Source organism: Abrus precatorius, unplaced genomic scaffold, assembly GCF_003935025.1.
Source record: "Abrus precatorius isolate BTA unplaced genomic scaffold, Abrus_2018 Scaffold2, whole genome shotgun sequence".
In the NCBI taxonomy this organism is placed as follows: Eukaryota; Viridiplantae; Streptophyta; class Magnoliopsida; order Fabales; family Fabaceae; genus Abrus; species Abrus precatorius.
The window spans coordinates 31,010,641-31,082,729 of record NW_020874362.1 but is presented as its reverse complement, the minus strand read 5'-3'; the positions used below and the strand labels follow the sequence as shown (position 1 = coordinate 31,082,729).

General features: G+C 28.9%; 4 protein-coding genes and 1 non-coding gene across 7 annotated transcripts; 1 reads left to right on the top strand and 4 right to left on the bottom strand.

Annotated features, from left to right (window-relative positions):
• Positions 1-1,590: 1,590 nt before the first annotated feature.
• On the bottom strand, positions 1,591-1,672 carry TRNAS-AGA. Its single transcript has one exon. It is a non-coding gene; the product is annotated as a tRNA-Ser (tRNA).
• A 25,817-nt stretch (positions 1,673-27,489) lies between these two features.
• Positions 27,490-29,053, bottom strand: LOC113858412 (mitochondrial import inner membrane translocase subunit TIM17-2-like). Of its 2 annotated transcripts, none has more exons than XM_027491069.1 (2): positions 28,345-29,053; positions 27,490-27,917 (listed from the first exon to the last, which is right to left on the bottom strand). In XM_027491069.1, the coding sequence occupies exon 1, from the start codon at positions 28,992-28,994 to the stop codon at positions 28,356-28,358; it is 639 nt and encodes a 212-aa protein (XP_027346870.1). In that variant the 5' UTR covers positions 28,995-29,053; the 3' UTR covers positions 27,490-27,917; positions 28,345-28,355. The 2 variants fall into 2 exon arrangements, with proteins under 2 accessions (XP_027346870.1, XP_027346871.1); XM_027491070.1 differs by having other exon boundaries at positions 27,588-27,934.
• Positions 29,054-31,060: 2,007 nt separating this feature from the next.
• On the bottom strand, positions 31,061-38,130 carry LOC113858411 (protein ESMERALDA 1-like). Its single transcript, XM_027491067.1, has 10 exons — positions 37,467-38,130; positions 36,003-36,072; positions 34,947-35,014; positions 34,758-34,846; positions 34,102-34,299; positions 33,297-33,501; positions 33,032-33,199; positions 32,654-32,821; positions 32,383-32,573; positions 31,061-31,850 (listed from the first exon to the last, which is right to left on the bottom strand). The coding sequence occupies exons 1-10, from the start codon at positions 37,836-37,838 to the stop codon at positions 31,688-31,690; spliced, it is 1,692 nt and encodes a 563-aa protein (XP_027346868.1). The 5' UTR covers positions 37,839-38,130; the 3' UTR covers positions 31,061-31,687.
• A 7,269-nt stretch (positions 38,131-45,399) lies between these two features.
• Positions 45,400-48,947, top strand: LOC113858617 (phytanoyl-CoA dioxygenase). 2 transcript variants are annotated; one of them, XM_027491328.1, is made up of 9 exons: positions 45,400-45,568; positions 45,647-45,771; positions 45,867-45,927; positions 46,016-46,084; positions 46,411-46,529; positions 47,444-47,591; positions 47,700-47,844; positions 47,960-48,046; positions 48,677-48,750. In XM_027491328.1, exons 1-9 carry the CDS (start codon positions 45,523-45,525, stop codon positions 48,717-48,719), a joined length of 843 nt encoding a protein of 280 aa, XP_027347129.1. In that variant the 5' UTR covers positions 45,400-45,522; the 3' UTR covers positions 48,720-48,750. The 2 variants fall into 2 exon arrangements, with proteins under 2 accessions (XP_027347129.1, XP_027347130.1); XM_027491329.1 differs by having other exon boundaries at positions 45,427-45,568; positions 45,908-45,927; positions 48,677-48,947.
• Positions 48,948-63,241: 14,294 nt separating this feature from the next.
• LOC113859817 (WUSCHEL-related homeobox 6-like) lies at positions 63,242-65,092 on the bottom strand. The gene is made up of 4 exons (XM_027492498.1): positions 64,936-65,092; positions 64,492-64,776; positions 64,116-64,192; positions 63,242-63,667 (listed from the first exon to the last, which is right to left on the bottom strand). The coding sequence occupies exons 1-4, from the start codon at positions 65,090-65,092 to the stop codon at positions 63,242-63,244; spliced, it is 945 nt and encodes a 314-aa protein (XP_027348299.1).
• Positions 65,093-72,089: the final 6,997 nt, after the last annotated feature.

The following is a 72,089-nucleotide window of genomic DNA, read 5'->3' as shown; positions in this document are numbered from 1 at the left end:
CAATAATTGCCTTTGCTATTGGCCTATGAATGAAGAATCCCCTACGTGCTCCCAAAAAAGAACTATGAAAGGGCTCAAGAGTTTCAATTAGAGGGCCCCATGACCAAAAGAGCTCCTCTACAGATCTCCACTTCTTAATTGGATGTAACTACATTCGAATTGGTACTAAACTCATAATAATTCAATTGGGTCTCAACATTATTTGACTCTCACACAAGTTTCACATTTCTTCTTTTGGTAGTTGACATTTTCACGAATGTACAAGGAAGTATTCAATTGAATGGAAGAGTTTATTTTTTTTCTGGTTGTTAACACAAAGAAGACCACGTATCATGTTGTGCAATGAGTGAAGCTTTTATATGCATTTTTCTCGTTTTTCAGAGATATCTCCACCAGTTAAGAAAGAAAATTCAAACATGTATATGAATGTTGTTCAACACCCATGCATGTTTCTTATATGAGAATTTAATTCCTTTAAAAAGATATGTAAACATAGTTTATTTACCGTTGATTTAAATTCAAATATTTCATAAACATAGTTAACTATAAATCAAATGAAGAATAAATTCTTACTTTTTTATTTTATAAGAACTCAATTCACTTTTTATCCATTGTTAATGCTTATTTAGCTAACGTTAGTTTTATATTCATAATATCTACATTTAAAACTCATATGCATAACAAAAAATTATGTAAGTGTCACATTCTTTTATGTGTTTTTAATATTATTCTAACATTATTTTTAACTTAACTGTATGCCCAGAAATAATATTATCAAAATGATCAAAATTTAATAAAATTAAAATAATTTTAAAACAGAATTATTTTAAAATCTATTGTATAAGCTTTGAAACATTACTTTCCTTATACTAGAGGGAAAAAAAAATTCTTCTAAGTGTATAAATTATTTACTATAATATTCCTTCTTATTTTATGACTTCCAAGTTATTTGGACAATTTTTATTATCATTGACCAACCTTGAGAGTGTTATAACTTTATACTTTCCAAGTGCACTTATGTACTTGACTTAGAAGAATTAAAGTTTCTCTTCTAAGCCATTTAGAAGAGTTTTACTTTTATCACGGGAGTATTATAATTTATGGTTCAGAAGTTTATTTTTCACCTAACTTTAAAAAGTAAAATTTCACCTTTTACATTCTTTGGCGACTTTCACTTATGTGAAGGGAGTAAAATACTACAACATATTAAAAAAATTGCCAACTGCTCTTTTTAGATATATATACTTACTAATAATATTTTGTTAAAGAGCCAATCATTCTAAAAAGACTACTTTTAGTAACACAAACTTAAGAAAAAAAACTTACAAATAAAATAACGTTACTTAATTAATAGTAAAATCAACAAAGCCAAAAGTATTAATTAAAAATGTAATGTATACTCATTACAAAATTCCAAATTTAGTTGCAAATAACATAAATTTAATTATTTCATGTATAAGTACAGTAAAATTTTATAAGTATAATTATTTACTTGAATTTAAATTTAAAATTATTTAATAAATAAAAAACTACTAATTGTACATGAGAGCAAAGCTACTATCTCAGTATTAACCTTAATAAATAAAAAGACGTGAGCGGCAGGATTCGAACCTGCGCGGGCAGAGCCCACATGATTTCTAGTCATGCCCGATAACCACTCCGGCACGCCCACCCTTTTGGTGAGTTTTTGTATAACTAAATGCTAAAAATGATCACTGCATACACTTTCAAATACAATCATACAAGATTTAAGTTAAATTAAATAAACTTTAATTATATTATTTATAATTAATAAATTTTCACTAATAAATAAAAAATATTAAAAGGAATGTATTATAGAATAGGTTGCTAACCATCCTTCTTATCCACGTACTGCACGTATAACAACATATCCACAGAAAATAACAATAACCTGTGAATTCAATTATTCATCATCCCATATATATATATACACACACACCCGACCTTTTCTTCTTAATTACTATTTCAAGCGTTAACAATATTATATTAATAGCTGGTGAGTTGGAATCTTGGAGATTACAGTAAATATATACGACCCCACAGATATACCCATAGAGGAAAGTTGCGGGAGACTAGGAGTTATGAGAGTCAAGCAATTTCCTACAATACATTTGGTTGAAGAACTTCTTTTGTAGAAAGGCTAAATGAACTTATCATGATGCACTAAAATTGGCCCAATCGAAGCTCATCATGTTCTCTTGTTTTATTATAATGTGAAGGTTAATTAGATTTTTGGAATGATCAATTTGTAATTTATTAATGTATTGGCCCACTTAAATCATTGAATTCCTACATGTAATCATGCTTTAAGCTCTTCACTTTCTTAAAGCATCGTTTATATATATCTCCTAAACAGAAAAATTGTCATTTCATAGATGGAACTTAATCATGACCATATTCTAGAGGAATTCCTTGTCACAAAAGAGGAACGTCTAGGCACCAGAACCACATTTCGTAAAGCCACTGCACTCATCAGAAGACAACACGCTAATGAAAGGCGTGCTTCTTTTCCTTCAGCATAGTTTTGGACCTCAAATATTGGCCGAATAGTCTTGTACGTAGTGGCTTAGTGTGTTCGGTAGCACTGGAATTGTGGTCCTCAGCATGTCAACCATGCCACTAAAAGATAGCTGCTAAAATCAAGTCTTGAAGATTCTTGCTTCTGCTACGTAACAATATATAGCTGGTAGAGATTTGAAACATCTTCTAAAATTTAATTCCTTTAGAGTAAAAACAATTGTGTAAAAAAAACCAAAAGATTTATCCATCATTGATTTAAAATTTTCGTTTATAAAGTATTTCAATTTTATTAAATAAATCTTCACTTTTTTATTCTATATGTTCCTTTCCTCATTTTAGAAGATTGCTTGACCTCCAACCACTTCTTAATTAGCATCATTGTTTTTTGCTTTAATCAGAAAAACTGTTGGGATAATGTCTATCCAGTTAAAAGTGAATGTTGAGATCGTGGTTGTCCATTTCATCATGGTGTATGTGGAGTTTGTTCTTTTTGGTCCAAAGAAGGGGTAGGAACTGAGGGAGAAAGATTGGCTATTCTGCTACTTACATTTCATATTCTGCTAAGCTTATCACTAAGCTATTAAGGGCCCTTTTTAGATTTTGTGCTGTCTAAGACGTTCCCAAAGTTTCCTTTGATCGGTCTCAGTAAAATTGTGTCTAAATTTTAACTTTCTTTATAGAAGTTGAGAACATCTAACAAAAGTAACAAAATTTGATCCTCACTCTTATTCGATTCATAAAATTATATATTCTTTATACCGTAGTCAAAATGATTCCCACATTTAGATAGCATTTCCGTTAACTTTTGTTCATCCAGAAAAATAAATTAAAAGATTAAAAGAATGATAAATAGTATCATAAAAATACTAATTAAGGAAATAAAGATAAAATATTTTTATTAAAAATATAATATTTAATATCACGAATACACACGTACCATATTTTATAATTAAAAAAAATATTATATATGTTGATTTATCAACTTGTTTTATTAAGGCATTTACTAGTAAAAAAAATTTAAAATTGGATAAAATATATTTTTAGTCTTTATAATTAAATTTAATTTTAGCTATTTAAAAATTATTTATCTATAAGAATCAAAACAAACAAAAAATAAAATATTAAAATTAAATTAATCATATTTATGGGGACTGTAAATATTTAAGGTCAGATTCCTTAAAATTGTTTGTTCAGTTTATGATAGCCTCAAATTTCTTCAGAAATTAAAATTAAAATTATTTGTGTTTATTTTTTCTTAAATTAAACCTTCATAACTGAACACTCTTTTCGTGAATCCAAACCTCCATCCTCAATCAATTAGTATCACAAATTTAGCCCAATTACATGGCTGCTGCAACAGGATAAAAGTTAATGTAATTTCTTAAATATTATTAGTGTTGTTATTAATTAAAATTTGAATTTTATTTTAATAATTATATTAATATTAAATATCAGTAGTTTATTAAAATAAAATTTTAACTTTAATAGATAAGCAATATTTATATAAAAGTAATATTTTAAGTACTTAAAAGTAATATTTTTTTATTAAAAAAGTTTTCATCTTTTTATTTTGACATTTAAACAGTTTTTTATTCACTTTTTTTTTCATTTCTAAAATCAATAAATAATTAATTTTCCTTTTTATATTGTTACGCTTATTAGTTAATATTTGTTTGGTAGATGATAAAAAAATAAATAACTATAAAATTTAGAAATTAGAATATCAATATTTGTTAATTTTTGTAAGAACTTTAAAAATCAAACAAAAGAAGGACAGTAATAATATTTCTTATATTTTTATATATCAGTGTAATAAATAGTTTTCTCTTTGAATTAAAACCTATAATTTTAATCACTTGAGATTTAAAATTAATTGTAAAGGCTTAAGTTAACATAAGTAAAAAAAAAAAAAAAGGGGAAAATTCGTTCTGTTGGCATTTTGGAAGCTCATTTTTGTTTTTTCATCATTAAACAAAGCTCAAAACATCTTTACCAAAATTGTTTTCAGTCCAAAATTCCTCCTAACTAAATGAAAAGCTAAAAAAGGAAAAAAGTTAGTTAAATATTATCATAAGATTCAAATTTGTCATCATATATGTATTCGTATATCAGTTTTTTTCACGTACAATAAAAAATCACTAAATAATAATTTTTATTTAAAAATTACAATATTCAATATTAGTAATATATTAAATTTCATAATATTTTATAATTTACAATAAAAAAATTTATTTTATATGAATTTTTATTGTGTTTTTATATTTATAAAAGAATGTTCATATATTAAATTTTTTTTACTGCTAAATAAATCACTCGATGCTAATGCCTTTGATAATTTAGAATTTTATTAACCTTAGTCTTAGGATTAAGGATAAATAATTATTAATAATAAAATTTTATTAAAAAATAAATATTTATTATATTTTATAAATTTAATATAATAAATATTTTTTTTATAAAAATAGTTTATTTATAGATGTTTCAACTTAATCTTAAAAGTTAAAATTAACAGAAACTCATAAATTTAAGGTTATTTAAAACGTGAAGACATTTTCATTATACTTCTTTTACGATGTGTAATTTTATTATTATTTTACACATATTTTATATTTTTAAATGCTTAAATTATTTATTGTCATAGTTTTTTTTCATTGTTTTCTCGTCAAATTTGAAATTTAATTCTTTTATATTAAGTTTTTTCACATTAATTTTTTTGTCAAATTAATATCAAACTTTAGTTATTTAAAACTCTTTTATTTTTTTAAAAAAAATTCTCTTTTCATCTAAAATTCAAGTTATATATTTATTTAAATGAATTATGCAATATTAAATATTTTTTAATTTTTGCTTAAATTAAAATACTCGTACAAAGCGTGTGATAGTCATAATTTAAACAAACATATATTAAGGGCCTGTTTGTCCTTCGTTGGGAATTATAAATAAGATTAATCATTGATATTATCAAACACTGTTACAGAGATAGAGGAACAAACATGTTGTAAAACAAGATTTTGTAAGTATGTTCAGGTATGGGTGTATGTGGGGATGAGTGGGACATGCTTATTTTTGTTCTTATTCTTCCAAAATTTTAATAGATCAACTTTTTAGACTCAAATTCTAATAAAATTCGATAATATTCGACAAAATATTGAATTAACTCAATTTATTGATAAAATATATTAATTTTAATATTATATATAATTAAATAAAAATAATAAAATATAAAATTTAAATTGTGATATATTTTGTAATACATATTTTAAAATTAATAATATCGATATATATATATATATATATATATATATATATATATATCACAACATACAAAATATTGTCAAATAAATTTTGAAATATTATTATTAATACATAGTTATTTTAAAAAGATAAAATTTAAGAACAAATGACACGAAATAAGATTGAGAAATTTCAAAATTTGAACCTGTCAAAATTAGTGTTAGGACAGGTAACGTTTGCAAAATAGCTACTTGGCCCATTTGGGTTACTCAGATTGCTTCTTTTCTGCAAATTTAACTCGCATAAAGATTGGGCTAAAAGAGACTTGAATTTAATTGAGGTTCAAAATCAAAAGCATAAGCCCTATGTTTCAACGATGGGTTTGAATTGGTCAAGCTGAACTGACTTATTTTTTTAGCTCTAAAATTTACGTTAAGTTTGTGGAACGGATGAGTCCTGAGCACTTCAACCTGTAGGAGGCAGAAATCTTAGTAAACTAAAATATAAGAATTTAATAGTTAAAAGCTAAGTGTATCTAATACTTTAAAGAGGTATAATTGTAGTATTTTGTCCCTCCAATTTAGATTATATACCATTTTGACCTCTTAATTTTTGCAAATTAGTTTTTTTTTTTTATATATTTTTTGAGTGAAATTTAATATTCATTTGATTAATTTTAATAAATTATCTTAAATGATTTAATTTATAAATATTTTAAGTATAAAATGAGAATTTAAGAGTTTTAACTAAAAAGTAATAATCAAAGACTAAATTTATTAAAATTTGAAAACAGAAGACTTAGTTATTTTAAAATATTAAGGGAAAAATTACATAAAATTAAAATTAAAATATCAAAGTGCAATTAAATTTCTTTAAAAAAAATTAAAAGTGTAATAATTTTTACATTTTTATTCCAAAAAATGTGTCAACAAAAACTTAAAACAAACATGCATAAATACAAATACGGGAACTAACATTTAGTTATTTTTTTTATTCACTAAAGCGAATTTTTGGTATTCGCAGCCACTCAAACGAAGCTTGTCATAATCTTTGAAAACTTGAACTTGGATGGATTGTTGTATGAAACAAAGGATAAATCAGAAGATTGTTATACAAAACAAATAATACTTCTTCCAGTCCTTTTTCTAAGAAACAAAAAAAAATGTTATATTTTATTTCTTATAAAAAGGACCGAAGGGAATAACTTAAAGTAAGGATGAAGAGATAAAGGACATGATGGAATCAAACTCGAATCATGTCTAAGTCATAAAACAGCGAGAATCCAAATAGAATAGAGAATACGAGCAGCCATATTTAAGGCTGTTTAATGGATCGGGTCAGGCGGGTTTGGGTGTGATTGACTCAAGAATAGTCCAAACTGACCCCTACATTGTTGGGCCCGTAACTGTCTGCCTAAAAAATCAGGTTGAGCAGATTGCAGGTTGAGCGAGTCGAAGAATCTAGTTAGACTAATTTGAGCCTAAAATGGTTTTTTTGCAAAAATGATAAAAAAAATCTTATTTATCCATTTTTTCAGCCCAACTTCAATTTTTTATTTGCATATATTTTTTTCCAATAGAGTAAAATACAAAATCAGAATTTTTGGAAAAATAATGTATGACAAATAATAGATGAGAATAAATTTTTATATAAAAGATTCTCCACTTAAGAATATCCTATTGAAGAGCTTCCACCTATTCTTCAAATAGTTGATAGCCATATCATTAAAAGACGCATTGTCAACAGTAAAAGTGAAGACACTTCTAAGTCCCCACTCTCTCAAAATTTCTTCAACATGCATTCCTATAGTTTCATCTCTATGATTGATATAAGGATTGGTAAAACTGTGTTTGTGCAATTGCATTTCACTATTAACAGAGTACAATAAATAGAAATTACAATATGTCTAGATCCTACAATTAAGGAATAAACGACTCAATCAAACCAAGACTGAATCAATCGTATCATCTATATAAGGTAATATACAATCTGATATATTATTTCCTAACATCTCCCTTCAAGCTAAGAGTGGATTTTGGGCCAACACGTAGCTTAGAACGAAAGAACTGAAACAGAAGATGAGGCAAGCTTTTGGTAAAGATATCTGCAATTTGAAGATGAGAAGGAATGAACTGAGTGATAACCTTCTTTGATAACACTAATTCTTGAACAAAATGGTAGTCAATGTCAATGTGCTTGGCGCGCTTATGAGCAACTGGATTTTGAGACAAAAATATGGCACTTTTGTTATCACAAAGTAGAGTTGGGGTTGACACAGAAATGTGCAGATCACACAGCAGATAGATGAACCACATGAGTTCGGCTGCTGTATTTGCCATAGCTCGATACTCAGATTTACAGCTTGATCGTGCAACGGTGGGTTGATTAATTTTAATAAATTTTATCTTAAATGATTAAATTTATAAATATTTTAAGTATAAAATGAGAATTTAAGAGTTTTAACTAAAAAGTAATAACCAAAGACTAAATTTATTAAAATTTGAAAACAGAAGACTTAGTTATTTAAAAATATTAAGGGAAAAATTACATATAATTAAAACTAAAATATCGAAGTGCAATTAAATTTCTTTTAAAAAAATTAAAAGTGTAATAATTTTTATATTTTTATTCCAAAAAGCGTGTCAACAAAAACTTAAAACAAACATCCATAAATACAAAAACGGGAACTAACATTTAGTTTTGTTTTTTTTTTCACTAAAGCGAATTTTTGCTATTCGCAGCCACTCAAACAAAGCTTGTCATAATCTTTGAAAACCTGAACTTGGATGGATTGTTGTATGAAACAGGATAAATCGGAGGATTGTTATAAGAAACAAAGAATACTTCTTCCAATTCTTTTTATAAGAAACAAAATATTAAATTACTGAAGAAAAGCAATTAAGTATGTTATGTTTTTTATAAATATAAATTTTATTCCAAAAATATCTATGATATTAAATGATATAGTTAGTAATTTATATATTTAATGATACTAATAAAAAAAAGTATAAAATAAATTTAACAATTAATGCATCTTGAATCTATCATTTATTTCTTGTAATAAGGAAAAAAAAAATGTTCTATTTTATTTCTTATAAAAAGGACTAGAGGGAATAACTTAGAGTAGGAATGAAGAGATAAAGGACATGATGGAATCAAACTCGAACAATATGGACTCAGCAAAATCATGTCTAAGTCATAAAACAACAAGAATCCAAACAAAATAGAGAATACGAGCAGCCATATTTAAGGTTGTTTAATGGATTGGGTCAGGTAGATTTAGGTGTGATTGACTCAAGAATAGTTCAAACTGACCCCTACATTGTTGGGCCCGTAACCGTCCGCCTAAAAATTTAAGTTTAACAGATTGCAGGTTGAGCGAATCGGAGAATCGGGTTAGACTAATTTGAGCCTAAAATGGTTTTTTGCAAAAATGATTAAAAAAAATCTTATTTATATATTTTTTAAGCTCAATTTCAATTTTTTATTTGCATATTTTTTTCCAATAGAGTACAATACAGAATTAGAATATTTGGAAAAATAATGTATGACAAATAATAGATAAGAATAAATTTTTATATTGAAGTCAAGTCATAATTCAATTAAAAAATAGAACTAAAATAATAATAAATCTAAATCTAACCTTACATAGCAAATTTTAAATAAAATAAAAATAACCAATCAAAATCTACTCATTCACATGCATTTGAGGAAGGAAAAATTAGAAATATCAATAGGGTCTTAAATTTAGTCCTAAAATGTACAAGCTTAAATAACAAGTCCACATGACACCTCTTTTCACACTGTCCAGGAAAATAAATCAACCAAAATACCAAACCAACATAAAGATATGAAAAAGTATTAATTGGCAACAAAATTGATTAGCAACAAATAAAATTTCTTCCAACTCCTTAATTAGCTCTCATCTCCTTCCTGTTTGTAAATCTACGGAGAAGCACTACAAAATAGTGATAAAAATCATTAGTCTGTTAAAGAATTTAACTTGTAATAAAGTTAAGCACATGAAGAGAATGAATATTAGAAGGGAGCATCATTTACTTATTTATGATGGTTGCAAATGCTGAGAATGATGATTTGATATGGTGAAGCAAATCTTGGTTTTGGTTTCAAAATGACCATTCGGTTAAGAGCATGAAAGTGAAATTTATAAGATGACATGAAACAAAAACAGTGACATTCATATTGCATATTAATATGTGAATGTATTTAGTGGAGAAATAGCAACATCTTACTATCAATAACATAAAATAAAAGAGCTTAAATGGTTACTATTCAAAATAATTCAACAAAAACAAAAAATATTTGCACAAAAATAAATTAAAGATCAGTTCAAAGTTAGTTTAGCAAATCACTTTACTTAAACATTTGACAATGTTAAAATGAAAGAACAGGAACCTGCACTTTGTCCTCAAGGATTCCACATAGTCCTTGATCTAAAATAAACTCAATTGATATTTCATCCCAAAAATAGCATCTATTCAAAACAACATTTTCATATCTTAGGTTTCGAAAAGTTATTGCTAAAAAAAATTAAAAAAAAATCAAGGCAAAAAGTTACAAAAACAAAGTTAAATAAAAAAAAGTGAAAAAAATAAACAAAGGCAGTATGTTAAAAAAAATAAACAACTTACCCTATAGGCAACCTTAGCTAGTATTAATTGGTTGAGATAGACCAGTAGAACTTTCAGGTCCAATCCCTCTAGCCACAGGTGCAGCTCCTCCAACAATTGACAAGTCTTAAATGCATGAGATTAATAAAAAAAATATTAAAATATCAAAAACAACAACTAACATTTTTATTTATTCAATTACTAAAAACAACATAAACTATTTGCTATAATAGTCTTTACAATTTCAAAGTCCTCATTGATGTCCTTATCCTTAAAGTAGAAAAGAGAGGATTTTAAACTAATTTTGGGTACAAATGAGCACTTTAGTCATTTATGGAGATAAGGAACTTCTAAAGTTGTTCAACACCCTACCCCGAGTGCTGAACACACTTTCAGTTGCAATAGTAGAAATTGGAACAAAAAGTAACATTTTTTGCCAAAATGGACAGTATTGAAAAAGGTGAATTGTTTTGTTTTTACCATAATAGAAGATCAAATTTATCATTAAAACTCAAGCATGATTCAGCAAGATATCTCTCAAGTTCTTTTTTTTTCATCAATTGGACTTTTCTCTCTTAAATGTTGTTAGTAAGTATCAGCCCTTGCAGAATAGGTTGCAACTTGAGGAGTAAAGATTTGAGTTAAATTCTCTTATGAAGAAACTTGAGAAGATTGTGTAGCCCTATGTTGTCGCTCATGGAGGACAGCATACTAAGCATATAATTAAAAAAAGCTTATGTTTGACATCAACAGATAGTTTCCTTACCAAATCTGAGTATTTTGGGTACATATCTTTAAAAGACCACTCAACATAAGTCAACTTGTATCTAAGATCAAGAATCACTCCAAAATAAAGAAATTGATTTATGTGTTCCACTTGACCCTAATACTTTTCATACTTCTTTTTCATCTCCAACCCCATATTGATAAGAATTGTGTTCAGATTTATTGCAGAATGATTCAACTCAATAAGAATTTCAAAAAGTTGGTTGAAGATACTATGAATAGTGACATGGCTGAAAGTAGAAAGGATCTTTGTTGCATCATGAAATATTTTTAGAAACTTAACAAAAACGCTTGCATTCTAACAACTATCTTCAAAATCTAACTTCTCAAACACAGCTTGAAACTTTTCAGCAACTTCTAACATGAGGTATGTTGAGTTTTAACGAGTGGAAACATCAAGACATACTAGCTTCTTACAAGAATTTTTTTAAAAGATGAACACACTCCTTAAATTTTGCTAGCCTTTGAAGAGATAATCGCAAATATCTAATAATAGTTAATGTGTCCACAACACCTCATGTGAAAACATTCCCCACTTAAGAATAGCCTATTGAAGAGCTTTTACCTATTCTTCAAATAGTTGACAGCCACATCATTAGAAGACGCATTATCAATAGTAAAAGTGAAGACACTTCTAAGTTCTCACTCTCTCAAAATTTCTTCAACATGCATTCCTATAGTTTCATCTCTATGATTGAGAACAACTGAAAAGCTAATGATTTTTTTATGGTAGTTCCATTCCTTATTAATAAAATGAGTCATCAATGTTAAGTAATTTAAAATTTTAATAGAAGTCCAGCAATCAATAATGAGTGCGACTCTATTGCAATCAGACCTAAAAAGAAGCCTTAAGTATAATTTTTTCATCAAAAAATAGTTAATAGCAGTCCTTAATGATTGTTTGGCGAGATGGAAGAGTGAATTGAGGCTGAAGTTGATTGACAAGTATCCTAAATCCCTCACCCTCGACTATTCTAAAAAGTTGTTCATCTAAAATCACAAACTTTACAACGACTTTTCTACAAGCTTCTAAATTGAATCTTAGGCTGGCCACACCCAACACATTACTATCAGACCTCAAAAGTTAGAACAGTTTGGTTCAGATCACTAGTAAGGACATGTGTGTATTTACGACAAGTACGAAGGTGACTTTCCAAGCTAGATGTTCCATGAATTTTAGAGTAGGAAGGGCAATGGGTAAGGTACTATAGTACCCATCCCCATACCCGCATTTTAAAAAAATACTCGTACTCAGCCTCATACCTGCGTGGGTAGTACTTTTAGTCCCCGTACCCGTACCCTCTTGGTACCCACATACCCATGCCCGCCCCTATTACCCGCGCATGTCTAAGAAAAAAAAAGCAGTTATAAAAAAATATACTTATATAATTTTACCGAACAAAGTGTAAGTATAAATAAAAAAATAAATATTTAAAGATCATAAGTGTTAAGTGTATCTTAATGCATCAACTTTCTAAACTAAAGTACTTAAAAATCAAAAACAAAATTGCACACATAATCTTCAAGATCTTGTAAAACAACCAACTCCTAAACTTTATATTCCTATACTGTCACTCTGCAAGACCTAAAAAAATAACATTAGTTAATTATTTATTGTAAAGTCAAAATAGTATAGTTAGGCTATTTTACCTCTTCATTTGAATCAGACTCTCCAAATGACTATAAACGTTTATCTTTCAAGTTTACATATTGCTTTGGTCCAGTAATACCAATAGAAACTAAAACATACAAGTACATAATAAGAAAATCAATAATTAAGCTATCAAATTAAAATTAACAAAAATATTTAATTAAATAAATATATTAATAGAGTATTCAATACCTTCATTTTCATGTTTCATCTAACTTTATGCGCACATGAGTGCTTCCAAAGTATCCTCATGAAGTCGAGAATGATGAGGACTCAACAATCTACCTTCTGTGCTAAAAGCAGACTCTGAAACAACGGTTGAAATTGGGATGGCCAAAATATCCTTGGCAATTTTTTGCAATATTGGATATTTGATCCCATTTGATTTCCACCACCCAAGGATATCAAAACTAGCACTTATAGGCAATACCTTCTCTTCCAAGTAAATATCCAACTCAGACTTTGATTGCATATCATTTGTATCTTTAACAAATGAATCATAATCACTTAACAAATTATTAACATTAAGTATATCCAAATTCATTTCCATCTCATTAGACTTTTCAGCTGAACTTTCTACTATTCCCATGGCTTTAGCTTGATAATCTTCAAACAACAAGTAACATAATTTTTTCACATTGTTAATTTGAAAAGAAGATAAACTTTCATAGAGCTTGGGAAAGAAGTACTCTAACAACTTTAATTTATATCTTGGATCCAAAAAAATGGCAATTCTCATGATTCCATGTATAACAGACCAATATTTCTCAAATTTGGTTACCATTTTTGTAGCCATATTTCTAATAGCCTCAATTGAACAAATTTGCCATTGTTGCAGAGATAACTTTATTTCACAAACCAATGGGAAGAAAATATTTGTTGTAGGATATTGTGTCCTAAAAAACATCTCAGTCACACGATTACAGACTTTCAACCTACTACAAATTTCTTTAGCAATTTCCCAGTCATTTGTTGTAGGGATACATGTATACATATGCTCTCTTGTTTTCAAACAAATAAAAACATCTTTATAAGCCAATGCAACAACAAGCATGTGATAAGTAGAATTCCATCTTGTTTTGCAATCAAGTACAAGTTTCTTTGTCATGGAAACTTTGATTTGACGTGCTGTTTCCTTAAAGGTTTGTTCTCTTTTAGGTGTAGCTGTCCAAAAAACAACACTACTTCTAACCTTCTCTATGTCATCTCCAAGAATATTTAAACCATCTTGAACAATTAAATTGAGAATATGTGCACAACACCTCATATGAAACAATTGACCATCAAGCATAAGAGAAGAACAATCAAGTTTGTTTAGTAACAAACCAACAAGAGAATCATTTGTACTACAATTATCCAAAGTGATGGTAGATAACTTTCTATCAATATTCTAATCTAGTATGCATTCAACTAACACTTTAGACAGAGCTTATGTTGTATGTGAACATTCCACATATACAAACCTATTAATGTAAAAATAAATTATATACATATATAAAAAAAAATTGAAATAATGCAAATAATTACTAAATGAATATATCATATAATAATCACAAAAATTATACCTCAATATGCGACTTTGCATATCCCAATCATCAGTAATGTAGTGAGTTGTGATAGCCATAAACCCTTTCTTTTGATTGCTAGCTGTCCACATGTCTGTTGTTAAAGCAATTGTATTTCCAGTCTTCTCTAAGAGTCCTATAGTCTTCAACTTTTCATTTTGATATATTTTAATAATGTCACCTTTTATTGTGTTTCGACTAAGAACCTTGAATAAAGGTTGGAGGCCTTCAGAATATGCTCTAAACCCTAAATGGTCTACTATAGAAAGCGGATACTCATGAATCATTATCATAGAAGCAAGATCTCTTCTAGATTGTTCTGGATCAAAGTGATAATTACTTAAATAAGTGGATGATCTGTCTACTTTCTTTTGTTCTCTCAATAAGATTGATTGTCTTATATCCTTATATGGCCTTCTCTTACAAGTTTGAAAGTGTTTATGCAAATGATTTGTTCCATCTGATCTTCTACCTGTCAATTGCTTGTTACAATAATTGCATATAGCTTTTTCTTCCCCATTAAGTATACTTTTAGGAACATTTTCAGGTTGTGTGGGAGAAGAGCTACTTTCAGATTCCTTTGAAGGAGTTACTCCAGATACATTTTCCATTTGTTATTACCTATATAAAAGCAAGAACTTAAAATAAAAATCTTATTTAACCTAAGTCAATATAATATCACATAATTTTAATCACTAAATTTCTAAACATTTTGTATGTGTCATATATAAATAATTTAAAAAAAAATCAATCTCATATCAACTATATAATAATTAAATTGTATTAGTCTAGTTAAACGATATAAAATAGTAAATAAATTTTTCTATTAAAAATATGAAAAAAAATTATTTTTATGGTTTACTTTATTAATAAATATATTTTTATGTTAATCTTATAAAATAAATTTAATTAGGTAGATTTTTATATATTTAAATATCCATTCCTTTATTTGAGTAACATAAATATTTATATTAAATTTCTCAACCTTTTATTTTGCATAAATTTTTTTTGAAAATATAGTAGTATAAAATAAAATAAATATGATTTATAAAAGAAGTCTGAACTGAGTAAAAAATATAAGACATGAAATTACATAAAATAAATAGTAAAATCTTTATCTTGACGAAAATTTTACAAAAGCATCCACAAAAACTTTCTAAAAAATAAAAGTAGGTTAGATTATTGTTTTATTAAATTATTAGTTTCTCCATTATAAGTAAAAAATTATTCAAACTAGAATATATGAAATTAGAACAATAAAAATAATTAGAAATATCAATAATAATTATAATAGAGTTTTAGGCTTACTTGTTGAAGACTTGCATTTGTATAAAATTTGTTGTACTTGATCTCTGAATTCTATGAGAAGTGATAGGTTAAATCTTTATGTAAGTCACACTCCTAAAGCACAACTCTCAATAGGTAAATTGTGGAACAACTCATATGATTATATAATTGCCAATGATTATAAAAGAGACCTAGCCAAATATATAAAGTATTAACCCTAATTCCTTCCCATTATGGGCTTTTGGGTTAAGGTCTCCCTCACATAAGTAGCATAATAATAATAATAATAATAATAATAATAATAATAATAATAGTATATGCAGGTATAGGGCGGAGTGGGTACTTAGATACCTATACCCGCCCCCATCCCCATGAAAATTTGTTGGTATTTTCACATACTCATAATCGTATCCGTTTAGCGGGTAAATACCCTACTCGTTGATGGTAAATTTTGCAGGTACCCATTGGGTACTTTACCCATTGTCATCCTTATTTTAGAGTGACAATGGAAAACCTTTTTGTAATAGTTGCATGCAGCTTGAGGAATGTCATAATCATTTACTAGAGGTAGTTTAGTGAAATGACCCCAAACATTTAAAGTCAACTTAAGAGTACTTGCATTTGTTCTCCTCTTCTTTACTAGAGCATTTGGAAGGGGAACACATGCATTTGCTCTCCTATTGTTTGTAGAAGCACTTGCATTTGATGAATTTCCACCATGATCTGCATAGGTTGATGCAGAACTAGTGGAAACAGCCAATTGATTTACTGGTTGTTGAGTTTCAAAAGACATGTGTTGACCAGACTCCTCCATTCTGTTTCGATAGAAAAAGTCTAGATCAACAATTACTAGTTATACTTAGGTGTTAACTAACATTACTTAAAGTTTTATCAATTATTAAAATATTCTTATAGATTTATATCTCATCACTAATTTTAGACATGTTGTCTATTCATAATAACCATCTTAGAGGCCATTACTTAGGGTTTTATAACTAAGAGTCTAAGAGATAAAAATTCTAGTAGAGGTTGTAGAGTACTTAGTTTGGGAAGGAAATCGAAGAGTGGAGAAGAAGAGAGGAAACACCAATAAAATGGCTGCAGCACTAGAAAACAAAGGGAGACTTACTATATTTTAGGTTAAGCAACGACTAACTATGTGTCCCTAAGGTTTTATTTTATTTATTTTTTAATATTAATTTAATAACTGACCAGGTCGAATCAGGTGTCAATCCTCTCGCCCAAGCTCGACCACTTCTACCCTTAGAATTTCATTTTCAATGACCCACAGTTTTTCTAAACAAGCCGACTCAACCCCATCCGCATTTTGGGCCTTTGGCCAGCCCAGTTTCAAACGGGTTTGACATTTTTGGACAGGCTTAGCCATATTGTGCCTTTGCTAATGCTTGCTTTGCTTATAGGTTTTGAAACTCTCTTTAAGCTCTACTTTTTTTAGTCCTAAAGACTTTTATCTCTATAATATGGTGACCCTACTTGAGAAAGAACCCAAGTTCTGGGATGAAGAAGAACTCTTCTTCATGACGCTAAGTGAGTTAAAAAATTCCATCTTGTTGTCAAGCTACTCAAATTTAGAAGCAATAACAAAATTTTGGTAACAAAATAGAAAGTCAATGTACCCAAAAAGAAATAATATTAGATTTTGACCAGTCATACCTCATGATTTATGAATGACTCATGCACTTTGTAAATAATGCAAGTCAAGAAGGTGGGTTTAGAGGGAGGAGGACATGAGGTATAAGATATTTTGCAAACTTCCAAGAAACTTATCCTCAAACTTGTCATTTTTAAACAAACTACTGACAAACAGTGAAAATTCACTTTCACTTAAGTGAATTTTATGTAATTTCTTTTCATTTTTTTAATATTTGTTTTAAAAAAAAAGATGGATGTCTAGTTCTCATGGAAACTGAAAAGAATCCAATCTACATAAATACTAACAATTTATTTGAGGTGAGCTGATGATGTCTCAAATAAAGCAAGAGTAGAACATTGAACACACATAACAAAACACAAAGGTCTTTTCTCTATGATGATTTGTAAAACAAGCCCTTAAGTTGTTAATAAGATTCTTTTTAAAACCTTTAAAATCCTACTTCATTGCACCTAATCACTAAACCTTTCACTCTAGTCCAAAAACCTTGCTTCCTACCTTTTACAAATGCCACACTCCTCTCTCAATCCTGAAACCAAGCTTTTATTTTGCACATAAAAATAGTTGAAAGAAGGTGATGACAAAGCGCTTAATTCTCAACTTCTCATAGAGAAAATTGTCTCTCCTTCTAAAACTAAGGCTGACATTCTCATAGAAATTAATACTTACAATGGGATAGTGATTCTTGCTTTGCTATTGTAATTGTCTTTATGCAATATCTTGATTTTGCCTTACAAATTGAAACTTTAAGATGTTAACTTTTTATTAAAATTATTTTAAAATTTTGCACTAATCTAAAAATTCTATACACTTTAGAATTATTTGGGCTTTTAATAATATAATAAGGAAAACAAAGTTCTTAATTTATAACATTTGAGATATTTTAGTATCTTTTTTTTACAAATTTTAGAATTAATTTAATGTATTTTGAATTGTTTTTATCTTAGTAGAGTTCTGATTTTAAAAAAATGAATTAAGCTATCTACTAGCGATCTAACACTAAATGACCCAATATAGTTGCCTACTTAGGACAAACATAAATAGAACCAGTGATTATATTTAAAGGTAGAAGTGACATTTATACCATACAAATATTATAAAGCTAAGAACAACATAATACAACTAGGTTTAGGAATAAGCGGGGTGTTTGGAACTGAATTGTATACAAATTTGAAATTGAATTCTCTCTAGTTTCTTTCTTAAAAACATAATCAAACATTAATTGCTTAAGCGAGGTGAAATATAGCTTAAGCAAGCATGTGTTTGCTTGACAAATTTTGATCAAAATATCATAAGTTACCATAAGCTAAGCTTGCTTAAGCAATGTTGAATTTGCTTATCTTAATTGACTTTCACTTGAGTGAATTTAAGTAAAATTAATTAATTTTAAACAAAAATAGAACAGAGATATTGAATGAAAACCTTGCATTGTTTAAGTAAAAATTGATCTCCTTAAATGAATACCTAAATCTCATCAGTAAACTTAGGTAACCTCGAGCATAAATAGAATTACTTAAGCAAATACATTTTGTTTAATTGAATTATATTAGAAAAATGGTCAAAAACTATAACAATAAATTCTAAAAATATTTCATTCTTAATGGATTTGGTCTAATTTTTGTTTTAATTTTTGACTTGGAACAAAAAAATATAGTTCAATTTAATTAATAAAGGAAAAGAGTCTATTAGCTCCACTTATTGGAAAACAAAAGCTAACAAGTTTCATTTTAATTTTCATTTGAAAAATTACCCCATCTAGTTGTCCATTAAAAAGAGATTAGTGCTTGATGTAAATTTTCTTATGAATGGTTACATTTTGTGAAAGAGAGATAAATAAATTTCATCACAGTGTTAAAAAATACCTTATAAACTAAAAATGACTTGATAGATACAAATTTAATGAACAAACAAAATAAATTTGGTAATTTTTACATTTTGTGCAAGAAGGCTAAATACATTTCACCACAGTGTTACAATATCCATCTTATGCCAAAAATAACTTGATAAATACAAATTTAATAAAAAAAAAAACAAAATAAGTTTGGGCGCTTACATTAAGGTGTTCCTACAAAATAAGAAGATAAGAATATGAAAATAAATAGAAAATAAAAGAAAAAAATTTATAAATTTTTCTATGAAAGATGTTTAATGAAAGATATTTTTTATGAATGTTTCAAAAAATAATAGGCCCCAAATTATATTTCTTCAACAATAAATCAATACACTTATCTTTCAGACTAAAACTACGCAATTTTCTCTTAAACTAAAATAAGAGTTGATGAAGTGATTCCTTATTCGCTTAAGCAAACAACTCTTGTTTTGGTGAAAATGTGGAGTTAAAATTCACTTTCAATAAGTATACAAAGGCAACACTCATTTAAGCGAGGTAATACTTGCTTAAGCAAAATTTGCAACAATTAAAGATTTTTGAAGTGAAACTAAAAAAGGAACCGTTGCTATTCTTCATATTCAACAAACTCTCCTTTTGAAACCTATTTATCAAATCTCAATCATTTTCTTCTCCTACAAACACAACAAAGTGAGTTTCAATCCTTTACATTGTCTCATTCTCCTTCTCTTATGTTTACTTTATCTCTTTGTTGTCATGTTTGAAGTAGCAATCCATATGATTTAAGCCATGACTATTTGATGACAACCACAAACCGTGTCACTGAATTAAACGATCTTGAATTGGATTTCACACAATAAAAATGAAATTATTAGGGTACAAATAGGAATTGAAATAAGAAGAAAATTAATAAAAAGTGAAAATAGAATAGATATGGAAAATGGTGCCACAACCGCAAGATTGATAAGCTCAGGAATGATTCCCACAAAAGTTTTGGCCTCTTGGTAAGATCAAAGCAAATTGGCTCACTCAAGAACCTAGAGTTACACGCTCTCACAAGAGTGTTCAATCTTAAATTGTATTTAAAACTTAATTAAAAGTGTGTATACAAGAGCTTATATATGTCTAATACTTATAAACTAATACTAAAGCAAACCCTAATGGGCTTCTTGTACCAACAAGTCTAAATTCAAATAAACTAAATAAAATAACAATATTTTATCCTAAATAAAAACTCAAAATAAGTAATGACTAATATTAAAATAAATAAATTAAACATAATAATTAAATCCTAATAAAACGCATTAGAGTTCAAATCCTCTAAGCATATGTAATTGACCATCTTGAACTTTTCTAACTACAACTTAAGTTCTCTTTCAATTAGAACAGCAACAATCTTTTCTAAGTCTCTATTTATTTTCTTTGCCCTTGTCCTTATCATTGGTCATTGAAGTCCTTCTAATGTCTTCAAGTATTTGTCTTCAATGGGCCTTCCTTAATTTTCATCAATCCCTCCTTCAAGAAAATTTGTCCTCAAATTTGACTCTTTATTACTTACATCAACGAGAGATAAATCAAATACATTAAAAGTAGCATTAACACCATACTTACCTAATAAGTCCACTTTGTATGCATTATCTAAAATCATCTCTAAGACTTGAAATAATTCATCCCCTCTTGTTTGAAGCCTTGAATTTTCTTGCATGGGAAACTCTTTTTTTTTGTGCATATGTATCCAAACCCAATCTCCAAGTTCAAATTCTACTTTTTTCCTTCCCTTATTGATATACTTTGCTTGTTGCTCCACTTTGTTTTTAATTTGATGTTTTATCTTTCTAATTGGAGGTAGGCAGTAAGATACTTTTTTAGGGAAGATATCTTCAAAATCCTACAAAAGAGAAGAAACACTACTAGGAAAAATATTGTTAGCAAAGGAATCCATAAATTTATTATAAGGACTTTCTTTACACAAAGGTAGACACATAGGCCGAGAGGCCAACAAAACTTTTTTCACTTTTTTTTCTCTCACAAACAAATTTTCTCTCCTTTTACACTGATTTTTCTCTTTACTTTTCTTTTCACTCTTATATTTCTCAATTGTAAGTGTCTTTACTTTCTCCCCTTTCTTTTTAAGTTTGCCCTGAAACTCACTATTTTTCTTTTCATTTCTTCTCTCATTTTTTTCTTCTTGCTCTCTTCTTAACTTCATGACTTTTTTATCTTCATGTACTTAACTAGGAGTCATGGGCACTAAAGTGATTGTGCACCTTTTATGTACAAACGTAAAATTGTTGGAATGACCATCATGAATAGCTTTCTTATCAAATTGCCAAGGTCTTCCCAAGAGGATATGACGTGTTTCCATAAGCACTACATCACATAAGACTTCATCCTCACACTTGTCAATAGAAAAAGTAATCAAAACCTGTTTATTAACAACCAACTCTGCTTCATCACTCAACTATTGTAACTTATAGGGCTTAGGGTGAGGAATAGTAGTAAGATTCAATTTTTTAACAAGTTTAACACTAACCACATTGGTACAACTACCACCATCAATAATAAGAGAACAAATCTTTCCATGTACCAAGCATCTTAAATGAAAAATATTTTCTTTGTGTAGTGTCATCCTCTTTAGCTATACTACCCAAGAGACATCTTACCATAAGCAAATCTCCTTCATGGCATAAAGTTTCGAACTCACTATCTTCTTCACTTGAAGCATGTGATGATTGAAATAAACTTGCACTTGAAATTTCGCCATTCTCCTTCAAAATCATAGTTTTCTTGCTTGGACATTGGGATGCAATATGACATTTTCCAAGACATTTGAAGCATTTGATTGCTCTATGCTAAGAAGTAGGAGAAGCAGAAGTATTAGTAGAATTAAAAGAAGTTTTAGAGGAAGGTTTACCACCTTGCATAATTGTATCCTTAATTGATATTTCTTCCTTCTTTACTTCTTCCTTCCATCCTTTTGAATTGTAGGAAAAGACACTCTTCCCCAAAGTACTCTTTCTTTTTAGTTGTGCTTCTACTTTAATAACTTGGTGAACCAAATTTTCAAGTTCTACATAGGAATGAAGTTCCACTATGTCACGGATGTCATGGTTCAACCCATTCAAGAAACGGGCCATTGTCGCTTATCTTTCTTCAAATACATTAGCTTTTACCATGACAACTTTCATTTTTTTATAATAGTCATCAACACTTTTTTCACCTTGCCACAAACCTTAAAGCTTTGAATGAAGCTTTGTATGTAGGAACAAATCTCCTGCACATTAGGTTCTTCATTTCAATCCATGTATCTACAAGCTCCTCATCATATCTCCTTTGGTCCCTTTGAATTTGATCCCACCACACCAAAGCAAAGTCATGAAATTCTAGGGAAGCCACCTTTACTTTCTTTTCTTCACTATAATCATGACATGAGAATACTTGCTCTATCTTCAATTCTCACTCTAAGTATGCTTCAACATCATTCCTTCCATGAAAATTAGGAATCTTTATTTTAACTCCACCAATTCTCTCATTTTTTCTTATTCTTACATCTTCTCTTCTTCTTCTTTAATTCCTCCTCTCTCTATTATCTCTCCACCTATCAAACCTCATTTCTTCATCATCTCTCCTATTTCTTCTTCTTTCTCTTGAAAAATTACTAAAGTCTCCATGGGCATGTGAGGAACGATCACATGACCGCCTTCTTGCATTATTTGCCAACGCCTCTTGAACATTCCTTATTGCTTCATTTTGCCTCTCAAATATTCTTTCAAATCTTTGAGCAAGCCTTTCAATTTGCGAGGCAGGAGTGCTCTCTCTACTTGATCCTCTTTCTTGAGACATTCTACAAAATAATAAAAGTTAATGCAAAAAGAAAAGGTTCTCTCCACTCGCTAAGTGTTTTCACTCAGTAGATATTCACTCATGTTTCACTCTAAATTGGCTTTTGTGTAAGGATTTTTCTCTTGTCTTTTTTCCTTTAAGTGCTCTCAAGAGTTCTTAAAGAAGTCAACCTCCAATCCACATAATTAACCAAAACCAAAAGACGATCAATCAATGAAAATCAAGTGAAGCCAACAAAAGAAAACTCTAAGACAAAACTAAGGAAGCCAACAAGACAATAGAAAAAAAAAGGACTAAATAAGAAGTAAACACACTTAAAAGTAGATTTCAAATAAGACAAAATTGAAGAATTTAAAGAAGATTATGTAACGTTAAATAACAACTATTTTTTTTCCAGTATGGAATCAAGCAAAATAAACGGAAGATTGGAAGAAATATATCAAAAACACACTTTTGTATGTTGCAATGAGTACTACGTTAATAGTGTGCGATGAACAATATCTTTCAATCCAATTCTAACCAAAGCTCTTGATACCAATTGATGACAACCACAAACTGTATCGCCGAATTAAACGATCTTGAATTGAATTTCACACAATAAAAACAAAATTATTAAGGTACAAATAGGAATTGAAATAAGAAAAAAATTAATAAAAAGTGAAAATAGAATAGAGATGGAAAATGGTGCTACAATCGCAAGATTGATAAGCTCAGGAATGATCGCCACAAGAGTTTTGGCCTCTTAATAAAATCAAAGAAAATTGGCTCACTCAAGAACCTAGAGTCACACGCTCTCACAAGAGTGTTCAATCTCAAATTGTATTCAAAACTTAATTAAAAGTGTGTATATAAGAGTTTATATATGTCTAATGCTTGTAAACTAATACTAAAGCAAACCCTAATGGGCTTCTTGTACCAACAAGCCTAAATTCAAATAAATTAAATAAAATAATAAGATTTTATCCTAAATAAAAACTCAAAATAAGTAATGACTAATATTAAAATAAATAAACTAAACATAATAATTAAATCCTAATAAAACTCGTTAGAGTTCAAATTCTCTAAGTATATGTAATTGCCCTTGTCCTTGTCATTGGTCCTTGAAGTCCTTCTAGTGTCTTCAAGTCTTTGTCTTCAATGGGTCTTCCTTGATTTTCATCACTATTAGATTAGAAATTTTTAATATGCATTTTAGAATTGTTGTCTTAGTATAATAGAATAAGCATGATAGAAATATGCTATATGGATTACCTGCCCTTGTTGTGCTTTTCCTTGCATTTTGGTATCTGTGTTGTGAATTTCACTTAAATGTCAATGGGTTCACTTAAGTCAATATTATATAGAACTATATGTATTGATTGACATAAATTCATTTATATGAACATGATGTCACTTATCTGCTCAAACAAATTTACTAGAATTTCATATTGAAATCTATTACATTTTCTATGTTATTCCAATTATGTTGTGGTTGTTTCAACATGACACCTAAGAAGTTTATCCCTCAAAGGAAAACTCAAAGACCTGAACTTGGCCAAGGTTCCAACAAAATGAAGAAACTATTGACCATCAACAACAACCAACCACTACCACAACTCTACAACCTTCATAAGATAAGTTTAGGTTAAAAAAACAAAGTAAAATATTAGAGATTTCTTGATTTGTACCCAAGGAAGTTGCTAACTAAGCAAAAGGTGTTCTTAGATGAAAGAGATTATGAAGACTTTAATTAAGAAATACTTAGAAGAAAATTAAAGTATTTGACAAATCTCCCAAACCAAATTTATAAAGACATAGTTAAAAAAATTTATGTGAATGCTTGGCCATTGATCCAAGACAAAATGGAGAGAGTCTTGAGTTTGAAGGCACTATGTGACTTATGATAAAGACATTATTTCTGCCATAGCTAATGCCTTATGCATCCTTGATAGATCCTTTGAGACAACTGTTGGAAAGCTAATACGGTTCAAGAGGAAGTTTGAACACTTTGGGCCAAATATGGTCATCCTTCCTCTTTGCCAACATAGCCCTTACACTCACACCTCTAATGTATGCATGCCTCACACATATCTCATTTACAACATAATGGAGAAGTTAATTGTGGACATAGCCACAATCATTTGAGAGAAAATTTACTACTTTGTCATTTCTAACCCCTCCACTTCTGCATCGCCACAAAACCTTTGAAAATCCTAACTCTTATAATTTCTCTTTGTGCTTCCAAAAGTGTTACTATTTCTAACTACTCTAAATCAACCATCAAATTGAAGAAACTCATTAATGTCTATTTCATAAAAAATTACTACACCAATCTATTGAAGCAACCTATTTTGGAATTATTCCTAACCCTCCTCGTCAACAATACCTAAAGCACAATCTTCATCCTCAGCATCCATGGCCAACATGACAACCATGGAATCTTGCCTTACATGTAATATCTCTTAGATACAATAGCAGATGGCAACAAATCATTGAGCATTTACGCAGCTAAATGATTCCTTGTATAGGTAACTCTTCTATCATTTATCATTTTGTCTTACATTTGAAATTGTTACTGTAAGTTCTTTCTACAAATTGAGGTATGAAAGTATCATTAATTCATGGAGAGGCTTCTGCTTTCCTAGGACCTACACCAATAGTGTTTGGAACATTGTCTCATGGCCTGGATACAACTCTAACTTCCCAGTTGATGAATAGGATGATGTAGTACAACCAAAGGAGGAAGCTCAAGAGCACCATAATGGTGAAGTAAAAGGACAAGAAGGAAGACATATTTGGGTCATGCTGAAAATGTTGAGGAAGATCAAGTTCATCCCATAGTCACTCCACGCACCTAGAGGCTAGAGGCAACATTGGACAATGCTTCTTCATTATTTAATGTATTACATTTTTTGAAAAAAAATTTGAACACTTCAATTGTGTAATAAATTTTATTTGTTATTTTTTCAGTTTAAACACTTAAATTATGTCTATAAGATGTTACTTTCATTAATGTTCATGGTCTTTTTATCCAAAAACATTTTTTTACTTTTAATGACTTGATGAATATGTTATCTTGATTGTTGCTTTTTTTGCTAGTTTTTGACATTTTATCCATAATTTGCTTAAGCAAACAAACTTCGTTTAAGTAATTATTATTTTTTTGCTTGAAGTTACCTAATTAAGCAAAACATAAGGTTTCCATCGAGTACTCTCTATCCCATTTTCGTTTAAGATTAATTAAATTCACTTAGACACTTAAGCAAATGTCAATTAAGTGAGCTTAGCTTACTGTATTTAGATCTTACTTAGGTTTTGTCAAGCAAATTCATATTTGCTCCAGTGATATTTCACTTAAGCAATTATAATTGCTTAATTTCGTTGAACACCACTAATTTTGTTCAAGTGAATCTCAACCGTACCGATATATTCGCGTCAAAATCAGAGAATATCTGAATTCATTGCATACAACAAATTCACATTAAACTGAATGCAATGATATATAGCTTATTCGTTACCGGGAAATTAAACACACTGTAAGTTGAAGTATGAAGATTCCCGACTCGAAGAAATCATGTGATAAATCATTAGTGTTAATTCGTAAAATTCTGAGGCCCTTTCATCAGTTATTAATTTTATAAAATGATATTTATACTTTTGACTTTTTTAAATGCAAAATAACAGTAAAAATAAATAAAATTAAAATTAACTACTTTTTTACCAAGTTAAAAAATGAAACTTTTAAATTTTAAGAATTAAAATGCTTTGAACTTACAGGGTCACGTGCGATTAACAAAAATGAAATATGAATTTCGCTAGGCCCTCTTCAGAGGTGTTTGTACAAGACATGGCACTACAAAATAAAAAAATCACACACCAGCTCAATTGATCCATTCACCGTCAACTCGATTCACGGAATTTGCCTTATCGATCTCTCCACTAATCGCCATGGGAAAAAATATAAGCAGTCTTTACTTTTAAAAGACTGCTGATTTTTTTTTCCTGCACCTCACCGTAGTTCATTACACACCAAGAATGTTAAACCATGCGTGTGCTCGTTTATCACTTTCTTTTTTTCATAATTTTCTCAATAAATAGAAGATAATCTAATCTGAACATTAACTACTACTACTTTACGCACATTGTTCATTTTTCCCTCCCCGTCGTAATCCGCACATCGTGGAACTTGGTAGATTATACCCATCATTTCCAATCTTGTCAACAGTTTACTCAGAGCTCGATCTAATGTCTGGCTGGTTTGTAGCAACGAAAAGCATAATTGAATTTGTTGATCAAAGAGTTCATTTCTTAATGATTCTGTTGGTGGGGTTGACTGCAAATAGCAGTGTATGCAAATGAAAAATGGGAGGGCAGATACCGGAAATGGGGGAAAATAAGTGTGGAGTTACATTTAGATCGATGGTTCAATTAACTGCGTCAACGGCAAGATGGACAAGCGGAGTTACATGTATATTCCAAACAAGTTTGGGAAGCACTGTCTTTTAAACCAGATCAAGAGGATAGAGAGTAATTCACTATTATCAAGCAGAAGAATGGAGGTACTGCAGAATAACCGACAACTATAGAATCGAAATCCATGATCAAAATTCCCAACATAGAACAGTGCGCAAAATACATTATGTAGAATAAAAGCCGCAGTAAATAGAACAAAACTATGATGTGACCTAGGATAATTCTGCACACAAGATTTTGGAACGCAATATCAACCAAGGGGAACAATTCCCTTCCTACTTTCCTCTCCATAAAAGCATCATCATACTCCAAAGCTAAAAGAGAAATTTTACTCTCATTCAGCACCATACCCGTTAGAACTATCAGGGGCTTTCAGTATTCAAGCAAGCAAATCTACCTTTTCACCCTGCACACAAATAATATCTTTACACATATCAGCACAAATCAGCATATAGGTTACAGATTTTATCAAGCTTAATTAACTGAATAAGCAATTAGATCTAATGCATAGATTGAAGATACTAAAAGATGGAACAAAATAGATTTTCTCAAAAGAATTGACTGTGCCCTTGCAACATACACCACATAGGTATGAGACTTTACTACTTATTATCTATCTAATTCCATGAAATAAAGGCATGTCCAGAATTTCAATTCAAAAGCATGCCAATACTAACTCATATTCTCTTACATATATAAAAAGCAAAAAGAAAACTAGGCGAAACAAAACTATACGAGCTGATACAATAATCCAACACTCAGAAAGCTTTAAAATGAAACTCCCTAAAACCCTAACTCAAAAATTTGACCATTGATTCTTAATCCTTACTAACCAAGGCAATTTTCACTTGTACTCGAAATTGGGCACGGGAGGGGAATCAAAGCTCTCCAAAACCTTGGTCTCGCTTCCTCCCCCGGGCGCAGCATCCTCCTTCTTACCGTCACCGAACCACCCACCGAACCAAGACGGTGATGCAGAACCCGAGGCAGGCGGAGGAACGGGTTGGGCTCCGGGTTGACCCGGGAACCCGCTGGGGTCGTCAACGATGATAGGCATGGGTTGCTGTGCGCTGAGGAACTTGTTGAGCATGATGCCGGCGCCTTCAATGAGAGCCAAGAGAACGCCGCCGAACGCGGCAGAGCGAGCGGAGGCGGTAAATCCCTGGCGCATGGACAGGAATCCGCCGGTGGCGGCGCCGGCAAAGATGGAGTTCCAGGGATCCTCTTTCTGGCGGAGGTAGACCATGGTGCAGTCGAAGGTGGAGAAGAGACCCCCCCACACGGCGAAGCTTCCGCCGACGCGAGGGGCGTTGAGGCGAACAGCTTGGGAGGCGGCGATGACTCGAGAGCCCTTTGGCGCGTTGTAGAGTCCTTTGAGGAAGTGAAAGGCTGATCCACCCACTGCTCCCATGCCGAAGGCTCCTCCTATGTCGTCAAGGATGCGATCTGGACATGGTTCTCTTGATGTCTCTGGTGTTCCCATTTCACCTCTTCTTCCTTTAGGGCTTTCTGATTTCTCCTTCTTTCTCTATTTATTTTGTGCCACTTTTCCTTTTCAATGTATATGTATCACTAGCCCCCCCTTCATTTATCTCACTTCCTTTCATATCTTAACAAAATATTAATTTCGATTTATTATTAATAAAAATATTTATATACGAAAATTAAATAAAGTTCTATTTTTAGTATAATTTTTAAAGTAAAAAAATTAAGTTTAATCCATTAACTTATTTATAACAATATATATATATATATATATACACACACTCTTTCTTAACACTCTTAGTTATTAGTTAAACTTTTAACAAAAATTATTTAAGTTCTACTCACGTTAAAAAATTGTTTTTCTAGCACTCCCTTTTATAACTTGTTAATATTTTTTTTATTGAATCACTCTTTAAATAAAATTTCGTTTATTATTTAATCTAACAAATTCCTTCGTACTAAAAAATGACATAAATAGTAAAATAAATATTTTTATATTCATAAATATGATTTAATTTTGAAATAAAATATTAGGCAAACAGTAGACTTGTTAAAAAATATACCTAATGATTTAGAATATAAATTTTTAAAATAAAATTTATGTAAATATTATATATTTATATATAATAATTAATAAAATTATAGTTTCTTAAATAAATATAATAAGTAAAACTTATAATTATACGCATTCACACACTTAAATTATTTACAAATTATTAGCAATAAATTTATATACTTAAGATTAAACTCATTTAAGTAATTAAATTTAACTTTAAACTTGAATCAGTTTATTAAACTAAACAAACAAACTTAAATAAATTTTTTAATAAATTGAACTTGAATATTTTATAAATACTTGAACTAATTTATAGTTATACTCCTACTCATATATGTATGCCGAGGAGACTTAACCCTACTAAAATAAAAAATATATATAAATTAAAGAGTTAGAATTTAATCATTGTTAATTTAAAGTTGATTATGTTTAATAAATAATTGATTTCAAATCAATGATAGATAAGTTTTTACATTTGTACTTTACAAATCTATTCACTTAGATAATTGAGTATTGAAAAAATTGAAACATCTAATAATAATAATAATAATAAATAAATAAAATACAATAGCTCTACTAAAATACCCCCCATGAATTAAACCTCCTTTTACTAAAATGTTCTTCTTTTTAATTATTTTCTTTCTTTATAAGAACCCAATTTGCTTTCATCAAACTCAACTATGAAATATAATTCTTTAGATACTATCAAGTGGACACTTAATTTACAACCTTACCCTATAAAGTTTCAACAATGATATTCAACCTTTACTTAGTGTCTCACGTGTAGCTAACTTATATCATGTACTTTTCAAACCTTAACCTCTTAGTACCCTACCTCTAACACTTCCTTTCTTTTAATATCTTAAAAACAATGAATTAAGTATTTATAAACAATATTAATTGTCATCTCTTTCTATTATAGTTCAATGAGTTCTACACTACTTAGAAGGGTTGGATACTTTTGCTCAATGCCATTTTTATTTACAAGCATGGTCTTGACCAATTTCATTCAAGTTCTTCATCTAAGGGTAAGGTTGTTTTTATAGTTATTCATTGTATGAGTCTTGCTTCAATTATTCGTTTGCACAAGAAATAAGACCAAAAAATGGTGAGTGAAGCATGATCTAAGATTTTTGAGGAATTCTATCAAGATCCCAGTACAAAATATAATTATGATTAAGCTTCGTATTTAAACTTACATAACTTGATATTATATCTTTATTTTACTTAAAGAAATTGGTCAAATAAAATGTACGAAGTAAAAGAAAAGTAGTCTTATTTTGTTCCTTTTTTCCATCTGTTAAAGAGCACATTTTGACAAGTATCGCAGGTATCTACCATTTCAGAAACCAACTCTTGCGATTTTGCCATTCCCAGCTACTGATTGGGTTACGTGTCACAATTTGTGAGTAAGTTATACTAAAGAATGATTTAAACCTAGTATCTTCCCAAGAGCATCGAGCAAATCTTTGATAGTTATGAATGGTGAACTAATTACATTCACCGGTATCATCACTAATACAATGGGGCACCAATGTAAAAGAATAATAAATGCGCTCAGATACAGCATAAAACTAACAATAGGGCCCTCAATATGAGGGAAAATAAAATACAAAATTGATAACAGCGGCAAAAGAAAGGAAAAAAAAAAACCTAAAACAGAACAAGATAACAGTATGGCAGGACCCTGAATTTTGTAAATGTACAGAGAGCTTGTTACAGCCTTAACACATGAATATCATGCTCCAGGTAATGTACAGGCAGGGTGCGAAGGATCCTGAGTTTGTCATTCGACTCTTTAAACAGATGGTTCGACACAGCGGCTGCTAATTCATATACAAAACATAGCTCAGTTAATGTTCTGGGAGAGATTCCTGTAAAGGAACGGTTTCAATTCTGTTCTGAATTGGCATCATGTACAAAAAAGATGCCACTCCCTTGAAATTCAATCCAAATATATAATCAGATCAACCAGACCTCCAACAAAACCTTTCGACGTCCAAAAATGGAGTGTATGCCCTCTCACCAGATGGAAGGGGGAAAAAATGAAACAATCACTACCATAAATGCAATCAGCAGCAAGGCATGCTCACAAAATCATAGGTAACAGAAACACCCATCAAATTCTGAGTAGATCATGTCGCAGATGAAGATCTTGCATCGTTAGTTCTATTGGCACGGCACATACAATCCGGGCATGGAAAGCTGTAAATAGAATCATTCGGTCTTTTGAGCTCAACTCCCTTGGAATCACTATGCAACCTCATGCTCAGCAGTTGACGCTTGAGAGTTTTCCATCTGGAAATTAATTGACAGTTTAGTTACTTTCTTATTAAAAACAGCTACAGACCTCTCATTTGAACACAATAACTGTTCACAACTTACTAAAGTTAAAAGCAAAATAAACGAGAGCATGTGCTATAAAGAGAAATGCTAAAGATATTCTACTAACTAAACATACTGACTATCAACAGTTTCCTCCTAAACACAATTGGGAGTCACAAGTACAATTGGGCACAGTTGTAAATGCAAGAGTTGCATAAGTAGCATAATTATTCTATAAAGGAGATATTTCTTAGTGGAAGGAATACCCTAATTACACGAGTTTTCCAAGTGAATTCCATCCAGTTCAATATAATAATAAGGATAATTTCTTCAGAATGACCTTGTATTGATGTCACATCATGAAACTGTCTGTAACATATTTACTTTCAAATTCAAAATATGAGCCAAAGGATGGAGGAAACTTTTGTGCGGGATGAGGAACTTATCCAATTTATTATATCCTCATAACTAGAACAAAAAATACGCCAATATGTAGCATACATACCCTATATTGGGACTATCAAACAGTAATGCCAACTTCCGCTTATCAGGTTTAATTGTCTTAGCATGTCCACCATACAAGTATCTTCTGTGGCCCAGCAAAAAATGAGGGAAGTTACCCCCCTGAGTTGTGACAAACACCTCACTGTGAAGACAAACAGTGTAATCTATGGCAGCCATCCTGGAAGAATAATTCTAGAAGAAATAACTCAGTCAAAATCATAGCACTAAATCAATGCTGGAGTGAAACAAATAACAAATGTACAAATATGTACCCTAAATGGAGTAAGTTCCTCTTCAGAAGCTAGAGTCTCCTTAGTATGCAAATTAGGAAACATTTGGAGTAGTGGAGCCATTGTTTTCTCAGCATTATATATTTTTCCAGATGCCAAAAAGATAGATGTGTTCTTTGTGAAACCCATTCCCCTCAGCATCAGGCCAACCTAAAGAGATAGATGAAGGCACCATTACAATTAAAAAATTTAAACTGCAATTAGGAGAAAACCACAACAAATAACCTGCCAAAGGAACATCTTCAAGAAAAGTTTGGAAATGTCTAGCTAGACTAACCATTTCCAAACAGAAAGAAGCCCTGAAATCTCCTTCCTCTTCAAACAAAGACTAAAATAATAAAGCTTTAATGAGACAATTACCTCTAATGGGGTGAGGGGACACTTTCCATTAATCCTGATTGCTCCTGGACGTATAACTCGTCCAGGTTTAGTAAATTTCCCTTTCCAACCTCTTTCTCTAGCTGCAATCATGTCCTCTCTCTCCTGTTTTCCTCCATCAAAAACACAACAAGAGAAAGCAACCATATCCTGTGCATGGGAAACCATGTGCATCAATGGCAACAAAGATTAACACAGGGCATCAATTTGCTTAATTAATATACATTCATATCTGATCAAAACTAACCTCTTCAAAACGGAGATGTACAGAGACATATTTTCCGCCATTAATGGCACTACGTTTTCTCATTCTTTCAACTAAAGATTCACCTATAGTCAGTATAGGACTTGAAAACCGTAAAGCCTCATAATTTGCTAAACATCTGAGACGCTGGACAACTGGAGGAGCATCAAATGATAATCTATTTGCAAAAGGTGAAATCCTTATAACCCTGCATGAATAAATTGAGTTCAATATATATATAAAATTTCCAAGCTTCTTATCTTAATAAAATGAACATATTTGATGATAACAATTTAATGGTAAAATTATCCGCTGTTTGTTAGTCCCATTGTGAGTAACGAATGGAGCCTCATTTTGGTATTTAAGCCATAAGACACTCCCTCCCATAACAATAATACAAATGGACAACCAGCAAGAAGGAAAATATAATTAATATTTAATACAACTTTTTTCCAGTATTGCCCAAATGACCCCTTTCCTTTCCTTAGGAGAACATTCAAAGAACTTAAGCTCAAAACAGTGTACGTAAATATGCAATACTGCTCAGATGAAGCTCAAAAATAATCTTATTACATGCATAGATAAATTGTAAATTGAGAAGAATCCTAATTCCTAGCATGTCACTGAAGCAAAATATACCACAATACAGATAAAAGGCCAAAGGTCCAAAACACTTCAGCATTGTGCACTACTTTCTTCTCCCATATACCTAGGACAACTAAAAATTACTCCAAACTGTTTAACTGATATCTATTAATGATCAATAACAAAAAGGAAATAATTTACACAACAAACATCATATACTCACTTTTCTTCAAGTAACTTTGGGAGTACTACATCTCTGTAATACTGAATAGATGACCATGCCTTGATCCTGAAATTGTGAACATTCGTCATGTTGCTGCCAAATCTTTCCATTAGGTACTCAGGAATCTTGTCAACCACCCGTACATCATTTTTCAAGGTATTTATAAAATATTCATCATCATAAATGTCCTTGAATTTGCTGGATACATGAAACATTGTAGATTAGTTTAGTTTGTTTCAAAATAAATACCTTGATCAAAATCATTAAACACCAATAAACTCATTGCAACCAAGAAAATTTTGAAGTACTAATATAAATCCATGATATTCCATCTGATCAAATAGCTTACCAACAATAATATTCAACACTGGAAAAGGTTCTTTCCTCTAATAAAAGATGATCATCGGAAAAGATAGTACAATGTCACACCATTTAAATGTCTCAACTACTTAATTTACACTGAAAGAAATTTGAACAAGTAGTTTCAAATGAAAATTTCTGGCATTTCAGCAATCCAAGTTTCATGACACAAATTAAATGCATCCCACTTGATTACAATGTCTCTTGTGGGATATAGGTTTTCAACTTTTTCCTGTTTTGAGGGATTTCTTAACCTCTAGCAGTTGAAACTTGAAGTGATAACATAACAAACCAACCTAGGATCTTTCCATATGCTATGATAATGGAAATTAGGGATCACAAGGGTAGCATTGAGATATCCAGCCACAGCAACTGCATTGCATACCTACAAAGCATTGATATTATTCAAAAAATAGATGAGTCAAGGGTAAAAATACATTAAGCATGCTTTGAATACAAACACAGAATGTACAAGAAACACTTACCGATGTCCTTTGTTGATTTAAGCCACCATTAGCCTCTACATATATGTATCCATTTGATTCAGGTAGGCCTATCAAAAATTTAAGAAATATACCTTAATAGTTAACAAAACACAGTACGCTGGCAGAAGATAGAAACACTAGTTCCCCAGATATATTAAAAGTGAAAAACAGCAATGGCAACAACATCATCTTGGGCCGAATGTATTCCAACAAGAATGATACAATCCATAAATTAATTGGCAATTCACTGCTTTCAATAAAAGATTTCACTTCACAATATTTTTTTTCCTATAGATAGAAGGACATGCTCTTGACAATTGACACAAATGGAGCTGAACACCCAATAGATGCCATAAACAAAAGTTTAGAGATAAAAAGACATCATAAACCATCAAAAGCTTAAGCTTTTAGGTGAAGAAACATGAATGGTTTTATATTATATCTCTAACAAGCCCCACCACACAAGAGCCCTTTGGGCTTAAAGGTTGACAAAGTATAGACAGGCATGTCTACACTGTGCCTAAATTCATTTTTATCAGAAGAGTAGAGGTGGCAAGGATCAAAGTCTTGACAATCTGATCATAGAGGCTTTGAAATCAAATTAGAAAAGAATTGGACACAGCGCAACCCCACAAGCTAACTCAAAGGGAGGATTGTCCGAAACTTAAGTATTTTGACCATATGTCTAGCCAATATAAGATATCTTAAAACACCCTCCTCAAGCTTAGGACTAGACACCTAAAGCATGATATTTGTAAATGTAGACATTTATAGATGGCTGGGCCCAACATAAAACCAGATAGGCTCTAATACCATGTCGTAGACCATCTATCCAAAAGGTGAAAAACACATGAATAGTTTCTGTTATATCTCTAACATAAGACATCCTAAAAAAATGTAAGCATTCAGCTCCAACAAAAGGAAACAAATGAGTACCAACAAGTAATAGACAGATCAATGGTACCAAAAGCACCAAAAACATTATCTAGAACAAAAAAATAAGAGAAAAAGGAAATTGTCATCATTTACTTTGCATCAATACAATTCGTATTATACCTTCTGTTGATCTGTTTACACATGGTTTCCACTCCCCACCTCTATATGGACTCTTCCATATTGTCGATATCTGAAAGGAAATTTGCTAGCTTTGTCACAAAAAGTTGCCAACTAGACCCAAAAAAACAACTGACAAGTACGAAGACTTGAAAAGTACTATACAAGAAACCAACAAAAAGAACCAAATTTTGAAAGAAGTATAATATCTGTAAAAGAAAGATGCATGATCAGAATCAAGTATCCTCCAAAAGTTAGTGGGTCGTCATAACCAAGAACAATATGAAAGCCTCTGAAGAAACTATCCTTACAAGAGCTGAAAAATATACCTAAACAACTGATAACTTTAGTTGCCAGCAATCAAGAAAAATGTTAGAACAATATTACCTAATTACCATCAAACATGAAATTATCCCACGTGAAGGCATGAATTCTCAATTTCTAAAGAATGACACCTCAAATTCTTAATATATACACTATACATAAGCAGAAATAGCCCTTTTTCTTTATTTTGGTACTATCATCTCAAAGGAATCCCTTGGGATCTGGGGCAAGACTAGTTTGATTTTAAAAAGAATATAGCTAGAAGATAAGCACAAGACAGCAGCAACAAGAAATTTAATGCTTCTGCCGATCACCCAGTGCCACCCGGCTTCCTTACCAAGAACCCCATGTCAGGTTTCCTCCCTTGTGAATCTAAATGTCACACTTAAGCTTTCAATCAAATCATTAGGTATTAAACACTTAATCTCATGAGCTCCCTCATAACTGAGAAAAAGAAGGAACTTCGATAACACTCCATTGTGTGGCTAATATTAAGCACTACAAGCACCAATTTTAATCAATCTTATACATTATCATTTATACAGATTTTGAAATTCAGCTATTGAATGGAAAAGAGAAAAAATGAGAATATATTTAACATGCATGTATAACAATAATCTAGGTCAAATTCAGGTATATGTAGCACAACTACTAAATCTCAGTCCAACAAAACTCTTAATATGACTCCCAAGTCCTAACAGAATAAGTTGATAACAATCCTAACATTCTCACAGTTAATTGATTAAAGGATTTTCTAGTGGCTGAAAGCAACAACATATATGAAACCAGAGGACGATTTAAACCAAATTCCTCTATGAGAAATTTCCAATCCAATCACAGTTTTAAATCACTTTATCAATCATTTACTAGCATTGCTGCGCCTCAATAACTTGACCAGAAAAATGCATCAATTACAGAGCACAAAAGCTCTTCCATAAGAAAGGTATATTCGAAATCTAGACTCAAACCGCAAAGGTTAAAGCTACATTCGAAACCTACAACAGAATAAGCCAAGAGAACCGAAACTCGATTTCAAACATTCCAAAATATACATATTTAATTAGAAAAACCTGATAAATTACGAATCATCAAAATTCATCAATAAATAATTAAGTTATGAAGAGATTTGAAACTGAATCGAACCGCATCGGCAGAGGAATTATCGGAATCCATATCGGAGCGAAGCTTGGCGTATAGCTGAGGGCTACGGTAGAGGGAACCGGGAGCAGGGCGGTGTTTGATGACCGGAACGACATCGAATGAGGCGGTTCCCATGTAGAGAAGCATGCCGGAGATGTAGATGAGAGGAGCGAAGAGGAAAACGCCTTGTCGTCGAAGCAGAACCGAAAGGAACATCCAACTAAGCCGCTGCGCAGCGGTCCGACCGCCCCCCCGGTTCGGGGAGAACCGCCCGGCCTTGGACCGCCCGTGGCGGAGCCTCGGCGACCGGAGAGGCGACGGCGGCGGCGACGGCGTCGAGTGCCCACTGCTCGGTAGCCGGTTGTACGGGTGCATTTGGGATCAACCTTTCTACATCACAACAACTCTCTCTCTCTCTCTCTTTACACCGCAGCGCGATGTAATAATACTCCGAGAAAACGACACCGTTTGGGGTCCTCGGAATGAATTTGATTTTCTGAGAGAGAGAGAGAGCGCACGTGGGGTGGCTAGCTGGGCAATGCAATGCAGTGTGCAATTATGCAACTCAGAGATGAATAGAAAGGTATTTGTTTTGGTTTGATGGAGAGGGAAATGCAATAAGGGAAAAAGGCAAAGGCCAACGCATGCACCTCTTGTGTGTTTTTATTTATTTATTTATTTATTTATTTTTGGTTTATTATTTTTTAATTGTGAGTGCAGATGCGTGAAGAAAGGTATCATGCAGATCAGATGAGAGAAGGTTAATGTGTTCCTACAAATTGTGCTTTTCTCAGAGTGGTAATAAAAACATCATCAGCTTCTTGGAATTTTATTTCGAGGCTCTCGTTTGGTTTCCTGAACAGGTACAAAATGCCATGATTTTGGATTTTGACCTTCCCAACAAAGAAGAAAATGGAGTTTGATGACTCATCTCTAGTTTGCCAATGTGCTGTTCTCTTTCTAATCTTATTTCTTTTTCTTTTTTTTAGTGTAACTAAACTTATCGTATCTACTTGGTGGCAGATATTCTTAAGTATCCATTCATTTAGATGTTTTAGCAAATCTCTTGCGTTTGTTAAAAAATATTATTATTTTCTTTAAGTCTTTCAAACGGTAGTTAAAATTAAAATTATCTATAATAACTGTTTATTTGAACATCTTAATTTTTTTTCCAAATTTAAGAATTTATATGGAAACTTAAAATGAAAATGCTATTGTTAGTAAGTGATTATGTTAAACTCTTAAAACTCGATTAATATAGTACTTGGTGACAGTGAAGTTACGAGAAATATACAATGAAAAAAATAACAAATGATAATATTTATTTAAGCATATGATTTATTGAATATCGATATTTAAGAAAGAGAAAACAAATAATTAGTATAATATTTTAAAATATTATTAAAATTTTAAATTATAATAATATTTTAAATGTGTCTTATAAAAATATTAAATAATATTATTATAAGTTGTTTAAACTTCACTGTAAAAATTGAGGCTAGCATTTTATTTTAACTATCAGATATCATTTATATTAGATTATTAGAATGGTATTTTTTTAAATAGAAAAAAAATATGTATAAAAGTATTATTATTAAAATTAATTAATATATATATTTATAATTTATAAATACTAAACTTCAAATTTTCATCATTTGAAGTAATTTTTTAATTAAGCATTTATTTGTTAATTTAATATTAAAATAAAGTTTGAGTTTTTCATAATTTATTTTTTAACTTTAAAATTTATCTTTTTATTTATTTTTATTTAATATAATAAAAGATTTACTATTTAAGAATTCATGTTTACATATTATATATTTTTGAGAAGAAGAAAAAATGGCTAAAATCTTAATGTGAAAAATAACAAAATAAAAACTAAATTATTAAAGAAAAATAGTTAATATAAAAAAGGATAATTAAAAAAATATTTGAACAACTTGATCAACATTCATATTGGCAAGATTGATAATACAAAAATTAGCTCATCTTAAATACATAAACAAGGCAAACATCTCAATTATAAGCTAGCATATCCTAAATTACTTTGATAATAGAAACATATAAGAGTAGGTTAAAGGACCAATATGAGAAAGTTGAATAACATAAAGACAATTAGAGTAATAAGTGATAGAAAAAATGCAAAGATCTTAAGCAATGTGACAAGATCTTGGTATATGACAATTGGTTCTTAAAAGAATATCATTTGCTTCTAAATAACCAAAGAAACTATCATTTCATTAAATATATAGTTATGAAATATACTTCCAAAACTTATTTTATCATACCTTTAAACACATTCAAAGTTATTATTACTTGCATGAAAGAAAAGTTTAAGAAATCCACCAAAGAGGACCAAAGCAAAGAATTTTGGAATAAAGATACTTAAATTTTATGAGTAAGATAAATATCAACTATAATTTTATGTAAAAAATTATTTGTGTTAAGCAAACAAAAATCATTACAATTTTTTTAAATTGCCCACAAAAAGGTAATAAACAAATGATTTTGATAATTTAGAAATTTAAATAATCAAAGTTTTAAATTTATTAAAGACACAAAAAAGGGTCTACTTAGTAGTCAAGAATCTTCCAAATGCATCTAATAATATTGGATTTACAAAAACAACGTAAAATTGATCCCTATGATATCAACCTTAAATAGAAGAGTCAAAAAGATTTTGAGTATAGAGAATTACAAGAAATCAAATCTTGCACCCAATAACTAGAAAAAAAAATTCATGCATGTGGAGTTTCCAAAGCCAAACTCAAAGAAAAATAGTTGGAAAAAGATAATAGTTTATTAATCAATTATATCCACTCTTAATCAAATAAAGTCTGTTAATATTATGACTCCAAATTAGATAATTAGAAATATCTTTTAAAAGGAGAAAATGAAAAAAGTTTATTAAGGGTTTGATTTAGTTTTGCTTTTCAGTTTTTAAAAATTATATTTTAAAATAATTTTATAAAACTATTTTTAAGAAAAGAATGAAAATAAAATTTGTTTGGTAATTTAATTTTTTAAACTATTTTTAAGATAAGAAAATAAAAAAACTTGTTATTTATTTTTAAAAACTAAAAAAAATGTGTTTGATTTTATATATATATATATATATATATATATTTAATATTTAATTTTAGTATTTTTTTTATTTAATTGAATATATATTTTTTATATTTAAAATAAAATATTGAATTGAAAAATTATTAAAACAAAGTTGTAAAGTTATTGATGCGAGCCGAGAAGTCATGAGGATGCTGAAAGGTTGCTGGTACTCAAGGAGATGTGAGAATGTTGTGAAACCTTAACCTACTTGATAAATGCTTTCTATACTTGATCCTACATTGTAATTCATGAATGATAATTGAGAGTTTTAAGCTATTCATTGAGAAAATTTACTATTATTAATTTCATTTTATTCATATTTCAGGAAAAAGGATCAAGAAGTGAAAGCCTTAAAGATGTCGAGAATTGAAGAAAAAAAGAAACCAGAGATATACACGGGCAAGTACATGCCCGTGTATATGAGCGTGTATCTCACTGGTCGTGTCAATTGAAATGTATCATCAAGACCAGAGATGTACACGGCCAGATACATGGCCGTGTACATGAGCGTGTACTTTTATGGAAAGCTTTGAAAGGTATCTATTAGAAAACAGAGATGTATACGGCCAAGTACATGGCCGTGTACTTTTACGCGCGTCAGAAATTTAACTTTTGCGAGAAAATTAACCTTAAGATAATTTCTATAAAAGGAGAACTGAACTCAAACCTAAGGGAGGCAGTTTTTGAAGACGAAAGACTCAGAGACGGCAAGAGGATGAGATTAAGCATTTTATTTCATCTCTTTTGTAATTTTAATTTCAAGATGTTTAGGTTCTAACTTTCCTTTGAGTATCTAGACGTAATGAATCCTAATTGACTAAATTTTCTGGAATTCTTCTAATGTTATTTCATGTTCCTTTCTCTTGGGTTTAATTGAGTAGTATCAATTTTCTCTATCCTGTTTTCTTGTTTGAATTTGAGTAAAATTTTTGCATGAATTTAACATTGCTCAATTAAAAAGACTTAAATGTATTTCTAGAGATAGAAAGACGTGAGTTTTCTGTATTAGGATTAACCCTAATTATGGAATTCATAATGAACTTAATGCAACCTAGGGGTATTAATTAAGGAAGAGATTCCGATTAATCAACTGAGGGTTAGGAATCATTATCCTTGAGAAATGTATTGATTTAAATTAGAATTTCCTGCAGCGATAAGGGTTTGGAACTAAGTAGTTGAAGAAGAATTTCAGTTATTTGGACACTTAGGGAGATTTACCGTCTAGATACTTGCCTTTTTACATTGAATACCTTTAGTCATAATTTTTTATAATTTATTTTCACTAGAATATCTGTTCCTTTTAATTTATTATTCTTTTACTTTTAGCAATTTCATCAACAAGGTTTATTTCTCATATTTATTAACAATTACGCAATTAAGGAAAAGTTTCTTAATAACAGTCCCTGTGAATACGACACTTGGTACTTTAATTTTAATTTTAATAATATTACTTTGACAACGGGTACACTTGCCCAGTGATCAGTTTTTACACACCACTACTTCATTTACATTTTTTATTTAATTAATTTATTTACAAGAATGTCATTAATGGAAATAAATTTTTCGTATTTTGTAAATTTTAAAAAGAGAAATCAAAATTTAAAAATAAAAATACCTTAGAAGCTATTCTGTATTTTATTTTTAAAAATTAAAAATAAAAACTTATTTTTAAAAATAATTTTTAAAATTTAAATTAACAAACAAATTTTGAAGTTTTTAAATTTTAAAAACTGAAAAAGAAGGAGAAATAAATGGCCCCTAATTCTTTTTTAAATAATGAGAAAGAAAAATGTAAGTGCAAAACTTTTAAAATATTAATTAATTTTATTTTACTTATCTTTTATACGCAATTACAAGTTAGAAACATGAGTAAAATAAACCTTTTCTTAAGTTAAATCTTTATTAATTCAATTTAAAAAGAAATTTTCTCATTATCAACTCTAAAAACTAAAATAATATCAATCTTTTAACACAATTACCTTTTTTTAAGAAATTTCAATTTTTATTTAAAAAGCAAGAATATTCTAACCCAACTCATATTTGTCTAAAATGATTTAAACTCAAAGTTTCTTAAAATTATTAACCACCGACTAAAAGAATTTGTCTGACATAAAAACATTAACTAACATAAAATGATGCAGATTCAATCCACTAAAATGTTTAAACTTAACAATAGAAGTTTACTTAATTGAATGAAGACCTCTATTATTGTTCTTAGCCCAAAGAAAATTATGCAAAACTGAGGATAGTTTATTATAAACAAAATTTGACATCTAAATATTTTACATAGTATAAATTTAAATTAATGAAATGGCTAAAGAAGAGTTAACATTCTAATTCTACTTAATAAATTTAATTTTTATCAACTAATCTATATGAAATCTTGTTAATGATAAAACTAAAATCATTAATTTTAACTCTTCCTAGAAAAAATAAGAACACCTAAATATCTACTAATATTATATGTAAATATACTATTGGATATAGAATAGAACTTATCTTTCTTGATAGTTGGGATGCCTTTAGAACAAAATGGCTTAACTTTTTGCAAACTAATTTTGAAATTAAAGACTTAAAAAGAAAAAAAAAATTACTTCAAATGTTTGATTTTGTTAACTAATTTCAATTTGCAAAAAATTTTCTTAAAAAATTAATAAAATTAGTATTTTCATTCTCATTTAATGGTTAAATTTAATTTTATACTTTAACTTTATTTTGTTTCATTTTGGTTCTCTAACTCTTAAGAATATTTCAAATAGATTCTTTCTATTAAAAACTTTAACTTCATTAACTTTTTTTTTTTTGGCTAAATGTCAGGCAATGTTCATCATCTTCTTTAAATTTATATGCATTATTCATCATCTTCTTTATCATATTTTAGCTTTCTCCTCTACTTTTTTCTCTTCTTCTTTCCCTTTATCTTCCTCTTCAATTTCTATTTTTTGTTCTCTTAAAAATCCTCTCACAGAAAATATGGATGTGATGGTTATCATCCTAAGGCTCCATTATCACTTCAAGGAGAAAATATCTTTGTTTTTGCTAACACAAGAGACGTTGTCATTGATTTATGAAATATTCTCAAGAATAATGTAAATTTTGAAGTAATGGAGGAGGTGAAATAATACAACAACAATGAAGAAGAAGCAAATATAGTAAGAGTAACCTCATGGTAACAAGATTGGCGAAGTGCATGTTAGGTGTTTGTTGAAGAAAAGAAAAAGAATAAATATAAAGAGATGGAAGAAAAAGTTGAAACCTCTTAGCAAAAAAGAGGCAAATTAGTATTTTTAATAGAAATAATTTATTTAATTTTAAAAGTTAAAAAACTAATATGAATCAAAATAAAGTTGAAAGATAAAATCAAATTTAACATGTAAAAGATAAAAATACTAATTTTATAAAACAAAAATAGAAGATAGATTTGTAGATTATTTTAAATTATATATAAAGTTTGACAGGTAGATGAAATGATTATTAATTATTATTATTATTTTACTAATGCATCATATTTTTTCTACATTTAATATTTTATTTAAATTTAAATATTAAAAATATATTTTTTAACGTAATCTTATTTAATATAATAAAATATTAATTATTAAATAAAATAATTTACTCCTTTTAAATTAATAAATTTATTAAATTTTAAAAAAGAATATAATATCATTTTATTACTTATTTAAAAAACTATTTTATTTTAATAATATTTACAGAGTGTACAAAAAATTCACCAATATAAAATTTTTAAATCATATATTATAAATAAATTTTGAATTATAAATTTTTAAAATTATAATAAAACAACATTCACATTAATTTTTTACATGTAGTTTCTTAGAAGATTATTTTATAAATATTCATGATAAGATAAAAATTAAAATAAAATACTCGAACGAGCTACCAACTAAGTACGTGATTAAACTATAAATTGTAATTTAAAAATGTTGAAAAAATATAAATAATTTTTAAAAAAATTAAAAATATAAACAAAATAATTTGAATTTTAGGATTTTTTTTATAAATAAATTAAAAAAATTTATTATTCCTTAAATATCCTAAAATAAAAAAAAAATTACGTAAACATCTTGAAAGTACTTATAATAAAAGTTGATTTAAATTAATTTTTATTTTTATTTTAAAAATTTTTACACATAAATCAACTTTTATTGTAGTTTAATTTTTTCTACACAAAAAGTCGATTTAAATCTACTTTCATCTTTGTTTTAAAATTTTTTTATACAAACATCGATTTAAGTTGATTTTTACTTTTAATTTTTTTTATACGAGAGTCAATTTAAATTAAATTTCATTCTATATTTAAATTTTTATATAAAAATTAATTTAAATTAATTTTTTAAAATTTATTTACACATAATTTAATTTAAATTAATTTTGACTCACACATAAATATATTTTAATAAAAAATTAATTATAATTAATTTTGTAATACATAATTTAATTTAATTTTGTATAAAAAATTTAAAAATAGAATAAAAGTTGATTTAAATTAACTTATGTATAAAAAAATTTTAAAAGTAAGATAAAAATTAATTTAAATCGTGTAAACAAAATTTTAAAATCAGAATGTTATGTAAAAATTTTCAAAAATTGACTTTATACGTACTTTAAGTCTGTTTATGTAAATTTTTCTTTTTTTAGGATATTTAGAGAATAATGAATTTTTTTTATTTATTTATGAAAAAAAAGCCTAAATTTTAAGAGTATATTATTTACTTTTTGTGTATTATATTTTATTTTAAAAACAAAAAACTATTTTTTAAAAAAGAAAATAAACATGTTATGCTTTTCAAACAACCAAACTGAATTTGAGGATTAGATTAGATTACCAGAATTTGACTTTCTGAGAGCTGAGACCGCAATCGTAGTGGGTACCTAGGCAAGTACACCAAGATTGAACAGTGGATCTCAGTTGTGAAGAGCACAAGACATTATGGGTATTCTTAGTTCAGAACAACTCCAATCCTTCAACTCACAAGGTACTTTTTCCGCTTTGAACATAATTCCTAGTCCTCAATTCAACCAACCAACCAACCCAATCTGTGGTACATGTGCAGGTTATCTTGTGATTGAATCGTTTGCTAGTGACGATGAGATTGAAGCCATGATGAAGAGGATGGAACAGTTGGTGGATGAGTTTGATCCTTCTTCCACCGCCTCTATTTTCTCCACCAAGAACCAGGTTACTCCTTATGCTGTATTTTTCTGTCTCCCTTTAATTGGACTATTTATCTGTTCTCTTACTCTTGCTCTTTCTTTGTTTTTTTTCTTTTTCAGCAACAATCTACTGATAATTATTTTTTTGAGAGCGTGGACAGAGTTTCGTTCTTCTTTGAGGGTATTAAAAAAAATTCATCTTTTCAGTTTTAGAGTAATTGGGTTTCTTGAAAGTTTGATTTTTTGTTTTTCTGTTTCACTTTTGGTAGAAAAAGCATTTGGGGATGAAGGTAAATTAAAGCAGCCGAAGCAACTCTCCATAAATAAAGTTGGCCACGGTAAGCTTTTCAATATTCTGATATTTCATCTCTCTCTCTCTTTCTGTCTCTGAAGTTGAAATGGAATTGGGTAGTCTCTGTTTAGTGTTCACACAATGTGTAGTCTAGTTGAATTAGTTAGTTTTATGGTTTATGACAGTGGGGGAAACTGTTTTTCTCGATGTGTAAACTTTTTAGTCTTTTAAATTTGATGGAATGGAACCACCTGTCCAGACTGGTGAATGCATGAGCTATGAGAGTAGCATTATTCCTTGTAAATTGAATTGGTTTCCTTTGAATCTCATTTTCTTTTTTTGTGGGCTGGGGTGTTCTGTGATTTTCTGCAGCCCTTCATGAGATTGAACCGGCATTCGAGAAGTTTTCTACTTCTGAGAAATTTTCTAGTTTGATGTACTCCTTGGGTTATAAGAGACCTGTAATCATGCAGTCTATGTACATATTTAAGGTACATCTTCTTCTGCCTTTGTGAACCACAAGTGCTGATCTGCCTGATCATATAGATGAAAATTGAGAAACTTAAGTTAAGTGCTTTGTTGTGTTATGGCATTGCATATGAGCGATAGATATGTGAATTGGTTGGAAATCATGAATGTGTTCTTTTCCTTTCCTTGTTGGAGGTGGGGAGGGAGGGAATTGTATGATTTGCTTCTTTATAATTTGTACTCTAATTTGGCAAATGTACTTAACCCTTCCCCATTTTAATATCGTTTCTTGTGTCGGTTGCTTCTATAGTTTGCAATCAAACTAGCATATGCTTGAAAACTGTAGTGTTATAATTTTAATCAAGGAAATCTTTGGTATTGAGTCATTTAACTGAGAATAGAACTTGTATTTTCATTTATTTAACTGATAATAGAACTTATTTAAAGTTGCTTTTGATATACCATGCATGTAAGTTTGTTTTTTATTTGCTTACTTTTGAATTTGATATTGTTGTATGATCTGTTGGATACTTTTGTAGATATATTTTTGGTTGGTTATTTCAGCATTGCTGTGTTTCGAACTGAAGACCCACCCATTTTTCTATATGTAGTTAACATATTAAATCTGATTGGATTTTTAGTTTTTGTTTCTCTTTTCCAATCATGCTACAATGAGTATTTTTTGCTCCAACTTGTTTGTACTGGAGTTTCATAAACATGCTATGATTTTCCATTTTGAAATGCATTGAAGTGCATGGCCAGAAACCTTGTTTTCAATGGTCTCAAGTTGTTTAACTATTTGATGTTTCAAATGTGAAAACAAAATTAAGGATATCGTTATGTGGAATTTTTATATGGCCATATGGAGCATGTAAGAATAGATGTATTTGATGCCTGGTCATTATCATTACCTGATCATGAATTTTTTTTTTGGCAGCAACCAGGCATTGGGGGTGAAGTAGTGCCACACCAGGATAACTCGTTTCTTTATACTGAACCACAAACGTGCACAGGGCTATGGCTTGCCCTAGAAGATGCAAAGATATTAAATGGTTGCCTTTGGGCGATTCCTGGATCTCACAAAAGTAGCTTTATTCTTCTTTTGGTTTATTTGTTACATAGATTATTCACCCTTTACTTGGTTGATCTCATCTAATCTTTTTTCTTTTTTTTGCATTCTATGTTTGCTGAAGATGGGCTTGTTAGGAGGTTCTTAAGAGATGAAGTTGGTGTCAAATTTGATCGACCATCACCATCTTATGATCAAAAAGATTTCGTTCCTATTGAAGTAAAAGCTGGGTCTTTGGTTGTCATCCATGGGGATCTTATCCACCAAAGGTTTGCTAAAAGTTAAAACTATTCTCTCTAGATGATGTGTATCCTGAAGTATAGAAAGATAGCTTCCTCTGAAGGTGAGTTCATGATATCCTTGTTCATATGCTTTTCTTTGCAGCTTTGAAAACCATTCGCCAAAATCAAGGCATGCATACAGCTTGCATGTGGTGGATACTGTTGGCTGCCAATGGGCACCAGAAAATTGGTGAGTTTAGATAATGGGAAGAGTTTGTTATATAGCACTTTTCTACCTTTTGGAGCTTAGTTATATGTGATTTATATGGTCATATTAATAATACACGATTCACCTATTCCTTGATTGAATCACTTAGATACCGACCACTTTTATTTCTTCCTTAGTTTTGGGTGTTTAGTACCCTTTGCCTCCTATTTTTGTTAGAGCTTGCGTTATTCTTACATCTGTGCTGGTATCACAAGTTGAAAGTCTTCCTTAATCCCAATGTCTGACACTTGCAACTGCAAAAGAATTGTTTGTTTTAATGATAAAGGTAAAAGTTACATATTTTCTGGCAAAAAATCATCAGAATACTTTGCCAAATCTCGCAAGTTTCTAACTTGTTTGGTAAATGTTGTTAATGAAAAAACCATTTTGCCAATGGGGTAGCTTAAGCTTCTAGTGTTGCCCTTGCACTAGCTAAAATATCAAAGACAAGTCCCTACATAATACATCTTTATGCATTGTTTTTCAAGGTGAGAATTGATAATCAGGGGGAGCCTGTGAGTTTTCTGTTTCATATGTAATGTGGATTTAGCATCTGTTCCAACTCCTTGGTGGATTTTGCTAAACGCTTCTTTTTGTCAAATTTTCTTTCAGGATCAGACGAAAAGTGGAGCCAGAACCACTCTATGTGAGCTGACCAACTTTAACCAGATTTTTCTAAAAAAAAATTCCAAAAAAAATTAAAAACTCTTTTAAAAATGGAAAACAAACATACCCTAAATGTTTAATTTGCAAGCTTGTACAATAAATGTTTTTCATTTGTCGTTAAAGCATTGTAATAATGTCAACTCGTTATGGGTTGGCACTGATTACTAGATTCCATCTCTTTGGCTTCCGGATATGAATAATCATAGTTTAATAGTTTATATTTGTGGATCTCGCCAACGAGCGTCCTAGAAGTACAAATAAAGAAATTAATGAGGGTATTATTGATTTCTCTTTTAAAAAGAGTTTTTTATTTTTTTTTAAATATAGTATAAATTTATACTATAATTAGAAAAAAATTAAAAATACTTTTAAAAATAGAAAACAAATATACCCTAAATCATGTAAGAAGTTCATATAAAATCATGGTGATTATCTATTAATAACACTTTTTAATATTTTTTTTAATTTTAAATTTCTTAACTAGTACTTTTAGGATTTTTGGTAGCATTTGCCTTTATGTTTATACCAAATTATTTTTTTATGCCCTTGATAAAGGTTTGTTGTATCATCACAGGGTTATATGTAACATTCTACACTTTAATTTAAATAAAATGAGATATATTAAAGTATAATTAGAATGGATTTTGATGAAATTTACAAAATAAATAAATAAATAAAATAATGATGTCATCAGTGATATTATATACGCGTACATTTTATGTATAGTATAAGTGTACAGTATTTTTAGTGTGAATAGTAATCACGAACAGTATTTTCAGTGTGAACAGTAAGAGGGTGAATAATGTTTTTGGCGATAAACAGTCAATTTCAAAAAATTTCTATAAAATGGAGTTTCACACAAAGTTTTATTTCTTCACTCGTATCCAAGGTTCTTAAAGGTTTTAAGACTATACCTCACCATTTTTTCTCATACTAAATTATCATAAACTTATATTTCTCTTTAGATATGTGATTCTACGTTCGTTCTAAAGGATTTCAAGTAAGTTTCTCTAAGTTTGAAGTTAGATTTACTGTTCGTTTCTCCTCTTCTTCTTTTTCTTATAGATGTTCATGGTGTTTTTAGAAAAAACTTTGTTCTAGAGTTAATCTTTGTAAAAGCTGTGTTTTGAGGTAAGTGAGCTCTATTTTATCATTTTGTTATGTTTATTACTTGTATGTTCATAGATCTTGTCATATGTGTGATTATATGTGGAATAATCCTTGTTTTATGAAAAATAATCAATGAAAAATGAGAATAATTGGTTGTTTATGTGATTTTATGATGAATACATGGTGAAAATGTGTTATTATGTTCAAATAGTGCACTATACCTTATCATATCGATTATTTTCGATATAGCCTTATAACCTTTGAGAACCTTGAATATGAGTGAAGAAATGAAAATTTCGTGTGAAACTCTCTTTTTATAGAAAATTTTTAAAATTTACTATTCACCGTCTTACTGTTCACGCCAAAAATATTATTCGGGATCACTATTCATGCTGAAAATATTGTGCATGCGTATTGTAGACAAAGGGATGGCAATGGGTAAAGTACCCGATGGGCACCCGCAAAATTTACCCATAATGGGTAGGGTATTTACTCGCTATACGGGTACGGGTATGGGTGTGGGTAAAAACCCGCAAATTTTAATGGGGATGGGTGCGGGTATGGGTATCTAAGTACCCATCCCGCCCCATACCCACATATATATATATATATATATATATATATATATAAATATATATATTATGTTTGAACTTTATTCTACAATTATGTATTGAATTTTTGTATTATTATATTACTTATGTGAAGTTATATAAGATTAATATAAAAATATATTTAATAATAAAGTAAACCAAAAAATTTATTTTGGTTTATATTTTTAATAGAAAAATTTATTTACTATTTTATATCATTTAATTAGGCTAACACAATTTAATTATTACATAGTTAATATAAGATTGACTTTTTTTAAAAATATTATTTATATATGACACACATAAAATATTTTTGTTAATAAAATCATATTGATTTTTAAATCATAAAGTGAATGATAAATAATAAATATATTATAAATATTTTATAAATTTTACAATCACCTATTATTACCGTAAACTTATTATTTATTAATAATATTTAAATTTTATTTTTATATTTTAATTTAAAATAATATTTTTCTATGTAACATATGTATTACAAGCATAACTATAATCTATTGAATCTAAATAATATTATTCTTACTATTTATTCACATTCAAAGAAGTTTTTGAAAAGATATAAATATAAAAAATTATTGTTAATTTTTATTTGTTAATTTTTTTAATATACACGTATATTTCTTTATTATAAAATTTTATTGTAATTATTTATCTTTTATTCAAATTCTTTTTTTTTAAATTTATGTACATTATAAATATTTAATTCACTAAAATAATTTTTCAAAAATTTATATTTTTGATAAAATACTTTCGTATAGTATATGAGTTAAAAAATACTAGTATTAATATATATATATATATATTAATTATATTATATTATTTTAATTAAATCTATTATTTTTCTTACAATTTCAAATTCAAAAGTTAAAAAAAATATTTTATGTATCAACTTTCTGTTGTTAATATTGAACTTTTCTACTCTAACTCTATTCTCATTCTCAATGTCTGTCTTACTAAAACTTAATAACTATGAAATGTTATTCATTAGAATTAGTTGTTAATGCCGTCACAAGAAGTTACTAAGTGATCCCACACGAAGGGACAACTATTGTACAGATCTATTTCGTTGTCGTTCTGACATTACTAACAATCAAATCTCACACAAGATAGGATTATCACTGACAAATAACTTGTGTGTTTAGTTTTGCTTATTGTTTCTAAGAATTTTAGTTTAGAAAATTATTATATTAAGATACATTTAACATTTATGATCTTTGAATATTTATTTTTTTATCTATATTTGTACCTTATTCGACAACTACATATTGAATTTTTGTATTATTATGCTACTTATGTGAAGTTATATAAACATATTTTTCTTTATAAATATTTTTTTCTCAAACAAGCGTGGATAATGGGTACAAGACGGGTATGCGGGTACCTAGAGGGTACGGGTACGGAGATTAATGTTCATACCCACGAGGGTATGGGGCTGGGTACGCGTATTTTTTTAAAACGCGGGTATAGGGATGGGTACTGTAGTACCCTACCCATACCCTACCCATTGTCATCCCTATAGACAAACGTCAGCATGACGTTACTGATAACATCATCATTTTTTAATTATTTTTTTTTGTAAATTCTATCCAAATATATTTTAATTATATTTTAATAAATCTCATTTAATTTAAATTAAAGTGTAGGATGTTACGATATGACTTGTTAGATATTAGTAGAACCAAATTTCCTTCCAAAATATTGCAGTGAGTAATATAATGGCTGAAACTTATTGAACCATATTTGGCTCAATATTTCAAGGATAAAAAAGGAAAAATCAGGCTGAGATTTTGTAAAAGTTGTGTAAACTGTATATTGAAGAGGATCCTAATTGGATATTATTGTTTACGATTGTTAGAATTTCTTCAGAGTTGAAAATGCATAATTCATTCCAGTGAGGATTTCTTGTTTTATATAATTTTTTTTTAGTTCTTTGTGAATCTTGTTTTATATCATTTAATTTAAGAATTTGTTAATGAGATCCTTAAAATAACGTGTAAATTATATATTTATTAATTTTTCATTTGTACTTATATATTTGTTAATTTTATTTTAAATTTTAAATATTAAAGTTGTTATTTAACTTTTTTTATTATTTTATCTCTTAAATTTATTATTATTAATAAATATTAATTATTAATATTTAATTATATTTTTTAAGACTATACGATAGAAAGTATTAGTTTGAAATAAATTATATTTTAAAATTATTTAATTTTATTAAATTTTTATCATTTTGATACATTATGTTCGTAGAATTGTAGTTATATAATTGAGTTAAAATGGTTTTTTTAAAATTATTATTTAAAATAGTTTTATTATATATAATATATATTTTTATTTAATTATTAAATTATATATATATATATATATATATATATATATATATATATATATATATATATAATACCTGTGTATTTATGTAATGGAAATGACTTTTAAAGTCAGGATTGAGGATGTGGATTTTCTCCTACACTTCTGCAAGCTCGCGAGCGATGTTAGTGATTATTCGGCTTGAAACAAGTGTGTTCATGTCTTGGGTGAAATTGTTGTCGAGGACGATTGAGAATCAAGCCTCGAAGCTGAAGGAGACAGTGTGAGAAAACAAAGAGACTCAATTTTTTTATCCTGTTTCTTAATTTTTTAAAACTTTAACGTTATAAAAAAAAATGTTTTATTTCCATTAACTGATTTATTCAACCAGCAGCCAGCAAAATTTTGAGCTGGACTCAACTTTCTAATCCACAGCTAAATTAGCTCAACCAAAAATATATGCATATATGGGGAATTGGCCTTCAACTTTCTCTCCCCTCCTCCATATTTTTGAGCAAGAAATGTACTTGTGGGCTAGAAACCGAAACAAAATGATTATTGTGTTTTTCTGCAGTTGCATATGAATTTTCAATTAATAACATGAAATATTAAGATAAATATAAAAGGATAAAAAAATTATATATATATATATATATATAATATTAAAATAGCACTTATTGAAAAAATAATAAAAAATTAGTCACACGAGAGGAGAATGAAGATGGTAGATTGCATAACTATAGCCTTATAGAAAGCGTAGAAAAAACCAATAAAAACTAGAAAAAATTATTAAAATGAATTTGTTTTTTGATGGCCATACTTTAAATTTCGTGTATCTTCCAAGTTTGGTTAAAATTAATAAGTGTACTGTGGATATCAACTGGTCCAATTCAGGTTTTAATTTTGTGTATCTTCAAGTTTGTGGGTTGGTTAATTTTTACCAAACATTACTAAAACCCATTAAATAAAGAATCTACATTTTTAAAACCAGGGGCAATCGAGTGAAAAAATCATGAATGGGTTTTTTAATATAAATTTTCAATTGAATGAATGAAGTCTGACAAGCAAACTACAAATGACAATTCAGCAAACAAATACTCTAAAATGAATATAAAATTGAATATTTTGATGGGGTAGGTCTTATCTTTTTACAGTTACAGCCATGTTAATTATTATAATTTTTGTTACAAAAAGAAGTGTGGTACAAGAAGAGAACAGGTGTGTTGAATGATGAGCTTTCAACATCATAATTATTGAAGTGTTAAAAGACAAATGGATCACAAATGTTAAATAAAACAACAATGATTTGGGCAATGGATGTTGGGAGTGATGTGATGTGGTCATTGAGAGGTGGAAGAGACAGACAGACAAGAGAGTCTAAGGACGCTGCCAGGCAGCAATGTATTGTTATTGCATTGCATTGCCACCTCATTTCAGGTTCACACACTCTCTTCCTCGGCACTTTTAAAACCTCTCTCTCTCTCTCTCTACAGTAATCTTTCTGTCCTTTTCCTCTCTCACACATTGTTTGAGCTTTGCAGACATGCAGTGATGACAATCCTGCAACTTCTAGTTTTGCATAATCGTAGGCAAACCCTTCTTTCTTTCACTCTTCAATTATGACTGCCTCATTTGCACATAAATGCAAATTAGTTTTTCTTTTCTTTTTTTCTTTCAATTTTTACTTTATGTGATGTACTGTAACCTTTTTTCTTGGTCAGGGGTGATGATCTTTCACTTCTTCTCTTGGTGGGTCAACGTCAGCCACGGGAGTTTTTCTATGTACATGTTATTATTATATTTTCCTATTTTTTTATTATGGTATTATTTCAATTTAACCATTTCTGAAATTGTTTAACTGCTGAAGTGGGAGAGAATGGTGTCTAATAAAGCTTATTCATGCCGTGATAACCATATCATAAGAGAGTAGCCGTGGAAATGGGTGAAATTTTGGTAGGGTATTACACTCCTTATATATTTGTGTCTTACAAAAGCTTTAACTTGTATTTATATGGGTGATAACTACAACTGTAATATCTATATTTTTATTCATTGAGCAATTATATTCACACTCATATCTGCCACTCACATTTTATTAATTTGTTTGTCAAGTTTTCTTACTTAAATTAATAAACCCTCTATTAAATTGATATCAAGTAATAAACTTAAATAGTTATATTATTTAATAAATTTTTAAAAAATATAAATTTATCAATTCAATTATTGAATTATTTAATATTATCTTTCTAATTACCTATATCAAATTTTATATAATTTAAATATTTATAAATATGTTATACAAAAACTGATATTTACTTATATTTTAAAAATATATTCTGTTAAAATAAAATAATAACATGAAATATTTAATAATTTTTTATAAAATTATATAAAGTTAGTATACTTAATAAGAATTTAATAATGATTAAATAAATTAATCTCATATTTTATTAAGTTAGTATAAGTATACAAATTTAATTTAGTGTTAGCGGATCTTAATTCATTAACAAAATGTGAATGCTAGTTATTTTAATGATTTTTTTTAACATGTACAACTTTACACTGAATAAAAAGTTATATATAAATTAAGTTTTCATAAAAAAAATTGTAACATTTAATATTATAAAATAACATTGAAATATGTAATTTTTAATAAAAATTTACTATATATAACTTTTTATTCTTTACAATGTTGTGTTCGAAAAATTTTATTTTAAAATACTAATATTATCAACGAAAAAATCATTAAAAGAAACGTTGATAAAAATATGTAACTTAAATAAATAAATATGTAAAAATAACACACTTTTTAATTATAATAGCATGGTAATTAATTTTTTAAATTAATTACAAAATTACTTTAAAAACTAGTTATGAATATAATAAATATATGATGTAAGTATAGGTACAATTGAAGTAAAATACCTATATTTGTAGCATACAGAAACTTGTAGGTAATTCATAATTCTTAATCTAAACCTATTTGATAGCTAAATATTCTATTCATTATAAGTATTTTTATTTTTATTTAATTTGTATCCAATTGAGTTTGCATCTAATTATTATCACTGCATAGAAGCGGGGATGGGTTGAGTTCAGTTGAGTGTTTTAGGTATGGCTCGTGATATATAGCAAAAGGAGTATCTAAATATGATTCTTTCAAAGTAAGATGTTGTCTTGTAAGGGTATGTATATATTTAGTTTTTATAATTACACTTGTTTATAATTTAATTATATATTTTAAAAAGTAACGCTTATGTACAAATCTTGTGTTATATTTCAGTCTTTGTAGTTGTAATGTTGTTGCTAACTATGAAGTCAGACAAAACATAACAAAATACCCGTGAAAGATTAAAATGTAAGTTTTTTTTTTAAATTTTATAAACTTATCAAATATAAAAAGATTAAATATATATATATATATATTAACTAATTATAATTTAAAAAAATACATAACATATCTTAGTTGATAAATGATCTATATTAAACTCAATAGTATATATCTTCATAATATTTGATCCTTGACTAATAAATTTTTAGTTTATTTTATATTTTACCTTTTATCATACTTATAGTATTTTTGTTATAATTTTTTAATATGTAACTATCTCAATTTACATATAGTATATTTTTTATATAATATTAATTTTTATTGAATCTTTAAAATATCTTTTTTTATAAGAAATAAAATATTTATTAGATGTAAAATTATATCATTATTCAAAATTTTAAAAAATTAACTTTATTACATTACTGAATTTATAATTTTTTTTATCATAATATAAGTTAGTAGTTTTCGTTATATTAACTCAAAAGTTCATTAGTTTATCTATATGGTATTTTTTTTTTATTTTATTAATAAGATATTTTATCCATAAAAGATATTTAAGTATATCTAATATATATATATTTTAACTCTGATAAAAAAACTTTGTCAAACATAAATTATTTTAATATTTTATAATGATAATTACATATTTTAATTGATCTGTGTATTCACTAAATCAATAATTTCTGTATTAATAAATGTACGATTTTAAATTATAAATAGTGATATTTGATTTAGATATATGCGTTTTCAGGCTCTTAAAAATTCATGATTTTTTATTTAGTATCTCATTTTAAATTCTTTTAGATATGTCTACTAATTTTTATTTTTAATTAAAATATATATTTGATCTTATAATTAATACTCATTTTAATTACTCTATATACTTTTAAAAAATAGTACTGTAGAGATCAAAATAGTAATGATACAAACAAAAACAAAACAAAGTATCCATAAATATATTATCTAAAATATAATTTTTTAAGTATAGAAATGAATATTAATTATAAAGACTAAATATATAAAATTTATTTTTTTAGAAAATAAATTATGACAAATAACGTCAATGAATGATATTATAATAAAATGTATGGACATATATTACAAATTTAAAGTTATTAAAATTTTAATCATTAACTTTTTTTAATTAACAGTTATAATTACATCTTATCTTTAAAAGTGTATCTCTTATTTAGAGGAGTGAAAATTGAAAATATAGGCATGTGTTGTTTAGTTTGCTGAATTCATGGATTTCATTTTTTTTTTGTTTAGGTTTTCTTAATGTGCGTTTGAGAGTTGAGTTTAGGAAAAAAAAATTATTTTAAATTTAAAGAGTTATAGAAAATTTATAAAAATAAATAAAGTATTAACATATTAAATTTATATTAGTCTATTGTTTTATAATTTTACTTCAAAATTTTATGAAATTACAATATATTAATTAAATTTTTTTCCTTCTCTAAATCCTAATTGTCAAATTTAATATGTTTTATACTTTTGTGTTTTTTTTTTTTTTTTATAGGCAAAACAAATCTTATTAAAAAGAGTTCAAGGGGAACTCAAAACCCATATACACAAAAAATTACTTACTCAGAGAAATAAAAAGCAAAAATATACTTATGCAAAATTAAGACAGATGCAATTTCGTGGGTTCAAATACCAATCAGCTAACATAATAGCTTCTCCCTTACTAACAAGTGATAACCATTTCTAGGATCTCAAAATAATAGAATCTAGGACTTCTCTCTCATCCAAAAGACCATTGAAAAATATAATTCTATTTCTATGCAACCACAAAGACCACACTGTACTTACTCAAATAATTAATAAGCATATTCCTTCTCTTTTACTACAGCCAACACCAATCCAAGAAAGTAAGTGAGTCGATAAATCTGAAGGCAAAACCAGTGAGAATCCAAGTTAACGCGCAATAAAGTACCAGATTTGAGATAAAACTGAGTACGTTAAAAATAAATGAGTTGGAAGTTCCTCCAAACCATGACAGAAACAACAAGTTATATCATCAATTTGAACACCACGATCAATCAGTAAACCTTTACAAGGAAGTGCATTCAACAACAATTGCCAAGAAAAAAACCAGACACTTAAGAGGGATCTTCCCTCTCCATAGCCTTTGCAAGGCATCTGCCGTACACTGATCTACACTATTAGGACCACCAAAAAGTTCAAATAGCCATGAATACGCAGATTGTACTGAATAACAACCTGAAGAATCTGCCCTCCATACCTATTTATCTTCTTGTAGTAACTTAATAGAAACTCCATCCACAAGCTCCAACAAAAGATTAAAGCTCGAGATTTCATGTTGAAAGAGTCCTCTTCGCCAACTAACATTCCAAACCCATCTAGTGCCATCATGAAAACCATTCTCCACTACACGTGATTCAACATTTCTCGCCACTGCAAATAATCGCGGAAATGCTTCACACAATCGCACCCCTCCTACCCACTTATCTCTCCAAAAAAGAGTGTGTAAACCTGCACCCACACTTCTATCAAACTTCTCATCCAGCCATGAATTCCCTTGATGAATAACCTCCAGCAAATCACGCCACCACAAAGAACATCTGTTGTGAACTGATGAACGCTGAAGAGAAGAAGTAATCTTCCATATCTAGATTCCAACACCCGCACCCACAATGAACTTGAATAGTTAACACCTCGCCACAACCATTTACCAAGAAGCGCCCAATTAAACCACTGCACATTCCTAATGCCCAAGCTACCATTCTTCCGCGGTCTACATACAGTTTTCCATTTCACCTAGGGGATTTTAGATCCATCCTTAACACCCTTCCATAAAAAATTCCGTTGGATAGTGACAATTTCCTTTATTACCGACTTCGGCACTTTAAAAAAGGATAACGAGTGCAATGACATAGAATTAAGAACGGCATTAATCAAAGTCACCCTACCTCCAATCGATAAATACCTATGCTTCCATGACGCTAACCGCTTTTTAAGAGCCTCTAACACACTCTTCCATGCACTAGGCTTTCTCGGGTTAACACCTAACTGTAACCCGAGATACTTTAATGGGAAACTACCAATCTTACAATGTAGGAACTTCGCAGCCAAGTTTTCAAAGTCATCACCAGTGTTAATCCCCAATACAAAAGATTTATGGAAGTTAATTTTCATACCTGACATTAATTCAAAACTACGCAATACTGCTTTCAAAGTCCACAAATTCTGCACCGAAGCCTCTCCCATAATCAATGTGTCATCCGCAAACTGCAGCAAAGAAATATCTGGTCCCCCTTCCCCAATCGTCACACCATATACTTTTGTGTTTGTGTAAGATTAATTTTATAAGGCATAAAATAATACAATTAATCGAGTACTCTCTATGAGTGGGAATTCCATGTCGTGAAATTCTATTCTTGTTGAAAACTGCTAACCTGTTTTCCATCGTAAAATAGGGAGTTGAATGTTAACTTTAACAATAATCTTATAGACGTTGAATTTTGATTCAATGCTAAAAAAAAATATACATCTTATTATTTGATTTAAGTATTTAATGACAAAAAATGAAGAGCAAAACTTATCGTCAAAAAACTCTACTTGTTGAAAGAAAAATAAAATCTCATTTTTAGTTCATAACACTTCTTAAATGAAATAATAAACATAAGTGATGTCAAAAGAAATAAACCTAACAAAATAAATCTCCTTTCAGAACTAGTATGGTTATGAAGAGAGGAGAAATAAAGGTACAATTATTTTTTAATTCAAGTACATATTTATTATTTTAATATTTTTAAAAAATAAAATAAACTAAATTGTAAACTGTTAATTCTTTCCTCTCTCTCACATATCTAGCAAAAAATTTATAACTATTGATTATCAACAAATATGTAATTTTTTAAATATAATAATCATGTTAAAAGAATATATATTAAGACATTTTATTTAAAAATTCAGCAAAATTACGAAGATTTGTTGAAATAATATCTATATATTTTTTTGGAATTTTTTTTTTCATGTGATTAATTTCTGTCAAACTCAAGCTTTAACCCCATAGAGGCCCCACTAAACTTGAGCTTGGTTACCACTTTGTCCTCTGCATATGTTCTTCATTAAATATTCACCCCTTTCTTTGTTAGAGTACGCAATGAGTTTTTAGGCAAGAGATTTTTTTCCCCATACAAGGACACTGGATTATTTCTTCTCCAAACTTTTTGGTTCTCCTCAATCGTAAAATGACCTTTTCAGTTTTCATAGCATATTGCTCTTTGTTAACTTGGATGGAAAAAGGAATATTCGATATTCACAGTTCTTTAAATTCATGATCACGAGCATGCCAAATGTTTGATAACAGATGCAAACAAATCCAAAGCAAAAAGCTGAAACTCCTTAAACGTAGAACGAAGCTGCTTGGTTAGGCTGCAAAAGCCATTATGGGTGTTATGGCAAAAAGCTTTCAACTCATTTCAAGTTTACATAAATGAATGATAGACTCAATCAATAATGTTACGTGTGAATTATTTTTATAATTTTAATATAATTAGTTTCACAATGTCTTTTTGCATAAGTGCTTCACATACATGTACACACTCAAACACAATGAGTTAATTGTTAGATAAGTTAAGTGGTGATTTATGTGTATGTACAATTGATATTTTATTTTAAGATGTTATTTTAAAAATTAAAAAAGCATTTACTGTATTGTTATATATTATGTTTAAATAATTTAAAAGTTGATATACAAAATACGAGAATTTCAATTAATTTAATTATTATAATAACATTTTTCTGTAAAATTTTATTAACAGATGTAATTTTAAGTAGTTTGACACACAAAATACAAGAGCATCCTAACCTGGATTCAACAATCATATTAACCAGCCTTTATTATACCCCACAAGACTGTGTGCCACACGTTTACTTCAAAGGTGGGGTTGCAGCATACTTTTCGATGTTTCATCGTATTGGAGAGATTGGGGGGGTTGGCAATTAGATTACTTAAAAACAACTACCCTTGCCTTGACATTGTTTTTGCTACTCAAAAGTCAAGTCGACTCATTGTCTTAATTAAGAATAAAATTTTATTGTTGTTTTTTTAATAAAATTTAAAATTTTATTTTAGTAACGTGTATTAATTTTTAATGTTAAACTTTATTACATAAATTATTGAAATCAAACTCCATTATAAAAAAGTTATCATTTATTAACACACAAAAATTATCAAGTGTTAATTAGAATATATTAATATTTTTACTAACAAAATTATTTATTAGTATCGTTGTTAGTATAAATACTTAATGTCTATACCAAGATTTTTTTTTTCTGTTAAATAACAGCTGTACCAACTGTTTATTAGTAAATGATATTTTTGTTTTAGTGTTCTAATTCTAATTGAAGAATAGTATTAAAAATACATATGATAGTCTATTTAAGTTTGTTTCTCATTTGACATACAAGTATTCTCCGTTACCTTAGTTAACCTAAGGTGGAGTTTTGTCTCTACTATCTTAAGAAACACAATAACTTTTTTTTTTTATTATTTAATTAGAATCTGAATAGGCTTAGCTCTGCGACTTGTGAGGAGGAATAGAAGCTCACTTATCTTCTACATGATCTTCAAGTGACTTATTCCAACTGTCTTTTATAGTGACAATAAAAGTTCAGTATCCATAGCTAGCCACTATGTGTTCCATATAAGAAATTCAAACCCTTGAACAATGATTGTCACTTTGTTCACGAGAAGTCCAAATAATTCTCATGTTGCCCATTCGTACTCAAGTCTAGCTTGGTGACACATCTTTAATTACAAAGGTTCTCATTTTGGTTCCTTTCTTGTTCAAGGGCCATGGTCACATCTACCATCTACCAACTTGGGGGGTAGGGGTGGGGATCAGATCAATCACGAAACCAAACTATAAGGGTGTCATATAAATACAGTACATATTAATAAATTTGTTTTATTTACTTTATCTGGAATGCATTTATCTTTAATCGAAAATAATCCTATTCGAATTAGGTAGAATCATTAAAGACGGAAAAGCTCTCCATCCCAGTATACCTATTAGTTAATTGGGTTATAGTAAAATAAATTAAAAATTAGTTTATAAGCAATGTTAATCACTCTTCTTATATGCGTTGTCACAAAATGTCTTTGCCTTAAAATCTACAAAATATGAAACTAACCTAATCAAGGAATTTATATACACTAGAAAAACATCCAGTGTAAAGCATGTCAATGTTAAATTTGCTAAAATTTAAATAAAAAGTATCAACGTCAATTTTTAGAGTTAAATTTAGGTAAAGTAATTTTTTTATTAAAAAATATTTATTATACTTTTACAACTTTAATATAATAAATATATTCTTTTTTAATAAAGATAAAATAATTTTGTGTGCTTAAACCCAACCCTTAAAATTGAAGTTAATAAAACTCAATTTAAATTGTTTTTATATATTTTCTTTTTGTTGTACCTTAAGGATGTACTTTTAATTATCCAAACTTGACTTAATCCTAAAAATTAAATGGGATAGGTTATAATACTATTTTAAATTTACATTTAACTTAATTTAACCCCATCAAACTAGATTACAAGAAATTATTTTTTGTCTAAACCTTCTAAAAAGATATCTCCTAGGAATATAAAACATCTTAAACATATTTATAGTGATATGGAACATCTTAACAGCCAACGCATGTGTCTTGATATAGGTGAGTTAGTAACAGACACACGTTTACAAGTTAAAGGTTACTCTCTAAGTACGTGTTTAGAAATGGAACCAAACACACTGTACGTAAAAAGAGTGTGAATTGCTCTCGCTAAAGTTCTAAAACAAAATGGTTCAGTTTATGACTAAATCACTTAACTAAGTGTGGCAAAGAGCATGTCTACCACAAAACAAGGCACTCTAAAAACGAGAAGACGTGAAGTTAGTCAACAAGACAAAAAACTTAAGGTTCAAATGCACGCGTACAAGCATCTTCTACATGCATGATCACTGACTCGCAAGAGAGAAAGTGAAACCAAGGATTTGCGAGTCCCAATGAAAATTGAAAACAAATAGACGTATATATATTATTCGTTACAGCCAATTATTTGGTTTGACAAGTGAACATGTGTATTCTAAAATCACATGACAATATGACATACCATACCATACCAGCTCCTCTCAGTTTCTTAAAGGAAGAAACTCAAAAAACTGGTTGGAGGCGATTTCACTGTCCATAGAAGCATTGGCACAGAACATAGGTTTTCTCTCAGCAAGACAAATGCCATTTTGGTCGTCCCTTTTAAGTGGAAAAAGGTCTAGGGTCCGAGGATCTGCATTTTCTTCATCATAATAGTTGAAACTTTCTCTGTTTAGTACAGATGGTAAATTGAAATTTTGGGGGGTTAAAAGCTGTGTGTTATGTGTTCTATGTGCAGCTGAACTTGTAGGAACTGCCATAGAAATGGGAGGGAAACAAGGCATTTCCATATTTTGGCACTTAGCTTGCCTTTCTGCTGTGTTTCTCCTCAAAACTTGTATGCCTCTCTCTTCAAATTGAGTCCACACACTAGATCCTTTTTCTGCTATATCCAGCACTGCAGATTCCTGCAAATTACGGATGGTAAAACTTGACAGTAAAAAACTACTTAAAATTATAAAATAAAAAGAGAGATAGAAGAATGACAAAGCAAGTAAAGGAGGGAGAGTGGGGAGGGGTGAGAGAATTCTGAATTCACATTCAATTCACAAGTCCAAGAAAGTCTGAACTGATCTAGCATAAAACAGCCCCAACAGAAAGTTAAAAAAAGCAGCTTTTGAGGCCTCTCCTTTTTTCCAACATACAAAAGCCCTTGCTGTTTTCTTCCATTTCCTTCATGTTTCTCAATGCTGTGTATTATATTTATTTTTTTGGCTTTATCTTTTTATTTGACCTTCTGAATAAATAATTAGACCCCATTATTGCTCTCCCACAATCTTTTTGGTATCTTTGCTTAACAAAGCTGAATAAAATGTTGTAGCTGTACCATGAACAAAGCCAAGAGTAATTACAGACCTCTGCATGTCCACTGCAGTTTGAAGTGGATGCCCACTTCTTTGTCTCTTTAACTCCACAACCTGTCTCTTTCAACCCTGTGGCCAAAATCCAAACACCCCAAAATTCAACGTCAAATCTTGCATCCTAAAAAATCACATAAAACCACACACAAACTCTCTCTCTTTGTTATAATCATCAGTGTAAGGGTGATGTATATAATATAGGAATCTTTTGACCACTAAAAGAACCTTGAATAGCCCCAAAGGCCACAAACGTTATGGAAATGAATTAGCACATGATAATATCTAGCTGTATGTAATGTACCTCCTCCCTCTTATTGCATTTACCCATAACGTACTATTAGTTACTTCACTACTCTTTCTTTCTTTCTTACCTTCATTAGAAGCTGCATTTTCCTCCATTTCCCTACGACGACGTTTCTGTCTCTCTCTTGCCTTGTGATTCTGAAACCAGTAGAAGACGTTCTTCCCTTCAATCTTCCCAAACTGGCGCAACTGTGAAGCTATTTGTTGGATTTGTTCCGCTGATGGTGTTTTAGTTCCTTGCCTATACAATTCCTCAAGGACTAGTAATTGAACTGGCGTTGGACTCCACCTTGTGCTTTGCTGGGTCTGTACATGGGACCCTGTGTTATTTGTCCCTTGTTCTGCTACATTACCTGCACGATAGTACATAAGGCGAATGGGTATAGTTCACACTTGATACTATCATCAAATTTTGTTACCATAATCAAATGACATGTTTATCACATTAAAAAAACAAGGCTTTGCTATGAGTATGAGAATGTTAAGAGTCAACACAATTGGCTTTGGCTTACCAACATGGTGATTGAAGGTGAGGATGTGATTACAGTGGGTGCAAATACAATAAGGTTGGGGTATTGAGCAGATTGTGGGGATTTTGGGGGCTGCATGGGAATTGTGTGGGGAATTTGGAGTGGCAGAGTGAAAGGTACTACTGAATGAATCAGACATGTTTGAGGTTATAGAATCAGATCACCCTCTCCAACTACAAGGTCTTTGTCATAAAATTGCACCTTGGCTACTAAGGTCTATGTTTTTGAAAATAGGGTTTTTGTATGAGAAAGATGCAATGGATGAGATGAAGTTCAGGGTGGAACAGTGTATTTATAGGAAGAGAGAACGTTGTAGTAAAAGCTTTAGGTGAAGCAGCAAGCAACAAAAAGAGTTGACTAATGTATAATATACAATAGTAATAATTATAATAAATTCAGAAACCGAGTTATGTATTCAAATCATGAGAGAAGGGGAGAGAGAGAGATGAGATGAGCACTAGAACGCGTAGAATTCTGAGAGATTTAGAGTGAAGGTGTGTGTGTTTCTGAAAAAGGACACACTATGATGATGATGATGATGTCGTGTTATTAAAGTTGCTTCTTCCCCATGTCTCCTTTTATTTCTCTATGCACAACAACACGCTCACATGGTTAATTTTTTCCTCTCACAGATGGCTTTCACTCTTCCTTTCTCCTTGTTAAAAAATAAAATAAAAAATTCTCAAGAGATTTAAGATCTCTCCTTCTCCTCTCCATTTGAGACACACAACTTGCAAGTACACAAAGGAAACCTGTTTCGTATGGGTACTTTTTTGCTTTGTCTTGTACCTGACAGTTGACACTGTATATGCACGCACTACACTTTTGGACAATCACAACTTTCACACCCCCTATTGGTAAAAAACGAAATATCTAAATGTTGCTAAACAATAAGCAACTCCAACCATATTGTGATCTAAGATGTGATGTTATACGTTCCCTTTACATAGGTGGATGCAACATCTAAACTAATATCTTGTGATAAACATTAACATCGCCTTGATTTTTATTTTAATTTTTTTGCTCATTTTCTTCCAAATATTTCCTCTCCTAAACTTATAATTTTGAGCTAACATATCTCTTTTAATTGAAGGCATGTTTGGAGAAACGAATATTTACAAGGTCAGAGATGATGATATTTACTAAGGGTTAAATGTTCGAATTGAAGGGTCAATTTTATTTTTGAAGTCCTAAGATTTGATGTGTCCTTGATATGTAACTTGTCTTATTTCCTGCTTGCCGTTTTCTGAATGTAACGAATCTTTGAATTAGAATTTCTTGCACCAAGTATACAATTCAGAAGCAGAGGGCCAGAGAATCATGATGTATGTGAATAACAAGCCCTTTATGCTAACTATACAAATAAAAATAGAGCAAATATATTGAGGACAAACAGGTTTGCTTGTGTAATTTTAGACAAAATGTTTTACCTAACTGCAGAAGAGTATTTTGGAAGACTCCTAAAATAAAGTCACGATTTCTTGGCAGCAACCTCGTAATAAATTAATCTGTTCCAACTTTTTTATTGTTGCTAGTACAGTTAGATCTTACTTGAAGTAATGTTGACCTTAAAATCGAGATCACAATTTTAGTAACCTAACATGATCATATGTAGCCTTTGATATTTATAGCCATCAGCCAATTTATCTTTACTGCAATGGATCTTCGGGGAAAAAAATGGTTCTTATGATAATTTGTCTTTGTATATATATAAATGTTTAGACTAAGCGAACTTTATGCAAATTTAGGAAAAACAATCAATCTTAACGAAGACTTGGGAATTAGTGGACTGTCCTAAAATTAAATACAAGTCTTAAAAAAAATAATTTTAAAACTACAAAATATTATATTTGCGTTTAGAGATTTTTTTAAATTATTTTACTAGGTCACAAAAATATAGAAGTATATATGAACTAACAATGATGAAAAATAGAGTTATTATCTAAATGTACCATGCACCTTTTTTAGTTTTAATCGAGTAATTTTACAGACAAAGATGCAGACTAGTCTTTGAGTTACGGATAATTAGTTTTGTTTTTTCAAGGTGGAAATTCTAATATTTAAAGTTATGATATTGTACAGGCAAATTTTATTAAAAATCACAGTTCAATTTCATTGTAACCTATCAATCATTAGTGTATTTACTTTTCATATAACAAATACATTAAGTTAAAATGGTGGCCCATTGAATAACATTTTACAGTACATGATCATTCTAAGACAAGTCATGGAAAGAAAAGTCAGCTTATTCTTTGTATAACAATCAAATTATCACCAACACTTTTTGTCATCTTGCAGTGTCATAAAATAAGTTTGCGTGTAGAGCATATTGAGAAGGTACTACTGAATGCATATTGAATGTAAAGCAAAAACTTTATCGTATAATTAAGGCATGGCTGCGTTTCTCACGTGTAAAATAAATACTAGCTAGCTTTGTACCCTAAAAAAATATATTAATGGGTATCTTAAATACACTGGTTAAAATAAAATAAAAATATTAAAAATCATTTTAATATGTATTAAAAATTATAAAAAGAAAGTGCATCATTAACAATTTCTACCAAGAATTTTGAACTTTTAATTTCTGAACTAATATTTTAAAGTATTTAATTAGTTAGCATTTGTCAAAAGGTAAATACTGGCTAGATCATATAGCCAACCTCAAACTCAATCTGTTGTCTACAATGTGTCTCAAGTTTGGAAGCTGATTAACTGTTGAATGAATAATAGATAGGTGCTTGTCCCCCGACCGTCTCTTACAATTCAATAATGTTTGATTATTATGTTCTTTGTTAGTCATTCATTTATTTATACTTACAAGTTACAACATATTCAGTATAACGAATAGTCTCACTCTTGAAGGAGTCACCATACCTCGTTAAAAAGAAGGCACAATTTTTGTTTATATATATATATGATTCGTTTACATTTGGAAATTTACATAAATTATTAGTTTGAAAGTTTGTATGAGAGCATTAAATTTAAAATATTTCATTACAAATAATTAATAAATATTTTTATTAAATTGCTTTATTTTAACATGCTAATAATCTGAAACTATGGGTTGACTATTTCACGTACGTTGGTCAGGTTGAAAGCAGGTTCATCAGGAAACTGTGGAAGTCTAGCATCCGACCATTTCAAATATTATTTCCATTTCTTTTAATCTTTATTCATCTGCACTTAAAAATTTAAGATAATATTAATTGAGATAAGCTAAAAATAATTTAATTTATTGAAATAAATTATACCATAAAATTTATTAATATAAATTTAAAATAACTTATAAAAATCAAAAGCTACTTTACATAAATCATTGGTAAGCTTTTTTAAATAGTTCCTTAATAACTTAACATGCATAAAAAATAATTATTAAAATAAAAATAAAAATAAAAAATAAAAAATAAAAATATTAATGATTTTGAATAAATATTATTTATTTTAAACATAATGTATTTTTATTGATTTGATTGTGTATGATGTATTGATGTTCCACTTACATTGATAAATAAATTTTTTTAAAAATCATCTGACCCAAGTCGTATCCATTATGCCAACCATTTTAAAGTGGAGTTATTTTTTCAAAATATTTTTTTGGTCTAGATTTTCTTTTCTTTTCAAAATCTAAACCAAATCCGTGAGATTATAATATTTTCCTAGTCAATGCTGATTAGCTGCTGGGTAGAGTCAAATTATATATTGATGTGTAATCTTACCAGAATATCATGAAATACCATAGATTTAACATAAAAATTATAATTAATGATATTAAAATAAATTTAAATTTAAATTCATACTCGTTTAAATATTATATAAATAAAAAGTAGTCAAATAAAAATTTTAATTATATACTAATACAATATTTTTATCTCTCTTTTATTTTATTTTATTTTATTTCACTTTTTTTTATCACATTTTATCATCATATATTTTATTTATTTATTTCCCTTTTCTTCTTATATCTCAATAAACATTTACACCACAAAGTGTATAACAACCATTTTCATTCTCAGAAAAGCTTATACAGTATTTCAGAAACTATCGACTAATTAACAAACCACCATCTCATGAATTTTGTTAAAAAAATTATAATTTCTAATATATATATATGACATTTATATTTAGATAAACTTAACATAAGTGATCTATTTTAGTAAACCTATTAAACTATTTAAAGAAAAATTAATATAAGTTTAATGAGTGAAAAATTAATTTAAGCAGTTAAGAGATAACAATTCTAACAGATTTTAAATTTAAAGGTATGATCATGGTTTTTAAAATATTAAATTAATTATGTCTATTCTTCATATTAAGAGACATATCAAGTTTTGTTTAAGAAATTTGGTGATTTGATTGAAAAAATCAATATATCAAAAGCTTAATAACTTATGATTATTGTTAGATTTTATAGGAGTTTTCAATCAATTCACATGGATCTATTTATTAACTAAACCTTAAGATTTTATTTGGATGAAGAATTTTAAAATTGTAAAAATATGAAAGTAATATTAGGAGATACTTAAAGTAGAAGTAAAGTATAAAAGAAGTTATGAATAATTAATATAAAAAGTCAAGCATAACAGAAAGAATTGTAAATTCTCTCTAAAATAAGACATTTAAAATTCATTTTATTTAACATAAAAATTATCTTGTTAAAATTTTGTAGTATTTTAATATTAATTTTTTTTATTTCCTAAATACATGAATTGTAAGAATTTTAAAATGTCCTATCCAAACATAACTCAAGAATATTAATAATTTGATATAATAGATTTTCTAGTTAATTTAATAATTTATTGAAATTTCTAACAAGTAGTATTAGGGCCACCAATATTGTTAAATTATTGAGATTTATATTTATGAGTGAATTTTGTAAATCTTCGTAAATAAATGATGTTTTTCCTTTGCAAAACATTAATGAATCTAGATTTATAAAGTTGTTTTCACCAAATAAATTATAACATGACTTCTTATATATGAAATTGGAATATTTTTTTTGTGCTTTCATGGTGCTTTTGTGGATTTAGCTTTTCAAAAGTCATCATAATTGTATATTTAAATAATAAATGAGAAAGTAAGAATATATTTATTAATGTTAAGTTATTGTTAATCTTTATGAATCTAGTATATTAACCTTTATATATACTTCACATTATTTTATTAATAATTGTATATTATTATCTTAACCGGAAGTACAAGTTTTTTTATCTAATATTCAAAAGAAGTTATAATAGTAAGTTTTAGAGAAGGGCAGCAAAACTAATTAGACAATATTTTCACTAAAAGATAAAATTTAAATATAAAAATATCTTGGTGAATATAGTTAAAATGAATAATATAAAATTATTTCTTTAATTTTACTTTTATTTAAAAATAAGATTTTTATTCAAACACAGATTAAATGAATAACTAATAGCTTAATTTAATAAACATTTTTCTATGAAACCAGATCAAGTTCATATAAAAAATTTATCATTATGACTAGTTCTTTTTTATCCCTCTCTCATCGTTTGTTTATAAAGTCTTTTGACTCCTCTGCTCTTATAGATCAAACCAAAACTCACTGACAAAGCAACACTCCAAACAAGAATAAGTTATTCTCAAACATAATACTTTCAACAAAGATATATGTTTTAAAGATATAAACCCAAAAATAAACAACTAAAAAATTCTAAAAATCCCTTAAGATGAATTATACATTCTTTAAGAATCTAAAATAAGTTATAATTTTTATTATATAATCAAAACTATCTAGAAGCTGGAGAAAAAAATTCAACTCTTAATTAAACAATCTGTAGTAGAACATGCTAAGAAATACAAATATATGCATATAAAATATGTTCAAGTAGTAGTCAAATCTCTTATCAGAAATGGACTCAAAGCCTTGATCCTTATATATCTTAGAAACATTAGACATAATAATGTTAGTGACTCCCTCATAGTAACAGTCAAAACAAGTTTAGGTCATAGACCAATCTACTTCAATTATTTTACAAATAAAACAATGATGCTTTTTGATAGAACTATTCTAGATTTATTATTTTTAAATATCTGAATTTATAATCTAGACATGAAGGAAGGATTTATCCCAATAACTCTTTTATATTAGATTCAATATAAGGTCATGAATACTTACAACTCTAAGGTCTTATTAAAAATAGATGACAAAGAATCAACTCTATTTGTCACCGACCTAAAAATAAATAAATGTAACTATTTCAAGACTCATAAGATGGGATGAAGTTAACCTTCCAACCTCATAGTTTATATAAAAAGGGTAAATCTAACCTTTTCAAGACAAATCCTAGAACTTTAAAAAATTAGGCAATTTGAATCAAGAAGAGTATAAATCATTTTTTCATAGAAAAAACTCTTTCTCTTCTAGGTCAAAAGCCTTCACATCAGAGTTTGCTTCAATGAGAAAGTGAATCTCTACAACATCTAAACCAATCCATAAGACTACTATTCCTACATCTATAATTCCTAAAGTTAGTCTACAAAGAACAAAAACAACCTATACCATTCTAAAACCACCTACCATTATAGATCTATACAATTCCTAACCTACTCCACCATGAATGGTTATTATGATGTTATCTCATGAGTTCATTTTAGATAAATAAGTCTTTCATAAAAACTTATACTATAAGGATTAGGAACCTCAGAGAAGATGATTTTTACAAAATTAAAAGGCTCCAAAAAATAAAAAATTTAAGAAAAATAATACAATTTTCTTAGTGGTACGTGAACATTCTTTTCTTCGACGGGTTTCATGCTTAAACATTTAAAAATAAAATTAATTATCTTTTTCCAACCGAGTTAATGGGCAGAGAACTACTAACATTATTATTGTTTAACATATTCAAAATGGTGAGAAGATTCAATCAAAACTACATCCTTCCAACCAATACTAACTTCTTAATATTAGGGATAAAAAACATAACCTTGTCATGGTCTTGCCTTTCAAAACAAAAAACTTAGAGGAAGAAATGAACTCCAAGGATATTAAAAGTCTAATAGAATATACAAATTATACCAATAAGTATCTGTAAATCATTGGAGATAAAATTATCTCCATAAAATCTCAAGCAATTTCAATATCAGTCTACAAATTAAGGAGTCCACCCTTCTACACA

Excerpts from the sequence above, each read along its gene's own strand:
- LOC113858617 (XM_027491328.1), top strand. The coding sequence starts at position 45,523 with ATGGGTATTCTTAGTTCAGAACAACTCCAATCCTTCAACTCACAAG. Across the intron at positions 45,569-45,646 it reads CCAATCCTTCAACTCACAAG|GTTATCTTGTGATTGAATCG; the intron begins GTACTTTTTCCG and ends GTACATGTGCAG. Across the intron at positions 47,592-47,699 it reads GATTCCTGGATCTCACAAAA|ATGGGCTTGTTAGGAGGTTC; the intron begins GTAGCTTTATTC and ends TGTTTGCTGAAG.
- LOC113859817 (XM_027492498.1), bottom strand. The coding sequence starts at position 65,092 with ATGTCTGATTCATTCAGTAGTACCTTTCACTCTGCCACTCCAAATTCC. Across the intron at positions 64,777-64,935 it reads CACCTTCAATCACCATGTTG|GTAATGTAGCAGAACAAGGG; the intron begins GTAAGCCAAAGC and ends ACTATCGTGCAG. Across the intron at positions 63,668-64,115 it reads ACTGCAGTGGACATGCAGAG|GAATCTGCAGTGCTGGATAT; the intron begins GTCTGTAATTAC and ends CGTAATTTGCAG.
- LOC113858412 (XM_027491069.1), bottom strand. The coding sequence starts at position 28,994 with ATGGGAACACCAGAGACATCAAGAGAACCATGTCCAGATCGCATCCTT.
- LOC113858411 (XM_027491067.1), bottom strand. The coding sequence starts at position 37,838 with ATGCACCCGTACAACCGGCTACCGAGCAGTGGGCACTCGACGCCGTCG. Across the intron at positions 33,502-34,101 it reads CCAAAGTTACTTGAAGAAAA|GGTTATAAGGATTTCACCTT; the intron begins GTGAGTATATGA and ends TTATTCATGCAG. Across the intron at positions 32,822-33,031 it reads GTCCCCTCACCCCATTAGAG|GTTGGCCTGATGCTGAGGGG; the intron begins GTAATTGTCTCA and ends CTATCTCTTTAG.